The sequence below is a fragment of the Cydia splendana genome, unplaced genomic scaffold (genome assembly GCF_910591565.1).
Source record: "Cydia splendana unplaced genomic scaffold, ilCydSple1.2 scaffold_45_ctg1, whole genome shotgun sequence".
In the NCBI taxonomy this organism is placed as follows: Eukaryota; Metazoa; Arthropoda; class Insecta; order Lepidoptera; family Tortricidae; genus Cydia; species Cydia splendana.
The window spans coordinates 411,006-483,094 of record NW_026946888.1 but is presented as its reverse complement, the minus strand read 5'-3'; the positions used below and the strand labels follow the sequence as shown (position 1 = coordinate 483,094).

The window sequence follows — 72,089 nt, the reverse complement described above, 5'->3', positions numbered from 1 at the left end:
TTTACACGCAAACCTAGCTCCGGGTTAGATCGTGGTAGGCGGGAGTGATATGGACGATCGGGGACAGGAGTTACGCCGGCCGGCGGTGTCCGCTACAGGCCCTGCGTATGAGGATTCACTGGCAGGCGGTGACCGCTCCAGCCCGTGATGGAAGGGAACAGCCTGGCCTAGGCGCACATATGTCACCCCGGCCGCGACCGCAAGAAAGGGGCTAGGAGAGGTGTAAGTAATCGTGGTCGGCGGGAAGGTTAGATTGAGGGCAGGGGCTACGCCGGCCGGCGGTGTCCGCTACAGGCCTTGCGTATGAGGATTCACTGGCGGGCGGTGACCGCTCCAGCCCGTGATGGAAGGGAACAGCCTGGCCTAGGCGCACATCTGTCACCCCGGCCGCGACCGCAGGAATGGACTAGGAGAGGTGTGTCGCCGAGAAGCGGCGGGGACGGAATGGGTCCTCTACTGAGTGCTGCGCGCGGTTATATAGCTGCCGGTTGGTGCTCCCCTCCGTCGCGCCCCGCACCGCGCCGTCGTGTCGGTGTGGCCGGATTCCGTACATGGCGCGTCGCTGCGGTGACATGGCGCGCTGGTGACATGGCTATGTCACAAATGTCACATACCCCTCCTTGGTTTGGAGATTTTTACCTGGGGAAAAATCACCGCAACATTAATAACGGTAACAGATATCTATTCTATAATTAATTTTTTTTTTGTTTTTTTTTTCTATTCTTTCATATATCTTTTTTTATATGTATTTTTTTTTCTTTTCTTTTTATATATATTTTTTTTATCTTTATTTTTTTTTATAAATGTATTTTTTTTATATATATATATATATATATATTTTTTATCTTTTTTCTTCTTTTTATATCTTTTTTTTTTTAAGTATAATCATTGTACAATCTTCTAGGCTTTTGTTTTTTTAACACAAATATATATCATCTAGCTGTCTCTGTGCTGCGGTTTTGGCTTCTGCCTGGTATGTGGCATCCCGATTAAGCCACACTTCCTTCCACCGTTCCTTTTTCGGCCCGCTCGGTGCTTCTTCTTCCTCCCGTCGTTCGAGTTAGGGCTTGTTGTCGATGATGGCGATGTGTCCGGGTCTGGTCCGTCTTCGCCTCCGCTCGTGTCCATCGGAGACATCAGGCCCTCTGCCAGGAACGCGGAGTATTCCTCTGTGGAGACCAGGAGGGCCAGCGTCTCTTCGAAGTTCCATTCTTGTTGTGGCTGGTCTCCTGTGCTCTCCTCTCGCGGTTCCTGGCCGTCCCGTGGCGGTTCCCGGTGTATGTGGTCCTCCCAGAACCACTTCGTTCCTGGATTGTAGCGCAGTTCGCGCGCGCGTCCGGCAGCGATCAAGGGATGCTCCACTGGAGTTTGCATTTTTCCGTTTGTGCCCGTTCATGACGTGCGTGCTTATATAGACCTATTATTTTGTTATATCGCGGGTAGTTTTAATTCTCCTTAGACACGTCTACCTCTTTGTATGTGTTCCTTCGCTAGCTGTATGTTCCTGATTTTATTTTATCCCGCCATACGAAATGATGTCTTCTTCTCCTACAAATAAGGTCCAATGTCGCTTGACTTCTCGACTTGTTTTTGATATGGAATTTAATGATATGTCATTGCCTGAACCCGTTGTTATTCCGTGTCTTATTTGTATTACGGTACGGTCCATTCCTCTTTGTCGGTGATCGCTCGGATATTCGAGTGGATTATTATTGTAGTTTCTGTTCCAGCTGGTACTGGCTATCTTAAATGTTGTTAATTATATTTTTATTCTGTTTATTTACTGGATTTTTGTTTGTTGATGGTTATTCCTTATTCTTGTTCGTACGGCTTTAAGTCTTTTACGTGTGTTGTTATTAATTTCCCTTTTCCGTCCGGTGATTGTAGCATAAATATTGCTGGTGATTTTTTTTCCAATATTTTGTATGGTCCCGTATACTTAGGTGCTAGTTTTGCGCAGAAATTTCTACTTGCGTTTGACAGTACGTGGTTTTTCTTAAGTACTAAGGTTCCAACTTCGGGTTTCCATTGTTTCCTATTCCGGTCGTAATATGTTTTTTGCGTTTGCGAAGCTTGTTGTTGATTTTTTCTTACTATGGTGTACATTTCCTCTAGCTTTGACTTCTCTTTTATTTGGGGTGTCGGAAGGGGATTAATGTCTTGCGGTGTCCGAAGTTCTCTTCCGTATAGCAAAAATGCCGGTGTATATTTTGTCGACTCGTGGACTGATGTATTTAGAGCGAAGTTGAATTCTGATAGGTATTTGTCCCATTGTTTGTGGTTTTCGTTGATGAATATTGATATCATGGTTTCCAATGTTCTATTCACTCGTTCGGTCATATTACATTGCGGAGTATAGGGTGGGGTTAATTTATGTTCGGTTCCGTAGGCTTTTAACGTATCCGTGAATGTTTTCCCTACGTATTGTTTCCCATTATCTGATAGTAACGCCTGTGGTGCACCGTGCCGCAACGCTACGTTTTGTTCAAATGCTCTGGCTATCGCGGGGCTAGTTGCGTTTCTAAGTGGCGTTATCTCTGTCCATTTCGTGAACTTGTCATGGAAGACTATTATCCATGTATAACCTTTTGATGACCGCGGTAACGGTCCAATGAGGTCTGTTGTTACGATTTCCCACGGTCTTGTCGCGTTATTTATGTGCATCACCCCGTTCGGCTTCTGTTGCGTTGCTTTATGTTTTTGGCAGGCGTCCCACTTTTTAACATACGTATATATATCTCTCTGCATACCGGGCCAGTAGTAACGTTGCATTATTTTTTTGGTTGTTTTAGCCATCCCTAAGTGTCCTGCGCTTGGCATGTCGTGATTTTGGTGCATTATTTGTCCTCTATCAGCTTCTGGTACACATAATTTCCATTCTGTTTCTGGATCTGTGTGCTTGTTGTACGCCGAGTGAGTTATTTTTTTATATAACTGTCCCCCTTTTATGCGGTAATCTTGTGCTGCGTTCGGTTGCTTTTGTACCAGGTCTAGTTTCCTGTCGTACCAGCCTTGTGTATTTATTGCATATACCGGGTTTCTTGATAGTTGATCCGCTACATGGTTTTGCTTTCCACTTCTGTATATAATGTCAAACTGGTACTGTTGGAGTTCTAGTGCCCACCTGGCTAGCCTTCCAGATGGGTTCTTCAGTGTGTTCAGCCATTTCAATGCCTGGTGGTCCGTTATGATAGTGAAGTGATATCCCTCTATGAATGCCCTCATTTTACGGATTCCCCATATGACTGCGAGACACTCTTTCTCTGTGGTGGAGTATCTTGTCTCTGGTGGGGTTAGTGACCTGCTTGCGTACATGACTACTTTTGTTAATCCTTCGTGTTCCTGGGTTAATATTGCGCCAAGGCCCACGTCACTCGCATCTGTCTGTATCGTGAAACGTTTAGAAAAATCCGCCCTAGCGAGTATGGGGTCTGTTGTTAATATTGTTTTTATTTTTTCTAGTGCTTCTTGTTGTTCTGTGTTCCATAGGTACTTTTCTCCTTTCTTGAGTAGTTTTCCGAGTGGTGCTGTTATTGTAGCGTAGTTAGGTATGAATTTCCTATACCAGGATGTCATTCCTATTAGTGTTCTCACGGCCTTTACTGTTTTTGGAGGTTGTAGTGATACTATTGCCCTTATTTTCGCTTCATTCATCTTTATACCCTCTCTTGTGACCGTGTGGCCTAAGTACTCTATCTCTGGTTTCGCGAATTCGCATTTATTCTTGTTTATTTGTAGCCCTGCTTGTCGGATCCTATGAAATATCTCTTTAAGGTGTGCCATGTGGTCCTCGAATGTCGTGCTGCACACGATGATGTCGTCTAGATACACGTACGCGTGTGGCTCCAATTCGAGACTTATTACTTGTTCTAAAAGCCTCTGAAATGTGGCTCCGCTCGAATGTAATCCGAACGGCATGACCTTGAAATGGAAAAGTCCTCTCCCAGGGACTGTGAATGCTGTGAGTGGTCTGCTACTCTCCTCCAGGCTTACGTTCCAATATCCATTCTTGAGATCGAATTTGGAGAAGTATTGTGCATTTCTGAGTTTCTCCAATGTGTCATCTATTTGTGGGATGGGATATGCGTCCTTTTCCGATGCTTCGTTTATTTTCCTAAAATCTATGCAAAATCTGTACTGGCCATTCTCTTTTTTTACCAATACTACTGGTGAACTATATGGGCTATCTGATTTCTCTATTATTCCCTGTTGTAGCATGTCTTTAACTTGTTGGTCTATGATCTGTTGCTGGCTAGGGTTTTTGGGATAGTATTTCTGCTTGATTGGTTCATTGTGCTTCATTTTGATTTTATGTTGAACCCATGTGTTTCCTTTGGGACTGTTGTCACACTGTTCGAACTCGCTTTCAAGTAATTTTTCCAACTGTTGTTTCTGTTTGTCAGTTATATGTGGTGGTAGTCCACCTGGGGGGCTAGTCGGTGTTCCCTCCAGAGTCATGGCTTGAGCATCGTCGGTGTGGTTGTCTCTGCCATCTTGGCTATCGGACCAGGTAATCTTCATGCCCATTTTCCTTAAAATGTCCATACCTATGATGATGGTCGACGCCATGGGCATTACGCGTACCCAATGCCACAACGTACCGTTGTTCATTGTTATTTTTGCTAGCACGGCTGTTCTTACTGTTGTTTTCGTGCCATTTGCCAAAACTATTGCTCGTTGTACCCGTTGTTCGAGATTTCCTTTCATTTTGCATACTTTGTATACTTCTTCGTTTACATACGTGTGAGTTGACCCTGTGTCTATGAGGCATTCGTATGTGACTCCGTTAAATGTCACGTTGATAAAAGGTCTGGTGTCGCCTTGGTCCTCGTCACCTGCCGCTCCTACTGGTTGTGAGCTACTGTTTCCTTTATTTTTCTTACAGCAGTTTTTGCTCAACGTACCTAGTATGCCGCAAGTACTACAAAAAATGCGTTGTTGCGAGCGGCACTGTGCTGCGTCATGACCAAACTTGCCACACGACCAGCAACATGTTTTCGGATCATATCTTGGATGTATCTTTATCCCTTCGCGTGCGCTTGGTCCCGGTTCGCTGTTCCGTTGTCCATACTGGCGATCACGCGTTTGTCTGCTTCGCTGTTGTGTCTGTAGTATTCTGTCGCTCTGATCCTGCGGCGGGTTGTTCCATCTCGCTCTTTCTGTGGATCCTTTTCCTGGTAATCCTCCCCTGTATGCTGGTGTTAGTATGCTTTCATACTCTGCTGTTAGTTGTACTAACTCTGATAGATCCTTAAAGTCGGTTTTCTTTACATAGAGTTTATAGTTTTTTGTCATGTTTTCGTGAATCCTGTGTAGTTGTTCTTTGTCACTCAGGTTTCCGCTTCTTCGCATCAATGTTTGTAGATCGGTTAAGTAATCGACGAAACTCTCCCCGAACCTTTGCTTCCTTGCTACTATCCTTACGATGAGATCCTCCTCGTAGTTGCTGGGGTAGTAATAAAGTTTAAATAGTTTGAGGAAACTGTCGAAGTCTTTGCATGACTCTGTGTTATTTCTGTACCATGCTAGAGCCTTTCCTTGTAGTATCCGTGGTAGCGCTGGTAATATTTCCTCCTTCTCTATTCCACTTGCCGCGATGAGCTCCTCTAACCTCTCCAGGAACTCCTCGGGTTTGCCATACCCTTTGAATGAGAGATTCCATTCCCGGATCAGCTTTGTTAACCGATTTGCGTCTACTTTTCCTTCGTCTTCAGACATTGTAGCCGGTCGTTCTTTCTCTGGAGTTTGGAATTCGTCTGTGGCCTTTATGGATTCTACCAGCAGTTTTCTTATCTGTTCGACTGTGAGGTCTGTCGTTGGGATGTTTCTATCTTCGGCTTGTTGTATCAATTCTGGTTTCTTCAAGTGGTATATCCAAGAAGTTGACATTGATATGTAGCAGGCTACGTTGTTCTCTTATCGCGATGCGTTGGGTCGGAGTTTGCGGTTTGCTTGACAGGATGCGATACGGAGTTATAACGGTTTGTTTGACAGGATGCGGTACGGAGTTATAACGATTTGCTTGACAGGATACGGTCCGGAGTTATAACGATTTGCTTGACAGGATACGGTCCGGAGTTATAACGATTTGCTTGACAGGATACGGTACGGAATTATAACGGTTTGTTTGACAGGATACGGTACGGAGTTATAACGATTTGCTTGACAGGATACGGTGACCGGTTCGCGGAGCTGCACAGGCGGGTGGGACGCGTCGCGTATATTATTAGTTACCTTTCTCCCGAGTCTATAAGACTCCTATTTGTGAGTTATTCGGTTGGGCGCCAAATGTGATGTGCTGCCTGGGCAGGAGTCACATATCCCCTCGGCCTGGAAGGCTGGAGAGGTTTACCGAGCTAGTCTCAGATTTGGGAGAAAGGGGACTTACGGGTTGTTAACACAAACACGGATAGTACACTGGTATAGACGGGGCTTTATGCCGTTTATTGAAAACACTTAATAGCTAACACTTATCACTATTATGCCCCGGTGGGCCGGTTCCCTATAGTAGCGGCGGGATACGCGAGTGCCCTAGGTAATTTACACGCAAACCTAGCTCCGGGTTAGATCGTGGTAGGCGGGAGTGATATGGACGATCGGGGACAGGAGTTACGCCGGCCGGCGGTGTCCGCTACAGGCCCTGCGTATGAGGATTCACTGGCAGGCGGTGACCGCGCCAGCCCGTGATGGAAGGGAACAGCCTGGCCTAGGCGCACATATGTCACCCCGGCCGCGACCGCAAGAAAGGGGCTAGGAGAGGTGTAAGTAATCGTGGTCGGCGGGAAGGTTAGATTGAGGGCAGGGGCTACGCCGGCCGGCGGTGTCCGCTACAGGCCTTGCGTATGAGGATTCACTGGCGGGCGGTGACCGCTCCAGCCCGTGATGGAAGGGAACAGCCTGGCCTAGGCGCACATCTGTCACCCCGGCCGCGACCGCAGGAAGGGACTAGGAGAGGTGTGTCGCCGAGAAGCGGCGGGGACGGAATGGGTCCTCTACTGAGTGCTGCGCGCGGTTATATAGCTGCCGGTTGGTGCTCCCCTCCGTCGCGCCCCGCACCGCGCCGTCGTGTCGGTGTGGCCGGATTCCGTACAGGGCGCGTCGCTGCGGTGACATGGCGCGCTGGTGACATGGCTATGTCACAAATGTCACAAACTTGTGAACCACCTCCAGATCGTGCAACTCGTTTGTTCTCTGCGCTTTACCAGGACGGTCAATAAACATCAACTTCGTCTTGCTTCTGTTGATTTTAAGACCATACTCATTGCTGACGAGCTCAATCCTTCGCAGCAGCCGTGCAAGTTCGTTTTCAGAGGCACCTATTATAGTCGTGTCATCTGCAAAACGGGTACACTACATAATTCCGAAATATTTTATGCCGAATTTTAAAATATCGAATTTTATTTTTCCGATTTTTAAATGCTCGACCCATCAAAATTCCGATTGTCGTAATTACCGAACGATGAAAATCACGAAGTTTTATATTTCCGAATAGTAAAACCGACGATTTTTTTAATTCCGAACCACATAATTCCGAATATAACAATTCCGATAGGGAGAAACACCGAATTTAACATTTACGATTTTTGATATCACGAATTTCGAATTGTCATAATTCCGAAATTTTGAATTCCGATTTGACGAGATTCCTATTTTTTAAATTCCGAATTCCGAATTTGTTGTTAATAAATAAAGGTACCTACGTTTCTACGGGGGGTAGCAGTTCTAACGTAAACTAAACCTACTTTTTTAAAAACAGTTATTTACTGTAGGGGTCGCAGTTCTAACCTAACCTATATACCAACTTTTCTGTAAGCAGTAAGTTTCTAGGGGAGGGAGGGTCGCAGTTCTAACCTAACCTGCACCTACTTTTCTAGTAGCAGTTAGTTTCTGTAAAGGTCGCAGCTCTAACCTAACCTAACCCAATTTTCTAGTAGCAGTTAGTTTTTCTGAAGGTCGCAGTTCTAACCTAACTAGATATGAGCGCCGCGCCGGCGCGCCGCCGCCGCCGACAAAATTGTCGCGCCGCCGCCGCCGACGCTGCGCTATCGGCGTGGCATCGGCGTGACCTTGATAGATACTACTACTTTCAGAATCAGATAATATATATTTTATCTAGTTTAGATCTTTAACGGCGCCAGTCTGAATAGCTTATAGACATTCAAAAGGTATTTTAGGTCCATATAATTCAAAAATATTGATGGTAAATCAAACTTTTCTGTTTCGTAACCACGCTACTAGTGTTAGAGCAATGTAATGACTAATTTAGGTGTCCATGCCTTCGCTTGAACCACATTATGAGATAACACCCTTGTAACTCAGCCCTAATCAAGCGAATTCATCAACTAGTAGCGCCATCTATCGCGCTACCCAAGTACTAATATCGCCCGGTTGCCAGCGCTCGGCTGCTTTCTCTTCAGTACGCTTTTGTAACTCAGCCGAGCAACACGTTTACAAAGCAAGTTTAAAAAGATCAAGAAATTTAAATCGTAAAAATATTTTGAAAACCTCCAACTTCGTGACATTCCGCTCGGTGCCCATGGCCCAGCGACGAGACGCAGTGACCTTCCTACAGGCACCGTCATAAAAAGTACACGGGTACTTACGCCTCATGGCCTCGTCCTGTGGGACAACAAGCGTCGTCCCGTGAGACGACATGGCGTCGTCCCATGAGACGACAAGCGTCGTCCCGTGAGACGACAAGGCGTCGTCCCGTGAGACGACAAAGCGTCGTCCCGTGAGACGACATGGCGTCAACCCGTGAGACGACAAGGCGTCGTCCCGTGAGACGACAAGGCGTCGTCCCGTGAGACGACAAGGCGTCGTACCGTGAGACGACAAGACGTCGTCCTGTGAGACGACAAGACGTCGTCCTGTGAGACGACAAGGCGTCGTCCCGTGGTATCGTCCTGACACACGACATGGTATTGTCCTGACAGACGACATGGCAGCGTCTTGTAAGACGACGAGCATCGTCTCGTTAAAAGACCTTGTGACATTCCGCTCAGTGCCCGTGGCCCAGCGATGAGACTAAGTGAGCTCTTATAGCCATCATCATAAAAAGAATACCTACGGGTATAAATGGCACACAGCGTCGTCCCGTTGGACGACAAGCATCGTTGCGCGTCTCACTCAGTCCCGTGAGATGACATGACATCGTCCTGTGGGACATCAAGCGTCGTCCTGTAAAACAATAAGGCGTCATCCTGTGATACGACAGGCATCGCGATGAGTTACGTCATCATGTGAGAAGACATTGCGCCATCCTCTGGTATCGTCCCGTGAGAGGATATTGCGTCCCATAGGACTACATTGCATTGTTCCATAAGACTACATTTTGTCGTATCGTGAGACATTAATACGTCGTCCTATGAGATGATATCGCATCGTCCTCTGAAATGACATTGAAATGATGTTGTCTTGTTAAACAAAAACCGTTGTCTCATGGTCTACCATTAATACGGTAGCGGACGTCTTATTGGTCGCTTTATCGTTCGATGTCTGCACAGTCGGCCTCGCATTTAAAATCTGCATGGTCATGAACCAATGCACGACTTAGTGGGCGTTATCATCATTGTAGCCGACCAAATGGTGTGTCACCTTATTTTAGAACGACGAGCAGCAGAATTGCTATTAGCGGGTTTGGCGCGATATTGATAATGAAATGCAGTTACAGTAATTGTCTCAACCTGCCAGGAAAAAGGAAGGTTTCCGTCTTGGTCGTGTACAAATGTTGGTCTAGGTCGATAACAAACAGTTGCCGTGAGATACCAAACAAACCAAAAATATACATTCTGAGGATCCTAAACTGTATGACTAACTGGCCATGAAAAATAGCAGTTAAGAAACTGTGAAAAGGGAAAAGTACAAAGTGAAAAACCTTGTGTTATACTTTGCCCAACTAGATCCTATACCATAAAGAGAGAGGGGGAGGCAAGAAAATTGACGTTAGCCTTAAAGAAGGAAAGAAAACTAAAACTCCCTCTTCTGAATAGGAATACCAATACAAGTATAATGCCAATTCTGTTACGGCTCTGTCATAGGCTAACAAGAGATATCTCTTTATTGCGGCTCTAAACCTGAAAAGAATAGAGTTTATGATACTCGTATATATTAGTGAAAAATCATCGCACTAAATCCCTCTTTTGAATGATGAATGACTAGTCAGGTTGATAGTGTCTTTGGGAATACTGAAGCATCTCCTGTATACTCTCTAAATATTGACCATTAGCTAAAAAATTGCGGCCTGTTACAAAGAGAAATCTTTTACTTACTTTAAATCGTCTACTATGTAGCTGTGAAACAGAGACCACTGAACTAAGAGAAACACGTAGAAAACAGCAAGTACCTTCCATCGCATTCCGTCCAATAGACCGAACTGACAAAGGCATTTATAATGTAATTAGTGCTCCATTCACATCAGTCAGGTAGAAACTTGTGAAATTAGGTTCAAATGCTGTAAGTAACAAGCTCCACTTCGGAAGATTATCTAAGCAGCCGGTTGTGTTATCGACCTGCCGTTGGTATAACAATCATGCATCATAAAACGTTGACCATAAACGTTACATAGTTAAATTTCAAAGGAAATGAATGAACTCTTACTGGTAATATAACTATCGGAAACAGGCGGTATATGTCTAAAAGGACCAACTAGTAAAATATTAATTTAGTATGGCAATCCGCATAGTTACCCATGATTGTTCAATAGGTGAAACATCGGTTTCTTTAGTGGTAAATGTTATGCCTATGTAGAAGATGAAGCGCTCCTTCAAGTTATGTAAATAAATAAAGAATTTATGAAAAGATTTTTCGGTAGTTAGAGTGGTGTTACTGATTCTGTTTCGAAAAATCGCGAATTGAATTAGAGGTGAAGCCGACTAAGGGAACTAGGCTGTCGAACCAACAGCCACGGTCCACGGCTTTAAATCTAAACGATGATTGTATAATTTTTCCAAATAGACAAATTAAAATGAAGTCACTTCAGAAACTTTGAAACCATGTGGACTGCGGGGCAAGCCAACGTACAGAAAAAAGGAAACGTACGTAAACGTACACACATGCGTAATATGTAGAAAAAATTTGCAGGCAGTCACCGATAGCAGATACCGGATTCTGAAAGAACACGGATCAGAAATATCCTTCTTTCGATTTCCAGATGAGAGGTTCCCTTTGCAGATAAGGAAGTACTCGCGTGATTTTATAGAAGAATAACAACATACGGTGGTTCAGGCAAAATGCACGATCTAAGCGAAATATGACTACAAATATGTTCGCCGGTTAAATAGACCCTGCAATTTACTCTGAAAATCAACACTAGTTCTGCAGTCATTGCCAGATCTAAGTATTATAAGCTTAGCTGAAAGGTTGTAGTCCAGGGTTTACAGCATACTGTTGTAACAGGTCTCGTAGAGCATGTAATTGGAAACGTCATCTTCAATGCAATCAATTCCAGGTGTAGTACCCTACAAAATCATCGTGTCTTGGTTATAGGGCAGATGCGCCGCTAATCGAATTACAGCATTAGTTGTGAAGACAACTACAATTCATATATTTATATATTCATGATAATATGCTTATATCATTAAATACAGTATATATGAGATGTCAGTAGACATATATCAACGTTACGTCAGGCGTAGCTCACTCCGCGATTTCGTCGCGTCGCTAATTTTGGTGTCTAGCATAGCACTAGTAGTTGCCGCGCACCGCTATAGAATGGACGCCTGCTCGCGCTTGCACCACCTTGTGGTCAAAATCTGTCGTAATAGTACATACTATTATTTATACTATGATTACGTCAAGGTAGTGACATAAATATAATATGTCGCAGAAAGGCCTAGATCATTAAATAATTGTTTATTTGTGGGCATCATGATGCCTAATTAACCCTAGGGTTCCCTCAAGATAATCAAATGATACACAACTTAATTGCACGAAAGCCAATAAACAACATACAACGTCCTTGTATTGCTAAATTTCTAATCAAAAGTACCTACAAATTAATAATAATAATAATTCAGCCTATATACGTCCCACTACTGGGCACAGGCCTCTTCTCACTCGCGAGAGGGCTTGGGCTATAGCCCCCACGCTGGCCTAATGCGGATTGGGGCTTCAAAGTACAAATTAAGTAATCAAATTAATATTTGGTAATGAACGCGTCTACACGTGTTAAGGTTTGACAGGAATTGTGCCACAGCATCGCCCGCGCGCGCCGGTGCTGGCAGCACTTGAGATTAGATGACATCATGACATCATGAGACACCCGTGGTTTATGCCACTGCAATGGTATAATGCCAAGAACTTACTGGTTCGGACCATATATAAATAATAATAATGTTTTAATTTGTCTGGGTGTTAAGAAAGTTCCGCAATTGGTTTGAAAAGGTTGCACTACAATTTAAAGTGGATAAGTCCACCTCCCCTACTCTTACTCAAAGAGTCTTTCATCGTCAGTCAAGAGGTTTTTACACTCTTATTAGAAGATCGTATGTATACGAAAGCATTAAAAACTCACAAATCGTGCTAAGTCTAACAATAAAGCACAATCCATTACCAGCGCGCGAACCATATAATCTTCAGTTTGGGAATCAGCTTGCCACCAGAAAGAGTGAACATTAAACAACCTACAATTACAAGCCTTTATTATAATTAGCCTAAAAATTATAGGTGAAGGCATTGGAATTATTCAAAGATTAAAAAATCTTCTAAAATATCCTACCTGGTAGACGGATCTTCAGTCTACGCACAACATCATGGTGAGATGCCATCCACAACAACTAGAGTTGTCAGCATCACTTTAAATTCATAATCATCGCCTCCATACGGTTGTCACCTGCGTGTCAGTGATTCTGTTCATTCGTTTATTCGCTTGCATGACTGACAAGCACATCATTTAAAGATTGGTTGACCCGGCACCAGCCTAATTGGCAAGTTTTCAGTTATCTGTGGGGAGTAGTAAATTTAGCAGCATAAATGACACTTAAAATAAGTAGGAGCCTACCATTTCATATAAGAATTAATATCTTTTCATGGCTTACTATTAATATGGTAGTTTTTAAAGCAACCCTCACCTAAAACTAATCAGTAAGGAAGAATGTATTATCGCCTCAGTTGAAACTACTGCTAGGTTGTTGAGAGTTGTTACTAGTAACGCATACATTAAATCATGAAGTGTTGTATTTTCTTCTTCACTTTCTGACGCTACTTTCAGGCAGAGGAGTACTTGATTCGAAATAAATCTCAATTACTTCCACAAATAAGAAATAAGAACATCATGTTTATAATTTCTAACACATTTACGGAATATGTTGTCCTTATGTAAGGATAGCCCATTAACAAATAAACCTGGTATACCTAGTAGTCAATAACTATGTACATATTAATATCTAAATAATGTTAATATCGTATTCTAGTGGGTACATATATGTACAAACATTTGGTTATTTGTTTCCTCTTCCCCTCGGACCGCCATCAGGTGTAAACGTGTATTGACCCCGCGACTGTTTGAAACTCAAAAATAATAAATTAAATCAAATTAAATACGCATAAGAAAATAGGAGTGCATAAGTTTGACGCGAGTGCGTACGAGTTATTCACCACATTGCCCGGACACTACGTGCGAATCCTGCGGCCCTGGTACTCGAGCGCAGCCGCGCAGGTATCGTATCACTCTCAAGTCGGTGCGTTGCCACTGTGACGTCACCCGCTGCGGCTGTGTGTGTAACTGGTTTAGCGCGCTGTCTCCCGCGCGCTACTGCACTACCTCTGATTCATAGTTCCCTAGTACTTGCTGTTCGGATTATGTCGGGCGGAGAATCGCGTGCGCGTAAGGAGCACATAGAACAGGTATCTGACTCGTCCTCAGACAAAGAATCGATGGAGCAGGACGACGAGCCGAAAAAAACACCGCCTAACTTTAAAACACATAGAAACAACAAACGGCCCCGCGACAGTCCAGGGACAGAGATTTCAAACTTCAAGGAAGAAATGAGGCAGATGATGGCATTAATTAAAGAGCAAGGTAAGGAGCTCAAAAAGATCACCCCCACCCTCAAGGATATAAAGGATTCGAACAATAAGATAGAGCAGTCCGTCGAGTTCATGTCTGCGCAAATGGAAGATCTTAAAAAGAAAGTAGAGCAACTGGAGCTGGAAAAAAAGAAAGACAGGGAGTACATTAGTTTGCTGGAAGAGAGGCTTGAAGACCAGCAGAGAGATGGGCGTAAGAAAAATTTAGAAATTAAAAATGTACCAAAGCTTGACAATGAAACTAGCGCCGACCTGGTAAACATGATGGTAAGACTCTCCTCCTCCGTTGGCAGTCAAATATCACCTTCTAACATATCAGATATATACAGGGTGCGACCAAAACAAGAAAACAAACAAAACGCTCCTATCATTGTAGAGATGGTATCTGCTACTACAAAAACGGATTTGTTACAAAAATGTAAACAACATAACTTGCGCAACCCTAGCGATAAACTCAGTGCCAAACACCTTGGTCACACTAAACAAGAACACAGCCCTATTTATGTCTCCGAGCAACTCACTCCCAAGGCAGCCCGACTATGCTTCTTGGCCCGCGACTTAGCAAAATCAAAAAATTATACTTATTGCTGGACCTCATTCGGCAGAATTTATTTAAGGAAAAATGCTACATCAAGAGTTATACACATCACTAGTGAATCACAGGTTCAAAATCTATTTCAAGAGTCCTGACTATATTCAGTGCCATTTCATTGTATAGTAGTCACTAATATACAGTACGTTTATTATATGTACCTAACAACCCATTTACATAAACACACTCTTACATACAACACGTCTAAATATAACAAATTCAATATGAAACTTATAAAAATTACACATAAATCAAAAACCAGTACACGATTAAACATACTGAGCTCCTCAGGAAAACCTATAAACTTCATATGCAGTAGCAATATGGACATATCCTATTTTATTTTGAATAAAGACCCTACAGTAATATTCGCATGGAATTCTTTCCGTCTTGATTATGAATAGCTCAATAAACACATTAAACGATATTGATAATATTGTAATTGCGAACTCATGCGAATGTGACGTTCAGGATCTCGTCATGCACATACCGGTGACTAAAAATGACCTTACCCTATTATCACAAAACATACGCAGCATATATTGCAACTTTAATGACTTACAAATAACTCTGGCACAACTAGAGCTGAAAATTGATATAATAGTACTCACCGAGTGTAGAATTAACTCAAATAAACCTATTCCAAGTATCCCAAACTACACCTCACTTGCTACCACTAACAACTTAAATCAGAATGACGGAGTAGTCACTTATACAAACTATAACTTAAACTCGGTCGCAAAGGAGATACGGTTAACTCATGCATCTTGCATCCAAGTTAGGATAAATAACACAATAATTTTAGGAATTTACCGGTCACCATCCAATACTAATGCATCGGAATTTATTTATTCTCTTAGCTTACATTTAGATACAATAAAGAATGTCAAAAACATAATTATCACGGGTGATATAAATATAAACCTTCTCCCACGCACCTCTGAATCAACCCAAGATTATATTAACAGAAATAGCTATCTTAACATGTTATCTACACATGGGTTACTCCCAGCTCACACATTACCTACAAGAGATGCGAGCTGCTTGGATCACATTATGATGAAAGTTGAGCCGGGCAAATTTACCCCCTCTGTAGCCGTGATAAACACTTCTATTACCGATCACCTCAGTACCTTTTTAGCCTTAAAAACAATCAATAAATATAAAAGTCATTGTAATAAGGAGAAATTAAATTACCAACTGGCACTAGCAAACCTTTACGAAGTTAATTTTGAAAACATTTTTCTGAACCCCAACCCTCACATTGTAGCACAAAATATTATTAACGCACTCACCCAATCGCTAGAAATTAGTAAATCAAGTAAGAGAGTCCCTAAAAAGCAAAGAGCTATTAAAGCCTGGATTACCCCTGGTATCTTAAGGTGTATCGGTAATAGAAATGATTTACAACGCAAAGTTAAATCTAATCCTGGCAATGAAATCCTGAAGATCACGTACAAGAGATATCGCAACTTTTGCACCAACTTAATCAAAAAAACTAAAAGGAAACATGATAGGGAACAACTTGAAACCGCAGCAAAAAACCCTAAAGCGTTATGGAAAACCATTAAAACGATTACTTACTACAAAACTAAAGATAATGACAACAATCTTGAATTACTTAATGCTAAGCCATCTGCGTTTGTTGCTGCCAATTATGCCAATCACTTCTTTGCTACTGTAGGACAAAAATTGACAGAAAATATATTGGACAATCATAATAATATAATTCATCATAATACGCAGGTCTCCACTGTCTCAACTAACGCATCATCATTCGTGCTTTTGGATACAGACCCCAAGGAAGTGGATACAATACTTATGAGCCTCAAGAATGATAGTGCACCTGGTTGGGATGGTATCCCCATAGCTTTCCTAAAACTAGCCAGGCAAGTCGTCGTCCCAATTATAAGTAGACTAACCAATCTATGCTTTGCCGCAGGTGTATTTCCAATGGAATTAAAACAGGCCATTGTAACCCCTGTATACAAGTCTGGGAAGAGAGACGACGTCAATAACTACCGGCCAATATCGGTGCTACCTTCCATTTCTAAAATTGTTGAAAAAGTGATAAACAAAAGGCTAACTAATTACCTTAACAAGTTTAAACTTCTCTCAGATTCACAATTTGGATTTAGACAAGGCAATTCCACAGAAAATGCTGTATTGGCGCTCACAAATGAAATCACACGACACACAGATACAGGTGATAAGTGTCTCGCAGTATTCTTAGACCTACGGAAGGCTTTTGACGCCGTCTCTCTTCCCTTGCTTGTGAACAAGCTTGAACAAATTGGCATCCGAGGAACGCCATTAGAACTATTCAAGAGCTATCTGTATGGTCGGTGTCAGCGAACAAAAATTGGGTCGCACTTAAGTGAAGAGAGTTTGGTAACCTTCGGTGTTCCCCAGGGAAGCGTCTTGGGCCCAACTCTCTTTCTTACCTTCATCAATGACCTTACAGAACTCAAACTTGACGGTGGATGTGTCTTCTCCTACGCTGATGACACTGTAGTGGTCTTTAATGGCAGTTCATGGGACGCGGTGTACGAAAAAGCTGAAAAGGGATTGCATAAGATAGCTACGTGGTTGAGTCATAACTTACTAACTCTTAACAGCGATAAAACAAATTATATATGTTTTTCAAAGTATGCGAACACACAGCCACCTATTGATCTTAAAATAAAAATACACACTTGTAATCTAGATAACACTCAGATATGTACCTGTCAAATTATTCAAAAGGTCTCCTCTACTAAATATCTGGGAGTTTTCTTAGACCAGCGGCTCTCCTGGCATAACCATATCGAATACCTAAACGGAAGGATCAGGAAGCTCATTTGGCTGTTCAAAATCCTTAAACATGTTGCGTCTACACAATTACTCACCCAAATATATGTCTCACTTGCCCAGTCAGTTGTGACGTACTGTGTTCCCATCTGGGGTGGAGCCAACAAAACCAAATTCTTACAGGTCGAAAGAGCCCAAAGATGTCTGCTCAAAGTAATATTTTCTAAGCCGTACAGATATCCGACTGACGAGTTGTACAAAGAATGTAATTTATTATCTATAAGAAAGCTTTATGTTCTAGGATGTGTCACAAAATTACACACAACAATAAAGTACAATACTAGTGCAGTTACTCGTAGGAGAAAGCGCAAAGCTGCACCAGTGCCTCTAACAAACTCTAAATTTGCCAAAAGACAGTTCTACCATCAATCTGCTAAGCTATACAACACCGTAAACGAGCAACTCGATATTTACCCACAGCAACTATATGACTGTAAAAAAATCGTTACTGAATGGCTAAAAATTTTAACATACAAAGAAATTGAATCTATCTTGCAATAAAATTAAAAAATAAAATAAAATAAATAATAAAAACAACACATAGACACATGAACACACACACACACACACACACACACACACACACACACACACACACACACACACACACACACACACACACACACACACACACACACACACACACACACACGCGCATACGCACACACGCATATTAAATAGAAATTTGTCAAAATGCATGGTAAATTGTATTAAAATTTGATTTAGTTTTTAATTTAAAGTATCTTACCTTATATTAAGTATAAGATTAAGACTTACAGAATTATGGTAAATCTTTGTAACAAATGGAAGAGCGGAGCCTTCTGGCACAAGTATTTGTTTACTTAAAAGAAGGTTCTTGTTTTAGTTCTAGTTAAAATGTATTATTGTGTAACCAATAAATCATTTTTCATTTTCATTTTCATCATTTGTCCACATTAAAAGTCATATTACATTACATCTGGTCTATGATGCAACTTACCAATTTACATTAAATTGTTGGAAAATACAATAAATCAGAGAGGACCCAAGCTTTTCCAATTAGTTACAAAATTTTAAACAGTGGATGGGCCGGCAGTGCTATATTTGTGTTAAGCAGTAGATAAGTAGTAGTAATATCATTACATCATACAACAAAACCTTTTTATCACCTAGTGGCTATTGTAAGGAAAGCATCAGGTAGTTTGGACGGGTTAAATGTAAAACTCACTCGATGAGGTTCACGTTACACGCATCAGAGCTACTACTTCAGATAGTGGTTACACTTAAATTTGTACGACCTACAAGTACCTACTTATATGTCTTTAATTATGATATTAGGGACAGTCTTTCAACTAATAGTCACACAGTTTTGTTTTATATAAAAAGTTTTATAGTCACAATGGATAACTTATGTTGCCACTGTTGCCAGTCCGTGCTAACAATTGTCTCATCTATCGGTAATTACAAATAAGGAAAATCTAGTAAGGTTTGACGTAAACAATCCTTTAGTATATCGATATGGAATAAATTTCAAGCCCATATTCTTATCATGTGATTTTTGCATAAATTTAAATATTATCAGTCACAGTACGCCCGGGCCAGCGCCGGCAGAGGTTTAAACACGTCTCATAATGTGGTTCAAGCGAAGGCATGGACACCTAAATAGAACCGTTTTTCCCCCGAAGGGTAAAAAACGGATATTTAGGTTCCTGCCGAAGCTTGAACCACACCTAAGGGCCTTGCCGGCTTATGTGGTACTGAAGAGAAAGCAGCCGAGCGCTGGCAACCGGGCGACATTAGTACTTGGGTAGCGCGATAGATGGCGCTACTAGTTGATGAATTCGCTTGATTAGGGCTGAGTTACAAGGGTGTTATCTCATAATGTGGTTCAAGCTTCGGCAGGAACCTAAATATCCGTTTTTTACCCTTCGGGGGAAAAACGGTTCTATTTTGCCAGCTGGCTAGCTCATCCGTAATTCACCGCGAATTCAATCATTGCAAGCATGGTTTGAATGTCTTTAAAAGGTGTAAAAAGGGGTTAATTTCAGATATTAAGCGTTTTCACGCCCAAAGGTCCGGGCGTTGGCTACGTACGCAAGGGCGTCAGAAACAGAATCGGGTCTCATTTAATCTTGGCCCTTGTTCTAATTTCAAACTTTGCTCTCTCGTAACCCAATCTATTGCCTCGCATCGCTCGCACAGAATTAAGACTGAACATCCAAGTTTTCGGCCCTGTTTGGAGCCTAACTTTCGGGCTCGCTTTTAAAATGCTTGATCATTGGTTCTTCTCCGATCTTAGCTCCACTGCAGCACGGCCTTTGGCTTCGCACGAATGCACCTGCAGGAAAGCTCCAGGTCTTTAACACTATGGCCTCGGTCTTTATCGGCCTTCGGACTTGCTTACACTGGACCAATAGTTAAATTCCAAGCTCTGCTCTCTTGCAGCTTGGCCTTCGGCCTCGCACAGAAGCTCGCTGTAATCGGCGCTCCGGGCATTCGGCCGTCAGCCAAGTTCACACTTGGCGTTCGATTCTAAGCTGTATGCTTGCTTACCTGCAGCTCAGCCTCTGGCCTCGCATGGGAAGGCGTCGGAATCAGGTCTTCGGTGTTAGGTGGAGCTCGGCCTTGGGCCTCACTTTTTGGCATAAATCGGTTTGTTGGGTCGATATTGATTAATAACGGGGCTTGATTTTCCTCACTTCGGCTCTTTGAAATGTCGACCAGACGTTTCCCTGATACAGTCAATCCGCTACTTTTTACTTAGCACTAAAGATAAGGGCCTCGCAAAGATCTTCCGGCTAGGGCCTCGCCAAGATTCAGACCGCCTCTGATGCCGCGCGATACCGTTTATACTATATAAAACTTTTTTCGTACCTTTATTCAATAAATTTTGCTTGAAATCGAAAAATGCACTTATTTAGTAGTAGTAGTAGTAGTAGTAAACTCTTTATTGTACAAAAAGACATATTAAAAATAACATACAAAGTTATTTTATAACTTTCATACAGCAAAAACATGTTTTTTCGGTAAAATTTTGGGTTAAATTCTTTTTTCATTAATCAAAGGTGTTTCAAGGCCACGCCGCCGATTCGCCGCCGCCGCCGACCGATTTTGACCGGCGCGCCGCCGCCGGCTAAATGCCTATCGGCGCTCATATCTAAACCTAACCCACTTTTCTAGTAGCAGTTGGTTTCTGTGAAGGTCGCAGTTCTAACCTAACCCACTTTTCTAGTAGCAGTTGGTTTCTGTAAAGGTCGCAGTTCTCACCTAACCTAACCTACTTTTCTAGTAGCAGTTGGCTTCTGTGAAGGTCACAGTTCTAACCTAACCTAACCCACTTTTCTAGTAGCAGTTGGTTTCTGTAAAGGTCGCAGTTCTAACCTAACCTAACCCACTTTTCTGGTAGCAGTTGGTTTGTGTGAAGGTCGCAGTTCTAACCTAACCTAACCCATTTTTCTAGTAGGAGTTAGTTTCTGTGAAGGTCGCAGTTCTAACCTAACTTAACCCACTTTTCTAGTAGCAGTTGACTTCTGTGAAGGTCGCAGTTCTAACCTAACCTAACCCACTTTTCTAGTAGCAGTTGGTTTCTGTAAAGGTCGCAGTTCTAACCTAACCTGACCCACTTTTCTAGTAGCAGTTTGTTTCTGTGAAGGTTGCAGTTCTAACCTCACCTAACCCACTTTTCTAGTAGAAGTTGGTTTCTGTAAAGATCGCAGTTCTAACCTAACCCACTTTTCTAGTAGCAGTTGGTTTCTGTGAAGGTCGCAGTTCTAACCTAACCTAACCCACTTCGCTAGTAGCAGTTGGTTTCTGTAAAGGTCGCAGTTCTAACCTAACCTACTTTTCTAGTAGCAGTGGGCTTCTGTGAAGGTCGCAGTTCTAACCTTTTTTTTTGTTACCCAGGGGAAATCCGTTATGGATCCCACTGGCCCGGGAGCAGCAAAGTGGGTATGTCCGACTCCCACGGACTAAAACCCCTGGGGTGTTCCGCCGCGTGCTTTGTGGACGGGGTTTCGGGAACTCCAATGTAGACCTCCGATACCCCGCCGGCGTGCCCTTGCGGGCTCATCTTTTGGGGCTGCTCTAACTTCGCTGAAGGCACCTCGGAACACTTGAGGGCCTTCCAGCTCGGAACCTCTTCAGGCGAGTGATGAGACTCCCGGCCCATCACCCGCAGGTTCCCGTTAAGGCGGCATCATTCGGGCTGCGTAGGCCCTTCGCCGCCGGCCCGGCCTCCTACGGCGCTGAGGCAGCGAATTCGCATCGTCCTTGCGCATTCTTTCTGCAGCCTCCTTTTGTGTCAGGACGGTGACGCTAAAGGTGGCCACTGCCGCCCATACCTCCTCACTGCTGAGCATGCGGCGTATTAGCGCCGGCAGTGAGAGGTCTCCTCCCACAGCTGCGGACAGGGCAGTGCGAGGCTCCGCCCACGCAGGGCACTCTTCGCGTGTGTGTTGGGCCGTATCCACGGCTCCTCCGGTACAGTGGTGACACGCCGCGCCGTCGTCGGCTCTCTTCCTAACCTCTCACACAGGTACCAACCGAAGCAGCCGTGCCCCGTCAGAAGCTGCGCGAGATGAAAGGAGGGTGCGCCATGCTTGCGTTCGACCCATTCTTTTAGAACAGGCCGCACAGCAGCCACTAGGTCCCGGGTAGCTCCCGGGATTTCCAGACGCTCTGTCCTGCTGGTAGAGGACGTCTCGCGCCTCTTCACGCCACTGGCGGACCTCACGAGGGGCGGGCCAGTTCTCCTCCCTCCTTGCTGCTAGCACCCGCCAAAAGTCGCAGTTCTAACTGTTATGTATGCACGTTTGCGTCTGTGTGTGTGGCTGCGCCCACTGTAACATGTCAGAGGCTCCTTTCCATGTTAACATTATATGTGAACATAGTATTGTTCTATTTTTAAGTCGGTTAAATTTCCAATATTGTGTCCCACGGTAATTTAAGTATTTATATTTCTTCTCATATCTCAAGTGGGACATTTCGTCTGAAATTCTAGAAACAAAGTTTGGAGGGCCTAGTAATTTATATTAAACCAATATATTAAAATATCTATTCATAAAATAATTTGAACTTTATTTCAATGTCATAAAGCTTTTGTAGTATAAAAATCTGTTAAAGATCAGGTTGGTTTCTTATGTTTCAAGTGCGTAGACTCGTATTTCACACGTCGTCGTAAAAATGAATGAATAATGTTTGTTTTGGTTAAAATATTCTATGCAAAATTGAACCATATTATAAAGAATTTAGAAAGGGGCGGAGTTCTACAATATGTGCTCATATAGAAAAACAAACGGTGGTTAGAATAAAAACTGTAGTGTCAATCCCATAGGCGTAAAGAAATAGTTTAAACCACACCCAAAAGTAGGTCAATTTGGACCTTATTTTAATTAGGAAATAAGGTGTAATTAGTGACAGGACTGTACGAAATTATGAAATTCAGTATTGGTTATGGGGAAACCAATGACGTACAAGGAAGTGGGAAATAGCAGGGATGACGGGATCTAAGGTAGGGATCCAGAAATAGCCTTACGGAATCACTCTTCGGCGCCTTCCGCAAACCGTCGGACGTCGGTTCTCTAGTTAGGTCTATCTAGGTTACCTATATTGTGTCCTGACCTGGACTTTGCTAGTTTCTCATGATGCTGGTAGAGTTTGGATTGGAGCATAATGTAGTGTAATTTGTTGTGGGGTTTTACTTGAATAATTTTAGAGAAGTACATTTAAATTGTGTTAATTTTAGTGGGTTTAATTCCTTTTGTGTTGTTTATTGATTGTGGTTCAGACAAGTGCTAGTATTTAATATTGTACTAGTAAAGTTTAAATTATAAATCAATAGACTTATTAGTATTGTAAAGTTAATTTTGTTCATAGTGGATTTAATAATATAGTGAATTTTAATTGATTTGTGCTTAGACAAGCGCTAGTGTGTTATAATATATTAAGTGAAGTCTTAAGTTATAAATCAATAGAGTCTTAAAGATTGTAAAGTCTTGAGTTGTTTCCAGTGAAAATTAATTAGTTTGTGTTTTAATTGTGTTTAATATGTGTAGTGTTTTGGCCTGGTTTATTTTAGTGATATTAAGCACTGAAATGAACTTGGTTGGAATACTCTATATATTAATTTTAATTTAGTTTAGTGAGTTGTTTCGTTCATACTTATGGGTTAGAGAGAACTAGTTCCGATCCAACATAGTGTTGGGGGGTTAGTAAGTTGGACGGGTAACCTCACGGTGTCAACTATAGTCCAAATTACTAACTTGCGGTGTTTTTGATAAAACCCAGGTGGGGACCTGGCAGTTCCTGCATTTATTAAGACAGGGTCACCCCCTAGGATCTGGAAGATTTGGGTTGTCATTTAGACTTCTTAAAGAAGCCAGATTCTAGTCCAATTATCCCGTATCTATATATTTATATATTCACTTTTATATTACCCCTTTCCGGCCTTACTTCTGCTGTCCCAATCCACTGTGTATGGCTAGCACACGGAGAAATAGGATTTTTAGGTCTAAAACGAGGTGTCTCCACTCGTCTTAGTTAGCTATAGCATAGAAATTACTCATTGCACATCGAGTAATTACGCGAGTAAATTAAATGTGCATCCCGGGATGCTAGTTTTCAAATATTTCGGTAGAATAGTTGGATAGATTAGCAGTTAGGTTAGGGTTTTATTTATCAGGTTTTTGTAGGATTGATCTAGATTTATAATTTTAATATATCAAAGCCATTAGATATTTACAGTAGGTAGCTAGGTTCCTTTTCGATACATTATTGGCTATTTTATTGTATTTGTTGTTCTTAATTATGGGTTTATTGGTTAAATTCAAAATAGCGGTAGCTAGGATGTAGTGTGGGGTTAGGGATTGTTAGGATTTTATTACATATATTTATTTATGACTTATTGACAAACTTGACATATTGACTTATGACAAGACTGTATATATTTTGGCCTTTGCAACGCTACTGGTAGAAATATATTGTGGGAAAAACTAAAGTAAATAACCACAATATAATGTAGTATTGTAGAATCAGTTTGCTTATAAAAGAAATATTTGTTTTGCCTGTCCCTTAGCAGTTTGTATGACGATTACATTCTGTTTTCTGCAGATTATCTGTGATTTTAACACTTGACCTTTAAAAATATAAGGTCATATATTATCATAAAACCTTATTACAATGAGTGATTTATCCGGGCTCAGATCAAGGCAGATGCACGATCGTAGATTATTTTGGTCCGAAAGTGTGATTCAAAATGACTACAATTAAAGTTTGGATAATATCATTTCATTGAATATTAAAATACGTATACTACAAAATTACAGTGTTCTGGAGAATTTGAGTGGATCAAATACAGCTGCTCTACTACCAGTATTTGGTTATGTTAAATTGTCCCTTTGATGTCCTCTCATTTATGACGAAAAATGTCACAAATAATGACATGGTCGAATGATGGAATAGGCCTGTCATTATTAAAAGATGTCCCTTCTGGACCACAATATAGTTCCTTCAGAACTGGGGCGGGGATTCTGACCTGCAACTGGATGATGATCACGGGTGTCGCGGAGGCGGAGCGATATCTATACCCCAAAAACAAAATATTGTGACATTTATTAGTATTTGTACTTTGACCAACTGACTATTACATTTGATAAACTTTACTTACTATGACATACTTTACTGACAATTTGACTATGACATACTTTATTGACAATTCAACTATGACATTCTACATACTTATTTGATTATGACATACTTACTATTAACTTATTGATTACATCTTATTACAGACTTAATCTGATTAAGTCAAACATTACTATAACCTGCAATGATATTTCTTATTACTCTGACATAATTCACGGTTTAATAATTATTTAACAATATTAGGATTTATAGGCGTATAATTTATAACTCTTTCCTATTATGCGAAAAGGATTTCGGTTACTATTAACGGTTACGACGAAGGGTCCTACATAAACACTAAACGATCATTTGGCCAATCTACTGATCCAATTCAAGATATTAACTTATTTAATTAGAATTTATTTAGGTTATTTGCATTATTTTATGATAACTAGTAAAGGTAATTACGGGTTGCGGTATTTTAAAGGGTTTTTAGGATTTTAGATTTTCTTATTGGAATTTTTAGTATTTTAGGTAGGTCTAGGTTTAGCTAAGTAGGGGTAAGTTAGGGTTAGTTGAGGAGAGGGGGGGGAGATGTTACACCACCTTAACCGTTACCGTTAGCTACACAATAAACTAGTGCGAATAGAGCAGCCCGTGGTTTCACTCGTGTCCTCGTACTCATCACTGGCGACGAATCGGTTAAATTCCACGTGTTTCGCGATAAAATAAAATGTCTAGTGCTAATTTCGGTGTGTTGGATACCTTTGATCATAACGTTCAAAGTTGGAACAGCTACAAAGGCCGATTACAGCAGTATTTTATCGCAAATGATATAGATAATGCGAAAGATGCGACGGGAATAAAAAGACGGGCCATATTGCTAACAGCACTCAAGGAAGAAACGTACAAGCTTGCAGCTGATTTGGTCCTGCCAAAGCAACTGGACAGCGTGCCTTATGAAGATATTATAAAACTTCTGGACAACCATTTCACACCTAAGCGGGTTGGATTCGGCGAACGCCACAAATTCTACGCCGCGGTGCAGCAGGCCGGCGAGACTCATACACAATGGGCCGCTCGGCTGCGAGGACTCACCGCTTATTGTAGTTTCAGCAACGTGGAAGAGGCATTACGTGCAAAATATAATTAAAATATATTATGTGCAAAACATCTCCGTGCTGACGCTAGCGAAAGCGGTCGAGCTCGCCGAAAACATTCGCTGTGCGCGTGCCGGGGCCACCGCAGCTGGTATTACGCCTTCCTCGAGCGACGTTTACAAAATCGCGTCCAATAAACAGCAAAATAAGTCTGACGAGAAAGTGAAGTGTTCAAAATGCGGCTATACTAATCATAAAGTGTCGGAGTGTCGGTTCACTAATTACGTATGCAAAAAGTGCAAAGTGAAGGGTCATTTAGGTAGAATGTGCCCTAGTGTTAAATATTTGGATATTGGAGGACGACGACGGTAAGTTGTACAATATTCGTTCTCACAAGGGGAAACCCATGGTCGAAACGGTTTCTATTCTGGGCAAAGACATTCAATTTGAAGTGGATACCGGGGCTGCTGTTTCCGTGATATCTCCAAGTTTTTATAAAACGCATTTCAATAACATTCCATTGTCACCTGCAAAAAAAGGTCTGCATGGATATACCAGTTATAAATTAGCGTGCGCGGGTATGTTGCAGTTGCCAATCACGTATTCTGATGCTACCCATACGTTGGATGTATATGTCGTATATGACGGTTCGGCCCCGATACTGGGCAGAGATTTTATTTCTAAATTTGAATTGGAATTAGCCCCCATCCATTGTAACAAAATTAATGCCGTTGAACAAAACTTCCCACAGCTGTTTTCGGACAACTTAGGGTGTTTTAATAAATATCGGGTTAAATTAACTTTAAAGGAAGGTTCTCAACCGATATTTTTTAAAGCACGCCCTGTAGCTTTCGCCTTACGGGATAAACTAAGTAAAGAAATCGATAGGTTGGTCGATTTAAAAGTCCTGGTTCCCGTAGAACATTCAGAGTACGCCTCTCCAGTTGTACCCGTACTAAAGCGTAATGGTTCCGTAAGATTGTGCGCGGATTACTCAGTTAGTATCAACAAGCAATTAGTCATTGAACATTATCCCTTACCGACTGCTAACGAGTTATTTGCTAAGTTACATGGAGGACAGAAGTTCTCTAAACTAGATTTATCCATGGCTTACAATCAGCTGATGTTATGCGAGGAATCTCAAAATTTAACCTGTATAAATACACATCGCGGATTATTTAAATATACTCGTTTAATTTTTGGGCTCAGTAGTGCTCCGGCAATTTTCCAACGCGCAATGGACGAACTGCTGGCCGGCATGGAGGGCGTGCTGTGCCTGCTGGACGACGTGCTGGTCACGGGTCGAGACGACCAGGAACATGTGGCCAGGTTAGTTAGTGTTTTACAGAGGTTACAGAACGCAGGCCTGACCTTACAAAAGGAAAAATGTGATTTTTTTAAAAGTGAAGTTAGTTACCTAGGTTATGTAATTAACAAAGACGGGCTGAAAAAATCTGCTGATAAAGTAAAAGCCATTGTTAACGCGCCTGTACCTGATAGTGTCAATCAACTTCAATCCTTTTTAGGGTTGGTTAATTATTACAGAAATTTTGTTCCCAGTGCGTCCAGCATTTTGAGTCCCCTGTATGACCTGCTAAAGAAGGGAGTCAAATGGACTTGGACCACTATTCACGAAGAGGCTTTTAATAAAATAAAAACCTGCCTCGCGTCCGACCAAGTGCTAGCGCATTACAATCCTGAAGCCCAGTTGGTTTTGACAGCTGATGCGTCACCTCACGGACTAGGTTGTATTTTATCGCTAATTGAGTCGAACGGCCAGGAAAGACCGATTTCCTATGCGTCACGCACCCTGAATGCCGCTGAAAAGCGATATTCTCAAATTCAAAAGGAAGCCACTGCCCTCGTTTTCGCAGTACGTAGATTTCATCAGTATCTGTATGGTAGGTCCAAACTCTTCATATTACGAACCGATCACAAACCTTTAATCACGATATTTGGACCGCACCGGGGAATACCGGAAGTCTCCGCGAATCGCCTGCAGAGATATGCTATTTTTCTAAGTAGTTACAACTACAAAATAGAATTCGTTCGTAGTGCAGACAATAGCGCGGATTACTTGTCTCGGGCTTGCGCGCCAGAAGGTGAGGGGCAGGGGAGCGCGGGGGCAGCAAACTCGTGCTGCGAGCCCGGCGCCGCCGCCGCCGCCGCCGCGGACACTAGCGAGCGCGCAGCATATGTGTGTTTCGTGGTAGAAGGTACACGGAGAAAATTTTAAGTAGCGCGCATACGGAAAATACAGGGAAAAATGATACAGCATGACGTTTGTAGCCGACACAATGTTGCGTACGTAGCTAAGCGTAAGTACCCAAGTAGCACAGATAGCTCTATAACTACTCACTTTTAGTTCTATCTAACGCTCTGTGCGTATTAAGACACTTATAAGAGCACACTCGTGGTCCTACAGCTGTATAATAGATCTCAGTGATATTTATATAGCTTAGGGCTGATTAAAAGCTGCATTACGGCTCTGAAAACTACCATTAATACGCAAAGAGTGATATAAAGGTATATTTGCTACGACCCTATACAGCTTTAAGGGTTATCAAATGCTTTAACCGTTATAAGGTCTGTTTAGTGGATAAAATTACGCCATGTGCTGTATAAGGAGTTAATTGTGGACTTTTATTACGTTGACTTATTAAGGGAGCACAAGTGAACTATTATGAAGCTAATAGACTTATAATGGAACACATGTGGCACATAATACAGCTTGTCGCTTAACATGTTTACCACTAAGCAGCTTTTATTACACTGACTTTTAAGGGAGCACGAGTGAACTAATATGAAGCCAATAGACGTATAATGGAACACATGTGGCGCATAATACAGCTTATCGCTGAACATGTTTACCGCTAAGCAGCTTCTATTACGCTGACTTTTAAAGGAAGCACGAATGAACTATTATGAAGCCAATAGACGTATAATGGAACACACGTGGCGCATAATACAGCTTATCGCTGAACATGTTTACCGCTAAGCAGCTTTTATTACGCTGACTTTTAAGGGAGCACGAGTGAACTAATATGAAGCCAATAAACGTATAAATGGAACACATGGGGCGCATAATACAGCTTATCGCTGAACATGTTTACCGCTAAAGCAGCTTTTATTTCGCTGACTTATTATAAGGGAGAACGAGTGAACTATTATGAAACCAATAGACGTATAATCGAACACATGTGGCGCATAATACGGCTTAGCGCTGAACATGTTTACCGCTAAGCAGCCTATTATACTACCATTGGGACTGTCTGCATAGCGGCTGTTAAAACGTTCATAAGATGCCTTATACTGTTTAGAGGTTCACTAGTGTATCGAAATAACGACTTGGACTTTATAGTGGTTCACTTAAGTATCTTTATCAGATATATAACAGTCGTATGCTGCATATAAGAATTTTAACGGTTCACGTTGCTTTTTAACATTGACCGCCATTTTATTGTATATGTGGGCGGCAATCCTTGATGTTTGTTTAAATGTATGTTTTAAAATAATTTTAATTAGATGTTTATTATTTAAATCGATAGTTGCAAATAAATATAAAATATATTTGATTTAAAGGAAGCATAGTCAATTGACTGTTTAATTATAATTTCGATATGATAAACTGAATGTGTTTAATTAAAATAATCTCAAAATTAATGTATTAAATATCTATTTTTATTAAATTAATTGTTATTTTGAAACGATTCCGGAAATATTAATAAATGGGAGTTGTACTGATAAATAACTGTAGCGCAGGTGGTGTGGCGTGATCTCAGGTAGTCCCACCTGGAGGGGTAGGGTTGAAAAGGTTATTTAAGTGGTTGCATGCCTTTGTTTCGATTCATTCTTATGCTAAGCCTAGATTGTGTAAGAGCTATCTATACTCGTAAATAAAAGTGAGTTAACAAGTGAAACGTCTATTTCTTCGTTACTACTCCTAACCTAATGGATGGTCATGAGAACTGGTTACCACCCGGTGACCATGCAGACCATGCGCATAGTGGAACTTCGCCGACAGCAGCGGTGGGATCACAATCCCCTATACTAGGCGGGCGTCGACGATCGGTTATTCAACCTGAGCCTACTTTTACCATGGACCAAGTGATGAGCCTGGTAACCACAGTCACCAAGCAAGCAGCAGCAAGTGCTGTTAATGCGGCACTGTCTGCCACTGCCGCTAATCCACAACAGCCGGCGCTACCCCGTGAACGAGGAAATTTCTACCTACCCCCGTTCGACCCGGATGTACGATCTCATGATATTCGAGATTGGTGCGCTAATGTCGATGAAACCATTTCCATCTTCTCTATATCACCTCAAGAAGCACGGATGAAAGCCATACTTCAGTTAAAAGGAAGAGCAAAAGTGTGGGCCGACACGTGGTCTCTACATTCAACTACTTGGGATCAGGTGAAGGAAGATCTAATCAAGACATTCTCAAAGGAGTTCTGGTATGCTGATGATGTACAGAAGTGGCGCAACTACACGTCGGACCAAGCAGCGAGCTACGCCGAATACGCCACTACAGCTTGGACATTATTCAAGCGCGTGCGGCCGGAAGCGAATGATGCCGATGCTGTGGATGCTGTTATCACAGGTATTTATCCTGAACATATTAGATCTGAATTATTACGAAGTACGCCTGACTCTTTGCCTAAACTAGTATCTGTTTTGAAGACATACCGTAAACGCAAATTCGATACACTAGAAAAAACGAATAATAATAACAATTCTAAGAAAGCTCGCCCCACTGAAGTAGGTGTTAAACCAGACTATTCGTCTACTATTTGCTATAGGTGTAATAAACCTGGTCATCGCTTTCGTGATTGCAAGGCGCTTAATTCTTCCGGATCTGATAACTCCCCCACCGTCGGTAGCGAGTCTAAAGCACCTACTGATACTAAATCAGTTGAATGCAAATATTGTAAGAAAAAGGGCCATGTTGAAAAGAATTGTTTTCGTAAAATGTTAAATGAACGGTCGAATTCAGACAAGTTAGTAAACCTTTGCAGCAATCTTTCCGGCAGGGCCCGTAGTACTACTACAGTTAAAATAGGTGATGTTACTTATCCTTGCTTGTTTGATACTGGGTCTGATTGTTCACTGATGCGGAAACGCTTCTCTGGTTCGATTCCCGGAAAGAGAAAGGCTGTTAATGCCACTTTTTTCGGTGCTGGTGAGCACCCATTTGATTCAAGACAGACCATTACTAATGCGGTAGAAATAGGTGGTACTTGTGTCGAGTTAGAGTTTTATGTTGTTGAAGATACTGAGATACAAGATGATATCATAATTGGATTTGACCTTTTGCAAATACCTGGTCTTAGTGTCACTCAAACACGAGATGAAATTTCAGTGAAACGCAATTTCTTAATAAGCAAATGCACACAAAAATAATCATGTCTTGAGCCTGTTTTTGATACTGACGTAAAAGATACTGATTTACTTAAAAAATTACATGATATTGTTGATAAATATAAAGACAGCTTTACGACTGGAAATCGCGTTTCTAAAGTAAATACCGGTGAATTGAAAATAAGACTTAAAAACCCTGACAAAATTGTACAGCGTCGACCTTATAGATTATCACCTACTGAGCGCGAAAAGGTTAAGGAAATGATTGCAGATCTCAAAAGCAATGGAATAATTCAGTTCAGTTCAAATATATTTATTTCTCTAAGATTATAAATCACTTATACGAGAAACAAACAAACAAATTCGTGAAAGTTCTTCACCTTTTAGCAGTCCAATTTTGCTAGTTAAGAAAAAGGATGGTTCTGATCGCCTTTGCGTTGATTTCCGTGAGCTGAATGCTAACACTTTAAGAGACCACTTTCCATTGCCTTTGATTGCTGATCAGATAGATAAGTTAGGAAAGGCGCGTTACTTTACACGTCTTGACATGACCGCCGGGTTTCATCAGATTCCTATTGCTGAAGACTCGATCGAAAAGACATCATTTGTGACCCCTGATGGACAATACGAGTATTTACGTATGCCTTTTGGCCTTTGCAATGCGCCTTCCGTCTATCAGCGCGCCATAAACAAAGCACTAGGCGACTATAAAGATAACATTGCTTTAGTCTATCTTGACGATATTCTTATTATGTCTGAAACACCTGAAGAAGGTTTGCGCAACCTTGATCTTGTCCTAAAACGATTAACTGACTCCGGTTTTTCATTAAACGTTTCTAAATGTACTTTTTTGAAAACTTCAATCGAATATCTGGGGAACATTGTAGAAAACGGGACCGTTAAACCCAGTCCTAGAAAGATTGAGGCTTTATCCAGTTCCCCGGTACCCAGAAACATAAAAGAATTGCGCCAGTTTAATGGACTAGCTGGGTATTTTCGGAAATATGTACCAAATTTCTCAAAGATTATGATTCCCCTTTATGAACTTACCAAGAGTAACGTACCATGGAACTGGACAGAGCGTCAAGAACAGGCTAGAAAAGAGATAATCAGTCGCTTGACATCTTCTCCTTTGCTTACGATATTTGATCCGGATTTGCCGACCGAACTCCATACGGATGCCAGTTCTCTCGGCTATGGCGGCGTTTTAATTCAAAAAAGAGATCAAGAAGCTCACGTTATTGGGTACTTTAGTATGAGAACGACCAGCGCAGAAAGTAAATATCATTCATATGAACTTGAAACGCTGGCCGTTGTAAAGGCAATAAAACATTTTCGTCATTTTTTATATGGGCGATCATTTAAAGTCATAACTGATTGCAATTCACTTAAAGCGTCTCGACACAAAAAGGAGTTAACGCCTAGAGTTCACCGCTGGTGGACCTTTTTACAAAACTATGAATTTGAGATTGAATACCGTAAGGGTGAAAGATTGGCTCACGCAGATTACTTCAGTAGAAATCCTGTAGATACCCGTGAATCTAACAAATCACCAAAACAATCAAAACCACTTCAACAAAAAAAATCACTTTAGCTGGGAAAAGGTATTAGCCAAAATTAGAGAACAATACTGGTTCCCTAATATGTCCAAATTAGTTCGCAAATTTATAGAAAACTGCGTCAGTGCGGCTTAGCGCTGAACATGTTTACCGCTAAGCAGCCTATTATACTACCATTGCACATAGGGGTAAATTCACGATCTACGGGGCCAAAATTATTTTTGCGGGTTTTTGTATTTTTGAACGTTTTACGAAGTTGAAACAACTGTTTCATGATATTTTTTTTTAATTTATAGGGTATTTTTTTCAAAATTCTACTGATATGTAAAATTTCGACATCTGCACAAAAGAGGAAAAAATTAAAAATATAGTAAAATGTGTATAATAATTTATTACTGAAATAAAACCAGTTGCCATATTAAGCTACAGTCTCTGCTATGATGTTTTCTTCTTCGCTTCCGGAAGAGCACTCTGGGTTCGGATCGGCAGGCAATAGCAATTCTATCGTCTCTGGCGGGAAAGTACTGTGCTTTCGTTTTTTTTACTTTTCTCCTGCAGCTCAGTAAGGGGTCGGAACTCAAAAGTAAGCGATTTAAAATATCCGTGTTGCAGCTTTCTTTCGTAAACTTCCTTGCGAAATCAAGTCGATAAGATCGGAAATGCTTGTTACGCGCTTCTGCAGCTTCTTCAGTGAGCTGTCCAATGGGTAGTAACGCATTTTTTTATAATAACAGCACCATGGACTAGTATCTTATGCATCGTGGGCGTCATGGGATGCCATCCGTATAATTTGATATATAGTTCTCCTGTTTCCTTTGCGTAACTGTCGTATTTTTCAGAGTCAATTTTGTGGCAGCTTGATATCGTCTCTAAAATTACTTTTAATCTATATATCAGCTCGTAACTGATTCCAGTTATATCTGATGCTAATTTTGGATCATCAAAAAACCTTCTGCTGGTGTTTCCATCATTCGTGTTGCCGAAATTTGCCTTTGGCATATCTACAAACAACGGACTTTCAGCAACGGGAATCGCGAAAGAGCCTTCTAGCCAAGAATTATTGTTTTTTATGAATCTGTCTTTTTTATACTGAGCTTTACTCCATCTAGTCTTAAATTCTGACTTGAAATAAGCAAAATTGCTTTTAAATAATTCTATTTGCTCATTAGTGCAGCCTTCATGAGAAAAAGGTTGATCTCTTAAGGAACACAGTTTTTCTTCCAATGTAGGTAAATTTTTACTTTTGAAGAGATAAAATATGTGTTTTCTAGTCACGATCTTCATTTCTGACGTATTTGGTACATCTAAAACAAATAAACATGTCGATTAAACTCAATACAAAAAAAAGTTTATTTTTGAGTAAAATGGCGGATTATTTTTAAAGTATAAAAATTATGATTTGGCGGAAGCATGCGGAAAGTCTTTTTTTAAATTATAATAACCAAAACAATAGACTATAACATGTCGTTAACAATTCTGCTCGATCTCACCCTATTGTATTACTTATTAACGAGTGAAGTTTATTTTTTGCGAAAAATGACGCTCAAAAACAGTCTCTCTTTCAGAGCATTAACCTAGCCTCAAAAACAAATAAATAAAGCATATTTTTATTTTTGCTTATAAATTACTAACCTGCTGTTTCAGAATCCATGATTTTTTTCACTCTTGATCTCTTAAAAACAATAAACCACACCGTCAAAGTTTTGCTTTTCTAAGAGCGCCGAGAACAAGTAACATACACGAAGTGACACGATCAAATTCCGACTGACGTGAAACGAATTAGAAAGTGCATACGAGGGTGGGAGGGGTTGTTATCTAGCCTCTAAAGGGTCCTCTACCGCAGGTAGCTGTTATCGCAGAGGTATTTATTGTTTTGATAAATCGACTTTTGGCCGCGTAGATCGTGAATTTACCCCTTAGTGCATTGGGACTGTCTGCATAGCGGCTGTTAAAACGTTCATAAGATGCCTTATAACTGTTTAGAGGTTCACTAGTGTATCGAAATAACGACTTGGACTTTATAGTGGTTCACTTAAGTATCTTTATCAGATATATAACAGTCGTATGCTGCATATAAGAATTTTAACGGTTCACGTTGCTTTTTAACATTGACCGCCATTTTATTGTATATGTGGGCGGCAATCCTTGATGTTTGTTTAAATGTATGTTTTAAAATAATTTTAATTAGATGTTTATTATTTAAATCGATAGTTGCAAATAAATATAAAATATATTTGATTTAAAGGAAGCATAGTCAATTGACTGTTTAATTATAATTTCGATATGATAAACTGAATGTGTTTAATTAAAATAATCTCAAAATTAATGTATTAAATATCTATTTTTATTAAATTAATTGTTATTTTGAAACGATTCCGGAAATATTAATAAATGGGAGTTGTACTGATAAATAACTGTAGCGCAGGTGGTGTGGCGTGATCTCAGGTAGTCCCACCTGGAGGGGTAGGGTTGAAAAGGTTATTTAAGTGGTTGCATGCCTTTGTTTCGATTCATTCTTATGCTAAGCCTAGATTGTGTAAGAGCTATCTATACTCGTAAATAAAAGTGAGTTAACAAGTGAAACGTCTATTTCATCGTTACTACTCCTAACCTAATGGATGGTCATGAGAACTGGTTACCACCCGGTGACCATGCAGACCATGCGCATAGTGGAACTTCGCCGACATATATAACCTACAAAATTGAAATTGCTTTTCCAACTTTTAAGGGTAACAATATGGTTTTGTGCCTGAGTTCTTAACCTAAATCATTAGTTTAGTACTTCCTATAACGTATTATTAACTTTTTATCTCATAATTCTGTCCAAACCACTGAAATAGTTTTTACACGTAGCTTATTTATATCATTAATTTAAATAAATACTGATTATTTTCGTGGCGCACTGAAATTTTCTTAGATAATGTATATGTCGACGCTCAAGTGATGTAATTGGTAAATTGAAAATAATGGGCGCTTACATGACATACTTACGATTTATCAAAAACACTTGTAAGCGACGTGGGTAATAAAGATGTCTGTTCAAGAGGCTATGGGAGCGTATTAGAGGCGTCAGGGGTTTTTGTAACGTCTGAATGTGTTCTCGGAAATTGCTCTGTTTGATAATTAATTAGCTTATGGTTTTTGTGGACTAGAGTAAGTGGGATCGCCAGGCTGCAGGCTGGCGTCACTCTGGGATTGAATCTCAATCTGGTCGGACAGTAGCAATAGAGACTGCATTACGCCTCGCGTACTTGTACTCGCGTTAAATATCTACGCCCTACGGATGTACCACCTAGTGCATCTAGCCATTCCTGAATACCTAAACCTACATTAAGCCCCGACATCAGATCGTGGGATCGTAACGCGAAAGTACTGCGGGGTTGTACCTAAAGAGAAATCGATGCATCGTGAATTATGTGATTTGTGATATCGTGGAATTATGAACTGAAGAGTGAATATTTCAATTTGTGCATAGACGTAAGGTGCAAAGTTAATATGCGGTGAAACTGGTGCTTTCCTGTAAATCCTGTTTGGAGTGTCCTGAACATCAAATCGGGTCAGTTCGTTCCATTATGATTTATGATTGTTACTGTTAACGCGCACACAAATACCTATCATCATACCTAGTGACAGCATTATACATGCATTTCTTATTTAGTCGCATTACAAAAATCATAGCAACAGGACGTGTTTTAATTTCCCACTCAATAATGAACCTTACTGCATTCAACATATGGTCCAAACGATCCGGATAAGGAAAAAGTGCATCGAGCGCCCGCCGTCGGACACCTGGCCGCGAGAACAAAAGAATGTGATAAACAAGCCGATAGAAACAAGTTAAAACGATACGACTTCAATGCAATTTAGTTTCAACTTAAATAATTTACTTCAAAACATTGTGTTTACTTGTGTTTTTACGTGAATAAGTGAAGATTGAAGTTACGAAAAATGGCTACGGCGGATCAATTGATGACTGTTTTGCAAGATACGGCAAGTTTACTTCAGAAAACACAAGTGAATTTAAAGAAATGCCCTAAGGCACGATTAACAAGAGGTTATGTTGAGGCGAGATTAAATTGCTTACAACAGTACTGGGCGACGTTCAAACAAACACATCAAGAACTTATAAAGGTTATGCCACGCGAACAACGAGCTGTCACGCAATATTTTATTAACGAAGAATACTTTATTTACGAAGATTTATACCTGAACATTGAAGGCGATCTTAAGGACTTATTGAACAACAACACAAAACAAATCAACCACAATATAAGTAACTCGGATAACCAAGTGGGAAAATTACCTCGAATTCAACTTCCAAGTTTTACTGGTGGTTATGAACAATGGCCCACTTTTAAAGATTTGTTTTTGTCTATTGTGCATAACAATGCGTCGCTTAGTAATGTACAAAAATTGCATTATTTGAAGACCAGTGTATCCGGCGAGGCAGAGGCGATTTTAAAGCACGTTCAAATTACCGAGAGTAATTATACACAACACAAGCGTGGGACATTCTTCAAAAACGGTATGGAAACAAAAAGTTAATAGTGAATTCTATATTGAAGCGGTTATTTATGCAAAAGAAATTAAATACTCAGTCGGCCACTCAACTGAAATCATTATTGGATACTACAACTGAATGCTTAAATAGTTTACAAAATTTGAACATGGCCACCGATTCCTGGGATCCTTTAATCATTTTTCTGGTAGTGCAGAAATTGGACCCGGAGTCACATAAGGATTGGGAGGAGTACGCTCACAAGGACGATTCTGAGGAATTACCCAAGTGGACAGACTTCGTCAAATTTCTGGAAGCTAAATTCCGAACGCTCGAGCTCATCACCGCTGCTTCATCAACTCCGCGCGAAAGAACAGTAAACAAAGAACGCACGTTCCACGCTACAGAATCACACACAGAGAAGAGTTGTGTCATGTGTAAAGGTAATCACACACTCGCTCATTGCAAAGACTTTACAAAGATGCTACCCACTGAGAGATGTGAATATACAAAAAACAATAGGCTGTGTTATAATTGTCTAGCGCCAGGACATGCGGTTTTCAAGTGTCGATTGCCCATGTCATGTCGTATATGTCGCAAGCGCCATCATTCACTCGTCCATGTCTCCAAGAGCCCGGAAACAGCAGAACAAGATAGCAAGACTCAACCGCCGCTCTCCAAGGTCAACGAGACTGAACCAGAAATTCAAGCTACCGTGGCAATTGCATCTCATCACACAGCTAGACATAGTGATGGCTTATTAGCAACTGCAATCGTAAACGTTAAGAGCGAGCAAGGTCACACCATTGCACTGAGAGCTCTCATTGACCCATGCTCACAGGCATCTTTCATCAGTGAGAAGGCCGCCCAATTACTTAAACTTAAAAGAGAGTCAACAAGAGCAAGCATAACTGGATTGGGGCCTATAAAGGCGAACGCAAATCAAGTGGTTCAATTACAGGTTTCGTCGCAATATCAAACGTCGTATTCCATACAGCTTCGAGCCTATGTGATTTCTAAGCAATTGACCACTCAAATGCCCATGAAAACTATGAATACAAGCAACTGGTCTCACATACAAAATCTACACCTGGCTGACCCAAGTTATAATACACCAGGTCCAGTAGATCTTCTCCTTGGAGTGAAAGTATATGCACAGATTATCCAAGAAAATACACCAATAATTAAGGGTCCACCGGGTACACCATGTGCTCAGAAAACATACTTTGGCTGGATCTTGTTTGGAGATAATGGAGAGACGGATACAAGTATACAAGAAAAATCTTTCATTACGATGCATCATCAAGTCGATGTTGATGATTTATTGAAGACTATATGGGAGGTAGAACCAGATACAAAGAGAACATTAACTGAAGAAGAACAAACATGTGAAAGAATTTACGAAAGTACCTACAAAAGAAATGAAGAAGGAAGATACATCGTCAAATTACCTTTAAAAACAGAAGTACCACGAGCATGTGAAGGAAATACACGAGAAATAGCACAGAACAGATTAATACAACTAGAGAGAAGATTTCTAAAAATGCCAAAGCTCAAAGAAGAATATGTAAAGGTGATTGACGATTACATCGAACAGAAGCACATGGAAAAGGTACCAACCGAAGAAATACATACAAAGAAGAGTGTATACTTAGCCCACCATGCAATTATTCGAGAAGAGAAGGAAACTACAAAAACGCGCGTCGTGTATGACGCGTCGTGTAAGGGTACCAATGGTTTCTCATTAAACGACGACCTTCTGGTTGGGCCAGTGTTACAAGAAGATTTGCGAAGTTTGATAATGAGATGGCGAATGCACGCTATATGCTTCGTCTCAGACATTCACAAGATGTATCGGATGGTGCTGACAACCAAAGAAGATTCCGACTATCAGAGAATTTTATGGAGAAGTAGCAGCGACAAGGAAATAGAAGATTACCGTCTCCTTACAGTAACTTTTGGAACAGCTTCAGCTCCATATCTGGCAGTTAAAACTTTGCGACAGCTGGCTATAGATGAAGGAGACAAGTTTCCTGTTGCAGCAAAGATGATCACAGAAGACTTCTACGTCGACGACCTGATGTCGGGATGTGACACCACCGAACAAGCCATAGAAGCCAGCAACCAATTGCAAGAAGTTATGCGAAAGGGTGGATTTCAGCTAAAAAAATGGTCATCCAATAGTGTTGAATTTATGCGAAGTTTGAAGCCCGAAGATAGATCAGCTAACGCGCATCTTGATTTAAATATGGACGGCACGATTAAGGCACTTGGTGTTCAATGGAACATGGGAACAGACCAATTCGAGTACAACCTCAACCTTCCAGAAGTAAACAATCACATCAGCAAACGAACAATTTTGTCTGATATCCAGAAACTGTTTGACCCTCTGGGCTGGATCTCACCATGTGTCCTGATGGCTAAAATACTGATACAGAAGTTGTGGCTAGCAAAGGTGAATTGGGACGAGGAACTTAGTCAACCCTTAAAAGATGAATGGCTTCAATTAAGAGCAGACTTGAGACATGTCAATGAGATCCGTATTGATAGATGGCTTGACACTTTGAGCACTGAAGGAGCAAATATTCAGATACACGGGTTCAGTGATGCCTCTATCTCCGCATACGGGGCAGCCGTTTACATTAGAGTAGAAAGGGCGGATGGTACAGTTAAAACAAGGTTGATTGCTTCGAGAACAAGAGTCTCTCCCGTGAAGACTGTCTCATTACCCAGATTGGAACTGTGTGGAGCTGTCGTGTTGGCAAAATTGTTAAGACAAGTCAGCCGTGCTATGAGAATACCAGCTTCACAAATATTCGCATGGACAGATTCTTCCATTGTAATTTCATGGATTTTCGGCGAACCACAAAGATGGAAAACGTTTGTGGCAAACAGAGTTGTGGAAATAACAAACAATGTTCGTCAAAACCAATGGCATCATGTCACTTCAGAGGATAACCCCGCCGACGTCGCTTCCAGAGGAATGTACTTGTCCGACTTGAAGGCTTCTAAGCTATGGTGGGAAGGGCCAGAATGGCTATCTAGAAAGGAAATAGAATACAGAAGACCAAATGTCATTTCCACTGACATAGAAAGCAAGAATGTGATACAGACAAATTTAAACGTGCATGGAAGCGAGAAGGAGAGTAATTTGACAGACCAATTTAAAGAATTTGATAATTTACAAGAATTAATAAAAACAATCACATATTGCCGCAAATTTCTGAACATGAAAAAACTGAAAATAGACAATTTAAATCTAACTACTCACGACTTGGAACGCACACTGCAAATATGTGTAAGACTTGTACAAAAAGAAGAGTTTGGAGAAGAAATAGACAGAATAATGACAAACAAACAAGTACACAAACGGAGCTCTATAAAATCTTTAAATCCCTATTTGGAAGAAGGTCTACTGAGAGTGGGAGGAAGGCTTAGACTTGCAAACATAAACAACGAAGAAAAGCATCCCTTAATATTGGGTAACAGAAATAACTTAATTCCTCTCATAATAGCTGACGCACACTTGAAGACCTTGCACGGTGGAATAACACTCACGATGAGTTATTTACGTTCCAAATTTTGGATTATAAAGGCAAAGAACATGGTAAGGGCTCACGTCAATAAATGCCTTGTATGCGTCAGACAAAACGCTGCTCCTAAACCACAGCTGATGGGAGACCTGCCAAGAGAACGAGTTACGCCTGCTAGACCGTTTTTACATAGTGGCGTCGACTTTGCAGGACCTTTCACTACCCTAATGTCTAAGGGTAGAGGAGCAAAGACCACTAAGACGTATGTAGCTATATTTATATGCTTATCAGTCAAATGCATACATCTAGAACTAGTCAGTGACCTGACTTCTGAAGCTTTTATAGCTGCCTTCAAGAGATTTGTGGCCAGGAGAGGGAAATGCAACCATTTGTGGAGCGACCAAGGAAGAAACTTTGTTGGCGCCAATAAGGAATTGATTAATGCATGGAAAGAGGCACAACTAGATTTCGCTGGTGAAATTGCCGATTCCTTGGCTAGAGACGGTACGCAATGGCACTTCATCCCCGCCTATAGTCCGAATTTTGGTGGTTTGTGGGAGGCTGGTGTAAAATCCCTGAAACATCACATAAAAAGAATCATCACCTCTCACCTTACCTTCGAAGAATTTAACACGATCCTTTGCGAAATTGAGGCATGCTTAAATTCAAGGCCGTTATGTCCAATTGATAACGACGATACAGACAGCATAGAACCCCTTACACCCGGGCACTTTCTGATCGGCGAAGCACCCATAAACGTCCCATCGCCCGACTTGAAAGATGTTAGAATGAGCTCACTATCACGATGGCAGCATACACAGAAATTGGTTAGAGATCTCTGGTGTAGATGGCAGCAAGAGTACCTGTCACGTTTGCAACAGCGACCAAAGTGGTTGAAAAGAGTAGAAGAGTTCAAAGAGGGACAGATTGTTCTCATTAAAACCGACAATCTTCCACCTGGAAAATGGGCTCTCGGCCGAATAGTCGCTAAACATCCAGGTCCAGATCATATTACGCGAGTGTATAGTGTTAAAAGTGGTGATAGTGTGGTGAAAAGACCTGTTACAAAACTATGCTTATTACCAATAGAGATTAATGATTAATGTACCTATCAATCTATTTTGCATGCTTTTAATTTCTTAAAATGTATAATTGTTTTTTAAAGGACTTAGTAGTCCTTTGGCCGGCGGTATGTTAACGCGCACACAAATACCTATCATCATACCTAGTGACAGCATTATACATGCATTTCTTATTTAGTCGCATTACAAAAATCATAGCAACAGGACGTGTTTTAATTTCCCACTCAATAATGAACCTTACTGCATTCAACAGTTACGTTGATGATTTATCATTCACGTCGTTAATTTGCCAGCATAAGGTTGATCCTTAAAAGTGGATTGTTCCGTTTTATGTATAAGCGGAGATGTTATTCATGAGTATTTAATATGAAATTGAATCGAGTACTTTATCTCTACTTAAAAACATTGTGGCATTTCTCTGACAGTATGTAGCCTGTTTGGAGAATTTGTAAATAATTTTCCAAGACAATAAGACGATGTTTTTATGGTGATTAATGGAGAAAAGATACGAGTGAACTTGAAATTAAATTTGAAATAATTTGCGATAGAGATTTAAGATAACGATCGAAGAGTAATAATCTTCGTTAGCCATTTCCTTGTCTGAAGTTTGCCTGGAGGAGATCGCTGTTTGGCGATGAGTCCGCCTGTTGTTACGTACCTACCGGTTTCTATTTGTCCTCGATCCTGTACCATTTTTTGTAGTGAACGATGATGAAACATTTTTATTGTTTTTATTAGATACTAGTAGTTGGGCTAACACTATCGAGATAATATGTGACGTCCCACGGTCAAAGGTACCTTATGGCGGGTATGGAGTTATGCATACCCCAGTAATCTACAATAAATAAGCTATCGATAACACAAAAGATCAACCTTCTAGGTTGCGTAGTTACAGAGATATGATTTTTTGAAAATAATGTTGTGAAATGAGCAACTTTACGATAGAGAAGTTTTAAGTTTAGCCGCCTAAAAAACTATGTTCCTGAAGTAAGTTACATAGTTGACTACAAATAATAATGCCTTATATATCTGAGATTAAAAAAATATTGCGACTTGTTCTGTAATGCAAATAGAAACTTTTGATATCGACTGATTTATGTGTATACTAACCAATCTCTTGAAAATAAAGTTTTATTTCATTTTCAAGATTGATTGCAATGAGCTCTCAAGATTTAAATTTTATCTATTAGAAAACGACACTGACAGACAGTTTAAGCAAAAAACAATACCGATTTAGAGGTGAAAATGTATTTTCTGACTTTTTCATATAAAATCACAAAATTGAATATTTTTACTTTTAATGTGACACACAATCAATTTTTCTGAGCACATATGAAAGAAATTCTGTCATTCAAATGAAATAAATCCTAAAACCCCAACTAAATACTATATTTAACCCCTTATGCCACTTTAAACTTACATAACAATAACAGTATTTGCTCCATACATTTACGAAAAGGTACCTTATGGAAATAAATCTAATAATACATCACTACAAAATATCAATCATATTATAGTTTATCTTTTATGAATAGAAAATATTAATTTACATTAAACTGCCCCCAATTTAATTAGTTCTTCGTCATAATAATCTTAAAAAAGACCAATAATTTGTATGTAATGAAAAGGTACCTTGTGGTCAAGTTACATGATGAGGCATGATGATGATGGAACAGTTAGGATAAACTAATAATATTTTGGGGTTAAGATGGTATAAATCGTCTATTTCTTATCAATAATATATTTCGGTTGCTATTGAAGATAAGCGGCATTGAGGTTCAATGACCTCAGATATTCCATAAGGTAATGCGTCGGGTATTGGCATTTTTCAGCAAACCAATGGCTGATTTACTGCATGCGACCAAACCAAATGAAGATTATTCTAGTTAAGAAAGACTTGACGAGAGTAACTTTGGTATAATAGCAGTCTACTTGGATTTGTGATGTCGGTCTATGTACGGTTATAATATTTGCGAGGCGCCCCAACCAGAACTGAAATTATCAAATTAGTTTTGCAGAATGCTAATACAGTTCTCTACCAAACTTCTTTTCCCGTATTGACTAGTTTTTTTGGGAATTTTCAATCTTTTTTCCATAAGGTACCTTTTCTACTAAACTCTGAGACGACATTACTAGGCTTATAACTAACTTATAACAAAAATAAAAACAGGTAAACAAACGTTAGGCATTAAGGTTTCAGATCACACAATAAAAAAAAATTGAGCATTTTTTCACCTCTTTACAAAACATTTAATATCTCCGAAACTAGAAACCCTCATAAGGTACCTTTTCCCGTGGAACGTCACATATGAGATTCCTGATTACCTACTAATATTTTGTCTATTTCTAAACTAGAGTTTTGAATGAGGTATTTAAAAGCGAGTATTTTCAAATTACGAAATTGTTGCTTTTTATAGCCTGTTGTGGAATCCGTTTTTATATGCCCACTTTAAAAACTAAAAGAAACATTAAAGTTAGTTTCTCGTTTAATCCGTTAATTCATAATGCAATGCTTAATTTTAAGCGAGTAATACGTAGTTACTACGCTGTAAAGAGACATTTCGTAGCAAACTAAAGAATGATTTAGTTGTTGTTTAAATTAACGGATATTGGTTGAACATTGTTTTTAAAGGAACTAGAGCTTACCTAGTTTAATTTTGATTTGAATGCTTCGACTGAACAATTGATTGTCGACCCATCCATCATTTTTATGGGCATTATATCTTGCATAGTTATTGCATTTTAATAGTTGAATTGAGATCGATAAAAATAGTTTTGTAAATTTTTTTACTATCTGACTGGAATTTTGGTTTTGATAAACTCGAATAATACGTTAAATTAGAAAGAATGCAAAGATCAATGAGCATGATGCACGAGTAATAAGGTCTTGCAATGTCAATGTACGGGTTGAAGTTATTCGATTAGTAACCTTTTGTAAGGTAATTGTTTTTTGGCGACTAGAGAGTTTATAAATAATAATCTGCTACTTAGTCACCTGGTTTCCAATTAAAGATGTAAGTACCTAAATTGAGATTGAAGCCTTCAATCTGATTATTTTGGTCTAGGCATGTCTTACAACAGTTACAACACATTACTTATCGACGTATAGTCAAAGTATTACAACCGATAAATTACGAGACGTAAGATTTACGCCCATTTCTGTGAAGAATACAAGTCTTATTATCGATTAAAATAAAGTCTAAAGTATTTTGGCGATGAATCAGTGAAATACAGCGTTGAACTCCTAGTTAAATGGGTCCATTCCGGGTGCTTACCTGCTGATTTTTTTTGTTTATGGCCGAATGTTGCACAACTTGTACTGACAAGTGTTGTTTGTCTTTTAAAGTACCCAATGATTTGGGTCGAGTTTTTTTTTGGTCGTCAAGATGACACCAATTGACGTTGTTTGATAACGTTGTTTGGCAATAAAAAAATATTGCAGATACGCTTTTGGAGAGACGGCAAAAACATGAACCAAAAAAATCGTTAGTTTCAGATCATTAATCAATAACGTTGTTAGTATAAAAATATCAAAAACATTTTTCGTGATAGGTTTATTACTCATTTAATCAATACCTAACTATTAAAAAAAAACTTTGTGAATTTTAACAACGAATGAAATGCCGTGATATTTCTTTATTTAGGTTCTAAAAACTTCTAAATCAGCACTTTCCATATGAATAGCTGTTAATTTTTTTTGAGAGAATGAACCTTTTGCGTTTTCTGGTTACATTTTTAATGGTACGGAAATAAAGTTTTCGAGACATTGAAAATGCTAATCTAAAGTTAATATTACAGGTTCGATTCCTGGTTTGAGCTGCTAGTAAATGCTCTGTATTTTTTTTGCTGAGACCAAGTAACAAAGAATAGTCAGTTATAGCCGTTGTCGACGCATAAGATTCTTTGAATAATTTGGATGGCTGAATATTGGAACTGAAATTCAGTTGGTTTATGTGACTTCAATGCAAAGTTATTTTAGAAAGTGACAACTAAGAGTAATTTGAGTATTGATGACTTTAGTGACTTATGTAGGTGCATCACTTTGTGTTTAGCTTGTCGGTCGATCGTAGGTCACATACCCGAATCAGATATATTCTCACGCATATTTAGTGAAAATGTGTTTGGTAAAGGAGGCTGCGCGGCGACCACAGGTGATGATACATAGTGTTAGGGATGATGATGACACCCGTGGTGGTGTTGATGCCTTGTGTGGCATGGTTTGGGTTCCTGTGTGGAACCGTTGGAGTGATCGGTGTATCACTTTGGAAGTGGCCTGAGTGCTGCTGTGGTCAGTGGACCATATGTGTTGTGATGTGACAATGTGAGTCACGCGTGTTGTGGCCGGCGTGCCACAGGTTTTGAGATGTGACAAGGTATGTCGCATGTGTTGTGGCCGGTGTGCTACAGGTATTAAGACTGTTGAGAGTTGATATGTGATAGTTGAGACATGACATCTTTGTGACTTGTGATGGACGTGGTCGGTGTACCACACGTGTTGTGACGTGACAAGGTGTGTCACATATGTTGTGGCCGTGGTGCCACAGGTATTGAAACGGTTGAGACATGACAGCTTTGTGACGAACGTGGTCGGTGGACCATGTGGTTACGGCAGGCGTGCCGTGTGACAATTACTATGAGAGACAGTGACATTTAGCGCAAGCCTTATCGCCTGTAGACTTGCAGTGGTGGTGACCGGATGTGGTGCGGGCCAGAGTGCTTTGAGATTTGAGATTTGAGAAGTCACATAAATGTTGTAACAACGAGGTGTTGTTCTGATCAATGTAATTTAAATGATATTGATGATGTTCTTATAAGAAAATATAGGTACTCAAACTATTCTTTGTTGCTTGTATTTGTAAAAGAGTTCATTCGATTCGAGCATTTTATTGATTATTTATGTTTGTACTCTTAACGATATTCGTGGCAGAATAACCTTCGTTAGTTAGGTCGAATCTTCGCCGATCGTTCGTCGAAAGTTAGGTCGGATCTGTAGCGATATTAATTGCCTAATGGATCTTAGTGACCTGTAGTGATGTTAATAGCCGAATGGATCTTAGTGATCTGTAGTGATATTAATAGCCGAATGGATCTTAGTGATCTGTAGTGATGTTAATAGCCGAATGGATCTTAGTGATCTGTAGTGATGATTAGTGGCAGAATAGCCGAACGGTAAAGTTGAATTAAAATTTGCTGAGTTGTCATAATGACTATTAAATGTCTTATTGCACACGAGGACGTGTGACAGTCAGGATCGCCGTGTCGACGCTCAAGTGATGTAATTGGTAAATTGAAAATAATGGGCGCTTACATGACATACTTACGATTTATCAAAAACACTTGTAAGCGACGTGGGTAATAAAGATGTCTGTTCAAGAGGCTATGGGAGCGTATTAGAGGCGTCAGGGGTTTTTGTAACGTCTGAATGTGTTCTCGGAAATTGCTCTGTTTGATAATTAATTAGCTTATGGTTTTTGTGGACTAGAGTAAGTGGGATCGCCAGGCTGCAGGCTGGCGTCACTCTGGGATTGAATCTCAATCTGGTCGGACAGTAGCAATAGAGACTGCATTACGCCTCGCGTACTTGTACTCGCGTTAAATATCTACGCCCTACGGATGTACCACCTAGTGCATCTAGCCATTCCTGAATACCTAAACCTACATTAAGCCCCGACATATATATATAATGTCAATAAACTTGCATTCCCAAACATCTTTCTCGCATTAATAAATAAAAGATCATGTACAAACATTTAACTAAACACTTTAACAAAATGACTTATGGTGTCGTTGGGCTTAACGTTTTTGCTTCAATATAAATATATTCACCTCTGCGTTCGTCGTCACTATACTAAATATAATAGCTGATTTTTAAGGCAGAGGTGTAAAAGTATGTTATTAATTATCTTTTATTCAGCCCAACGTCAATCTTTCCCGGTATTAGGGCGCACATGTGACATATTAGCTGAATAAAGGGTAACTGGTGGTCTCTTACCCAGCCAATATACACCTCTTATAACTCCTGTTACCCCTTATAATTCCGTTAAATTAATGCTACAACGCTCTTAAGTAGCTATGTGAACTTAAGGCTGCCTAATTTGTGCCCATTTAAGAGTCATAAAAGCTGAAAAGACGCTTATACAGCTCTTATGCAGCGTTTATATTCCAGCTTCAAGCGTATTCGTACTTCATTATGCGGCTGCTATACAGCTAATCTGTGCTACTTGGGTAGCCGCGCTACTGATAAAAGTAATTGGTACGGCTACGTAATTTACCACTGGCACGTTTTCCTACGTACAATAAGTAGGTAGGGTGTTTGCTACTTACTATAAGTAGCTGTCGATACCCCCAAAATTATCTATGAAAACACGGTGTATATTACGTATGTATAGGTTTGGTTAGGGTCAGGTCCAGTAAATAATTGTATTGTCTACGTATTTACGTATGCCGAACAGGTACTGTACTTGCTTAGGTAAAGTATATAATGGTGCGGCCTACGTGTATACGTATGCCGGACATGTACTGTACTTGCTCAGGTAAAGTATACAGGGTGAAATTTAATTCACTGGCCAAATTGAAACACCCGAAAGAATTCGAAAAAATATTAAACACGTGTTTTTTCTTTTAATACCGCTCAGTACATTTTTTTCGAATTAACTCATCATCAAGTTGTCCTAAAAACCTCGTACGTTATGGTGAACCGACAACTACCCACTACACCCGCTTCTCTCTTATCAGTTAAGGTCATTGACACCCCGCCCCTCCCGCTGTTTGCAATCGCGTCACCAATTATGAACCCTATTGCAGCGAGATAAGACGCTTACCTACATAAGTTGCTAATTTTTCCTTCATACTTTAACGGGCTTAGAGCCATCAAAATGCAAAGGCAACCCATTTTTAATCTAAAATATTATTTCTGACTAATGATTATTAACAAAACGTCCATGGCTTAAAAACAATGAGTAAAAACTAGGTCAGGAATCTTTGCATTCAGGCGTATTTAAAAAATTGAATCATCTTATGTAAGTACTTACATTTGATTAAAAGTCGACGCAATTAACGAAAGTCCCACGAGATGGTACTCTTGGATTCAATCCTTGTCTGCGAAGGCGTGGAACGGATTCCATTTCGTATAATCTTTGTGCACCACGTAAACACTCACCACTTAATAAATAACACCGTACCATTTCCTAATATTCCCGGTTCGAAAACATTTTTTTAAACCTTAGTACGCGCGCGATTATTATTTTAAGGTTGGCGAGTGACGAGTGACTAATCATTTATGCTAACCGTTATGTTTACCGCTAGCGCGGAATGGTTTAGACTACCCTCGAAATTGATAAACCTGCCTACCATCGCCAACACTAACTAGGTGGACCCTATTGCAACGATTATAAGGTTTAGTGAAGGTCAGATAAGGGTTTTGCTGATGTTGTTGTTAAAACCTACTATTAGGTTTGTTTACATTTGTGGTAATAGGGTGACCACGACTCGTGGAAAGTATTTAAAAATTGAAAAATGAAAATTAAAAAAAAATGTACTCTTTTTTTTCGCTAAATATATTCCTTAAGTGTAACCTAGTGCCTGGAATGAATATGGCCAGTGATTTAAATTTCACCCTGTATAATGGTGTGGCGTACGTATATACGTATGCCGGGCAGGTAACGTACTTGATCAGGTAAAGTATATAATGGTGTGGCCTACATATGTACGTATGCCGGACAGGTACCGTACTTGTTCAGGTAAAGTATATAATGGTGCGGCCTACATATGTACGTATGCCGGCCAGGTACCGTACTTGATCAGGTAAAGTATATAATGGTGCAGTCTACGTATGTACGTATGCCGGACAGGTACCGTACTTGTTCAGGTAAAGTATATAATGGTGCGGCCTACATATGTACGTATGCCGGCCAGGTACCGTACTTGATCAGGTAAAGTATATAATGGTGCAGTCTACGTATGTACGTATGCCGGACAGGTACTGTACTTGCTCAGGTAAAGTATATAATGGTGCGGCCTACGTGTATACGTATGCCGGACAGGTAACGTACTTGATCAGGTAAAGTATATAATGGTGTGGCCTACGTATATACGTATGTCGGACAGGTAACGTACTTGACCAGGTAAAGTTTATAATGGTGTGGTCTACGTATGTACGTATGCCGGACAGGTAACGTACTTGATCAGGTAAAGTATATAATAGAACATCCTACGTACGTTGATATGCCGGTGAGGTACCGTACTGATTCTGGTCCAGTATATAATGGAATATCCCACGTACGGTCAGCCAAGAAAGTGGTCTACCACTTTTCGACTCTATCAATCAGATGATACGAGTCGAAAAGTGGTAGACCACTTTCTTGGCTGACTGTACGTAGTACAGTCGCCATCAGATATATCGGGGCGGACGTGGTGATCAAAAATGTCAGAACACGCACCACCACCACCCAACACCTTGACAATAAAGGCATGTTCAGATATTTGTGCATGAGCTCGCTGGCCGCTCGGATATATCTGATGACGACTGTACCATTATATACTGGACAAGAATCAGTACGGCACCTCACCGACATATCTACGTACGTAGAATGTTCTATTATACACTGAATCTGAGCCAGTAAGTTACCTGTCAGGCATACGTTTAAGTATACGTAGGCCGCACCATTATATACTTTGCCTGAGCAATTACGGTACCTGTCGATACATACATACGTAGGCCGCACCATTATATACTTTGCCTGAGCAATTACGGTACCTGTCGATACATACATACGTAGGCCGCACCGTTATGTACTTTGCCTGAGCAAGTACAGTACCTGATGTAACAGTGTATGTACATACGTAAAACACAATTATAAAGAGTTTGTGCGAAAAAACATGAGTCGTGGTAGGTAAAGGAACTAACTTGAAGGTTCATACTATCGTCATGTCAAAACTCATCTTTTTTCGCTCATCAGACTCTGTAATCAGTATGACAACTGACCAGCATAAATATTATCTAGTGTAAGTATTAAGTATACGCCACTAGAACAAACAGTAAACAAACCTCCTCGGTGCATCAATGTCATATTTGTTCGTAACAAATAATCTGTGAATACTTGTCTAAAACCTGTTTACGGCATAGTATATTATAAGCTACTCTTATATGGTTTACAGTTTGTACTAGTGCTGCATTCTGGCGGCAGAACATTGCAGTAATACTCCCTATTATAAACCATTATAATAATACAAAGCTAGTATGTAGACCTATTAGGATACACGATAATAGTACAATAAATATGCGGTACGGTACCTGGCCAACTTATCAACATACGTAGGATGACATTTTATTTACTGATCCTGAGCCATTATCGCACCTGTCCAGCCATGACATTCTCTTATCAAAATCATTGACTACAAATTTGAGGTTTAATATCAATGCAAGTATGGATTTCACGAACAACATTGCTTAAAGAATCACATGGCAGATGACCTAAACGTAGTCTTGCATGATTCTTCAATTTAATAAAGTAAAAAACCGCATTAACTTACAATTACTTGGAGCTTTACAAATATTAAGTAGGTACCTATTCAAGTACGATACAATTTTTTTAGGTAAAGGACTGCTAATTGAAGTGAGCTATTAGAGAAAAATATGCATTTAAGTGTTTCCAATGTTTATGTCAAAAGAAATATTACAAAATAACTAACATAAACAGAAGGTAATCAGTTTTAAACTGTATTATTTTACAATATTTTATGACAGATTATTGTTGACCATTATTTTAATACAAACAAAAGTACTACACTAATACTATGATTGAAATCAAGGGTTATTCCCACTAGTTACCATTGGTAACTACTGAGATTTTTTTAGCAATAGAAATATTACAAATAAACCAACATAAACAGAAGGTAATAAGTTTTAAACTGTATAATTTTACAACATTTTATGACAGATTATTGTTGAACATTATTTTACTACAAACAAAAGTATTTACTATACTAATGCTATGCTTGAGCAAGGGTTATTCCCACTTGTTACCACCACGTTGTTACCAGTGGTAACTACTGGGATTTTTCCCCAACTTTTACCATTGGTAACTACTGGGAAAAAAATCCCAGTAGTTACCACCAAACCGAGTTGGAGGTAACTACTGGGATTTTTTTAGAAATAGTAATATTACAAGCAAACCAACATAAACAGAAGGTAATCAGTTTTAAACTGTATCCTTTTACAACATTTTATGACAGATTATTGTTGACCATTATTTTAATACAAACAAAAGTACTATACTAATACTAAGCGCATTGTAATATGCCTACTTGAATAAACTATTTTCTATCTTGTCTTATCTTAAGCTTGAGATCAAGGATTATTCCCACTAGTTACCACCACGTTGTTACCAGTGGTAACTACTGGGATTTTTTTTCCCACCTTTTACCATTGACGCTGACGCTGACCTCAACCTACATCTTAAGAGTCCTGCATATTTATTCAGGAACATATGGAACTATCTAAAAGTCACACATGCCAATTTCCTAGGAAAGCCAAAAATTTATTTAATATTCTACCCGATCACATTCCTAAAACTAGCTTTTATGGCAATTCTTTTTTTTGCTATGGGACCTCGAATGTTCAACCACCTATTGAATGAAATAAAAGGCTTACCAACATCTTCATTTAAACTACACCTAAAGGAATTACTTGTAAGAAAAAGTTATTATGACATAAAAGATTTTTTGATGATAATTTTGACATTTAAATTTAATAATAAGAAATTGGGATCTAGTTTGTGATATGTAATTAATATAAACAAATTAATAATTATTGTATGTTGTTGTAATTGTTGATGTAAATTAATATTATTGTATGATTTTGTTATGTTTTGATGACGTTATTTTAGTTTACATTTTTAATAATGCATGTAGTTTAAGAATATTGTACGCCTTAAAGGCAGGTTATAATGGACATAAATATTTTAGAACCTCTGTATTACCTATATATAACTCACAATAAAGAATTGAATGAATTGAAGTGTTTCCAATGTTTATGTCAAAAGAAATATTACAAAATAACTAACATAAACAGAAGGTAATCAGTATTAAACTGTATTATTTTACAATATTTTATGACAGATTATTGTTGACCATTATTTTAATACAAACAAAAGTACTACACTAGTACTATGATTGAAATCAAGGGTTATTCCCACTAGTTACCATTGGTAACTACTGGGATTTTTTTAGCAATAGAAATATTACAAATAAACCAACATAAACAGAAGGTAATAAATTTTAAACTGTATAATTTTACAACATTTTATGACAGATTATTGTTGAACATTATTTTACTACAAACAAAAGTATTTACTGTACTAATACTATGCTTGAGCAAGGGTTATTCCCACTTGTTACCACCACGTTGTTACCAGTGGTAACTACTGGGATTTTTTCCCAACTTTTACCATTGGTAACTACTGGGAAAAAAATCCCCGTAGTTACCACCAAACCGAGTTGGAGGTAACTACTGGGATTTTTTTAGAAATAGTAATATTACAAGCAAACCAACATAAACAGAAGGTAATCAGTTTTAAACTGTATCCTTTTACAACATTTTATGACAGATTATTGTTGACCATTATTTTAATACAAACAAAAGTACTATACAAATACTAAGCGCATTGTAATATGCCTACTTGAATAAACTATTTTCTATCTTGTCTTATCTTAAGCTTGAGATCAAGGATTATTCCCACTAGTTACCACCACGTTGTTACCAGTGGTAACTACTGGGATTTTTTTTCCCACCTTTTACCATTGACGCTGACGCTGACCTCAACCTACATCTTAAGAGTCCTGCATATTTATTCAGGAACATATGGAACTATCTAAAAGTCACACATGCCAATTTCCTAGGAAAGCCAAAAATTTATTTAATATTCTACCCGATCACATTCCTAAAACTAGCTTTTATGGCAATTCTTTTTTTTGCTATGGGACCTCGAATGTTCAACCACCTATTGAATGAAATAAAAGGCTTACCAACATCTTCATTTAAACTACACCTAAAGGAATTACTTGTAAGAAAAGGTTATTATGACATAAAAGATTTTTTGATGATAATTTTGACATTTAAATTTAATAATAAGAAATTGGGATCTAGTTTGTGATATGTAATTAATATTAACAAATTAATAATTATTGTATGTTGTTGTAATTGTTGATGTAAATTAATATTATTGTATGATTTTGTTATGTTTTGATGACGTTATTTTAGTTTACATTTTTAATAATGCATGTAGTTTAAGAATATTGTACGCCTTAAAGGCAGGTTATAATGGACATAAATGTTTTAGAACCTCTGTATTACCTATATATAACTCACAATAAAGAATTGAATTGAATTGGTAACTACTGGGATTTTTTTGAAATAGTAATATTACAAACAAACCAACATAAACAGAAGGTATTACAGTTTTAAACTGTATTACTGTATTGTTGAGCATGTAGCTAGTGACATGTGCTTCTGATAACACTTGCTTGATAAATCCGTCGCATATTTCCGCGCGAGAAAATTTCAGAGCCGCTAGAAGGATAAGACAAAAACCTGATGCCCCTCTGGTAGAGTGTTATTACCATCCCGCTAGCGTGGGTGTTTAAGCAATCGAGCCAACCAGCGTAACATGACCGAGCGATGTACTACCCGAGCGTAATTGGAATGCGAGCCTATGCTGGTTAGACCGAGCAGTCAGCCCATCCGAAGCGCGTCCTAAGCGGTTTTAATAACAACCATGCCCTTTACTTATTTGGCCTGACTACAAATTATGAATACCTACATATTCCAGCTCTGCGTCGTGTTATAATAGAACGAAATCAGTTCTGTCGGTTTTTGACTGATTTGTTTGTTCGTTTGTATAAATATGTAATTGAATTTACAGTTAATAAGATACATTTTATCCGTATAATAAGTTAATATCTACTTAACTAGAATGAGAGAGAATGTCTATTTTAGTTTTTACACTTATTTTTATTAGTAGTTTATACTGTTTTTATTAGTAAAACAAAAACCACTTTTTCCCAGTATTTACCAGTGGTAAAAGGTGGTGAAAAAATTCCCAGTAGTTACCACTGGTAAGAACTTGGTGGGAAATAACCCAACTAGACGTACCCTGGAAAAGAGAACAACTTGTTTTCTACGCATTGTAAAACAAGAAGACATTCTAGCTTACGCCAAAGGAAAAGCACAGCACTCTCGCAACAATCGGATTAAATTTATCTTATTAACTGTAAATTGAATTACATATTTATACAAACGAACAAACAAATCAGTCAAAAACCGACAGAACTGATTTCGTTCTATTATAACACGACGCAGAACTGGAATATGTAGGTATTCATAATTTGTAGTCAGGCTAAATAAGTAAAGGGCATGGTTGTTATTAAAACCGCTTAGGGCGCGCTTCGGATGGGCTGACTGCTCGGACTAACCAGCATAGGCTCGCATTCCAATTACGGTTGGTCATGTTACGCTGGTTGGCTCGATTGCTTAAACAACCTATTTGTGACCTTCTGCCACCTCCACTGCTCGCCGCCACATTATCCTCAAGTTCCGCCTTCGACATTGGCCGCCAGGCCACTTCATTTACCATGAGTGCCCCGCACTGTGGGCTGAAATTCGGCTCTCATTGACATAGAAACCGAAGTTGCTATTTTTATGATTTTTTGATTGAAATAGGTTTGGCTAGGCATTGTTATGGTAACCTATGAATTTTAGACGATTTGGAATGAAAATTGTCGAGTTACGAGTTTTTTTTTTAAATGTATGGAGCAGGAACAAGAAATCATTATTACTCAAGAACCGCAAAACTAACCGTAATATCCTCGCAGGTGGTTATACTGCGAATAATTTGTGATTTTTTGGCATCCTACATATATCCGCCACGGGTGCGTAGTATAACCATATACGAGGATATTACGGTTTGTTTTGCGGTTTTTGAGTAATAATGATTTTTTGTTCCTGCTCCATACATTTTTTTTTTTTTAAATCTTAGCTCGACAATTTTCATTCCAAATCGTCTAAAATTCATAGGTTAACCATAACAATGTCTAGCAAAACCTATTTCAATCAAAAAATCATAAAAATAACAACTTCGGTTTCTATGTCAATGAGAGCCAAATTTCAGCCCACAATGCCCCGTACAGCTTTTGCCGGAGGGACGGCAACCCTTGTTTATTGGAAGAACTTGTAAGTAATGAAATAAAACGAAATCCGTTCTGTCGGTTTTTGACTGATTTGTTTGTTCGTTTGTATGAATATGTGATTCATTAAAATATTTTTTAGCTTGTAAGATTTTTACTATTAATGTATGTTAGTTTGTAAGGTATGTCTCTATGGGCCTTAGTTGCCTGATAATAATTATATTTAATTTAATTTAATAAGAACAACACAAATACCATCGCCCGCACAGAACGTGTGTAATTAAGTGGGTAAGTCGCTTTAAGCCGACCTCTGACTAACAGTCCGCTGGACGATATCGGCCGGTCAGTTGTTCGGAACTGTCAAATTTTTGTTCTAACAGACAGGCCGATATCGTCCGGCGGCCTGTTGGTCAGTGGTCGCCTTTGCGGAGAGCACGCTAGAAGTCCGCCAGATTCATGTCACGGGGCCAGGTAATTAATGCGTTAATTTCGTTCTATTATAATTTATAATACAGTGAAACCTGGATAAGTGGGATCCCAAGGGACGAGAAAATTTGTCTCACTTAAAGAGGTATTCCACTTACACAGGGTCTGAGTAAGAAAGGTATAAATAAATTTACTACTATCAAATGGTTTCTTATGTTGTAGAATCCCAATTGGATAAAAACCAACAGATCATTAAAGTCTTCGGGATAGCAAGCTGCGTAGCTGGTTTGTTAGTGTGCACACCGTTGTATGGGGACCTTGCACTTTGTGACTATGTGCTGAAACTTGGCATAGTTGATTGTTAGCTGGTCTTGAGCTGATACAGATCGGGAGCCGTCGAGAGCCACCTCTCATTCAGTGGGGGGGAGGGGGGAAGTTCGACGCTGCGGCGCTTCACTTGGAGCAACATTTCTCTAAAACTATACCTATTAAGGCATGTAATATATCATTTTCGGATAAATTGAGGATGAGGAATCTATTTTTAGAACAAAAACCATGAACTTTCTAACAAAAAAAAAGAATAAAGTAGAAAAGACTCAAAAACGTATTTTAGATTTTCTTTAATGTGTAGCAGGAATGTGAAAACAAAAAATACAGTCGTAAAGTCGTAAATAGTTGTTTTCAGATTCCTGCACCACTTTTTTTTAAAAAAACTGGTTATTATAATCCGAAAATGATACATTACATGCCCTTATAGGTATAGTTTTAGAGAAATGTTGCTCCAAGTGAAGCGCCGCAGCTTCGAACTTCCCTCCTGCCCCCCACTAAATGAGAGGTGGCTCTCGACGGCTCCCGGTCTGTATCTGCTCATGACCAGCTAAAAATCAACTGTGCCAAGTTTCAGCGCATACTCACAAAATGCAAGGTGTTGTGCACTAACAAACCAGCTACCGGTTGATTGGTATATTTCAAAGACACATTCTATGTATGTATATTGTATGTCACAGTAGTTACCACTATCTTAGTTTGGTGGTAAAAGGTGGGTAAAAAAATCCCAATAGTTACCACTGGTAACAACTTGATGGTAACTAGTGGGAATAACCCGTTTTCCCTTAGTCGCCTTATACGACACCCACGGGACGAGATGGGGTGGTGCTATTCTGATGCCGGCACCACTTTTCATTAACCAGGATTGCTTAAATAACCACGCTAGCGGGATGGTATAGTCAGTCCACGAAAAGTCTGCAGCGGATTTGCTAGCCCACGCCGTGCAACGTCAAACTTCTATGAAATTATGACGTATATATGACACTTGCACTTAGGGCTTGCAAATATTCGAAACTTCCAGGTATTCGAATATTCGACTTTTACTGACGAGATATTCGAATATTCGAATAATTATTCGAATATTTAAAAAAAATAAGAAAAGGAACGAAAAATCGGTTTATTATAGTTTTATTCAAAAGCTTTTTTCACATATTGCTAAAATTAATGATATTTTGCAGAAATCCACTTATTGACTAGATTTTATCATCCTACTCTGAAATACCCACGTTTATAAAAGCAAGTAAGTACCTAAAACGCAAAAATTAGACATTTCCAATATTTCTTGATAAAACTTTTTATTATAAATGCGTCGTTGCGTGAATTAATATAACTTTAACCATCCAAACACGTATGTAAGAGAGAAAACATTTTAGTAGGTAATCACTAATCATTTTCTGATTTAAATTAACTTCTTGTCGTTAAGAAGCCTGTAAAATGGCCTTTAATTCCATTGTATTTTGAATCTTTATTGACTTTATTAGTCTTGGCAAGTTTAGTTTTGATTCCTAATGGTCGGCTGTTATATAATAAGTTATATAATTGGTATTGGAATATTTAAGGGAAAAAGTTGGCTGACTACGGGGTGGATTATTCGTTAGCTAAAGGTGCATGGTTAGATTACCTAGTTCGGTAGGTTTGGTATGATCAAATTTGTGAATTGCGATAAAGGGCAAGGTTTAGACTTCGAATATTCGCTTAAGGTACGCTTTTATTCAATAAACAAAATTATCCTTTATCTTAAAACTTACGTAAAGTTACTTGTACCTAGAAAAAGCATTAGCCGCACCGTAATAAAACATACTTTTTGATTTCGTTTCCTTTTGAAATTGAGTTAGGTTCTTAGGTTTAACTGTATTCACGAAGCCTATTGAGAGAAATACAGTAAAAACATTATTTCCTTCGCATTTGGGTACCTACGGTTCCTCATTCACTGTTAATACCCGGCAAAATACACAGAAACTGTAACTATAACGGATGAAAATAGATTTTACCTAGTAATAAAAAATATTCGAATATTCGAAACCTGAGCGGCCGAATATTCGAATATCAAAACAGGTCGAATATTCGACATATTCGAATATTCGAATATTCGAATTGCAAGCCCTACTTGCACTGCGTGGGCTATCAAAACTGCTGCAGATAAAGTACATAATGATTATTTTACTCTTTTTTCCGATTTTTGCTCTTAGCCTGACGCCCTCTTCCCCCTTCGCCGTACTCAATTTAAGGTTGTTTTATGTGATTTTAATTGCTTACACGTTCTTCCAATAAACATATTTGGAAAAGGGCCAACTGGGGTTTTCTCAAATATTTTCAATACCAGGATTGAAGTTTTTAATAACATGCTGCACTTAGATGTGATTACACATGAATATGCTTGGTTCCTGGACTCTTAATCTAAATCTGGATTACAGTGAACATATGTTTGCAGGTAGTTTGGGTGTCCTAAATAACAAAAATATGCGAACTATTATCAATGATTTAGCTAGCCTCGTGCAAGATATCGACTTTAATTGTTTACCATTTAACGCGTGTTATGATTAAGAAATACCCAGTAGTTACCACTATCTTAGTTAGGTGGTACAAGGTGGAGAAAAAAATCTCAATAGCTACCACTGATAACAACTTGATGGTAACTAGTGGGAATAACCCGTTTTCCCTTAGTCGCCTTATACGACACCCACGGGACGAGATGGGGTGGTGCTATTCTGATGCCGGCACCACACAGCAAAATAATATATGGTAAGGTTGCCACGTTTGGCGGTTCCTAATTCTTACTTAGCCTAAAGTCCAACGGACGGTGACATACGAGTTTAAAGTCGCGGTGTACGGTCATTGTAGCGGGTACAGGTGAAATTAGAGAATTTTAAGTATGAGACTTACTGACGTTCGTTCTTCGAACCTCGTGTGCAAAAAAAATATCATTAAATTCAAGACATTCCAACAAAAGACAGTGAAATATAGTTTTGTCATTAACCAGGATTGCTTAAACAACCACGCTAGCGGGATGGTGAAGTCAGTCCATGAAAAGTCTGCAGCGGATTTGGTAGCCCACGCAGTGCAACGTCAAACTTCTATGAAATTATGACGTATAAATGACACTTGCACTGTGTGGGCTATCAAAACTGCTGCAGATAAAGTACATAATGATTATTTTACTCTTTTTTCCGATTTTTGCTCTTAGCCTGACGCCCTCTTCCCCCTTCGTCGTACTCAATTTAAGGTTGTTTTATGTGATTTTAATTGCTTACACGTTCTTCCAATAAACATATTTGGAAACAAGCCAACGAGCGTAACATGACCGAGCGATGTACTACCCGAGCGTAATTGGAATGCGAGCCTGTGCTGGTTAGTCCGAGCAGTCAGCCCATCCGAAGCGCGCCCTAAGCGGTTTTAATAACAACCATGCCCTTTACTTATTTAACCTGACTACAAATTATGCATATGTGCCTACATATTCCAGCTCTGCGTCGTGTTATAATAGAACGAAATGAAGTAGCTGTAAATAAAAAAACGAAATCAGTTCTGTCGGTTTTTGACTGATTTGTTTATTGGTTTGTATAAATATGTAATTCAATTTGCAGTTAATGAGATAAATTTAATCCGATTGTGGCGAGAGTGCTGTGCTTTTCCTTTGGCGTAAGCTAGAATGTCTTCTTGTTTTACAATGAGCGTAGAAAACAAGTTGTTCTCTTTTCCAGGGTACGTCTGGTTGGGTTATTCCCACTAGTTACCATCAAGTTCTTACCAGTGTTAACCCTCTGTCACTCAAGAACATCAATTTTAATATTTCAAGCAAATTTGGATAGAACTAGTTGAAATAAAAAACTTAATTTCTCATTTTTTTTATTTTTTTTTATTTCGCGACAAAAATCAAAAAAAAGGGAGCGTTGCTCGTAGGCAACATTGAGTAACAAGCATATCAAAAATATTCAAAATCCTGTCCTTTTCGTTTTTTACTAAACTAGTGCCTATGACAGATGATAGTTTCTAAAACAATTTTTATTTTTTGTGTAGCATAAAGCTACGCCGCACTTCTCACATACCTACAGTGTGGGTGAATCCGATGCAAGTAGGAAACTTACAGCGGATTTTCTTGTCAGACCATTGCGGCTAGGGCTTGCAAATATTCGAAACTTTCAGGTATTCGAATATTCGACTTTTTCTGACGACATATTCGAATATTCGAATAATTATTCGAATATTATAAAAAATAAGAAAAAGAACGAGAAATCGGTTTATTATCGTTTTATTCGAAAGCTTATTTCACATATTGCTAAAACTAATGATATTTTGCAGAAATCCACTTAATTGACTAGATTTTATCATCCTACTATGAGATGCCCACATTTATAAAAACAAGTAAAACGCCAAAATAAGACGTATTCAATATTTCTAGATAAAACTTTTATTATAAATGCGCCGTTGAGTGTAATAATATAACTTTAATCATCTAAACCAAACCTAGGTATGTAAGATATTTTTTTTAGTAGGTAATTATTTTCTGATTTAAATTAACTTGTAGTCACTCAGAGGCCTTAATTAATGGTCGGCTTAATTATATAATATTGGAATATTTAAGGGAAAAAGTTAGTTGACTACTGGATTATTTGTCAGCTAAAGGTGCATAGTTAGATTACCTAGTTGGGCACTGGGCAGGTTTGGTATGATCAAATTTGAGAATTGCGATAAGTGCGGGCAAGGTTTAGTCTTAATAAACAGACTGACCCTTTAACTTAAAACTTATGCACCGTAAAAATAACATACTTTTTGATTTCGTTTTCTTTCAAATTGAGTTAGGTTTCACTGTATTCACGAAGTCTATCGAGAGGAATACAGTAAAAATATTATTTCCTTCGTATTTGGGTACCTACCATTACTCATTCACTGTAAATACCCGGAAAACACACAGAAACTGTAACTGCAGCGGATTAAATAGATTTTTTATAGTAATAAAAAATATTCGAATATTCGAAACCTGAGCGGCCGAATATTCGAATATCAAAACAGGCCGAATATTCGACAAATTCGAATATTCGAATATTCGAATTGCAAGCCCTAATTGCGGCCAGTGCCCAATCTGGTCCTGTCGAACTGCTTGTGGAGGTGCGTGCTGAGTAGGTCCTTTACGTTTTTTAGCCACGATTTCAGTTTCTAAAGATCGTCGAGTTGTTGTAGATGATTTAGTCCCCATTTGGCATAGACTAGCGGCGACATCCAGACGAAAATCTGCCGAACCTTTGATGGATTTCTTGGGAATTATTTTGTGTTTGCACACTCTTTTGTACAGCAGCCATGCATTTGCGATTGACAAATCCAAGTAGTGGTAAAATAAACGCATAGGCCAGCGTTTGCTCCGCAGTTGTATTTTGTATATACCCATTATACTGTCGATAAGGTCGACACCGCCCATGTGACGATTATATTCGGCTACCACAAACGGTCTTTTGATATCAATGTACTTTGATTGCTTTTTGTCGTATCTGCTGACATCGGAAATGGGGTTTTGGCCAGCAAACGTAGATGCCAAGGTGACAACTTTATTGTCTTTCCATACAACTGTTGACACCTCCACGCCATTGACATCAGCAACGTATTCTTCAGAATATCCTCGTTCTTTCTTCTTGATCACTTTCTCAGATGAAAGTTTACAGTCAGGGATCCGATTTCTTCGAATAGTTCCAAGGGATAAAATACCTTCTTTGACTAAATATTCCAGGAGAGGCAAAGAGGTAAAGTAGTTGTCAAAATACAGCCTGAAATTTTCATGTCTCGGTATTATGCGTGCCAGTCTCATTACAACATTCGACGAAGCCCCCAAATCCGGCTCACCTTGGTTAACTACATTTTCTGTGCCAGTTTCTATCTCAGTTTTGTAAGCGAAACCGGAAACACCACTCAACACGTATATTTTGTAACCCCATTTATGGGGTTTGTTGGGGTTGTATCGTTTCAGCACATTTCGGGCTTTAGTGGAGCACATTTGCTCATCTACACAAAGCTGCTTCTCCAAGGTGATTTCTTTGTATGAAGTATTCAAGGTATCAACAACCGGACGAAATTTAAAGATTCTATCGTGATTTGGATCGCTTCTGGGAACTGCTTTGCTATTGTCATTGAAATGCAGCAACTGTCTTATTTTTTCGAACTTGTTCAAGGCCATTGTACGTTGAATTAGTTCTGTGCCGAGTATAGGTGCCCAGTGACTGGTAACCCTGGGTAGTTTAATCAGGGACATCAGGAATACTATGCCGATGAACTGTCGTATATCTAGGTCAGTTACACGAAAGGTATTACTTGGATCCTTCTGTACCACATAGAGGTTGGTCTGTTCAACAATCGTTTCAATTAACTCTGGTGGGAACAACTTCAGAAAGAACTGCACGGGTGTATCGAGTTCTAAAGTATCAGGACTAAGTGTCTCATTACCTTTGAATGCTAGCTGAAGTGCGTTTAACTCCAGGTTCTTCTTTTTCCACCGTAAGTTCAGCTTTTTTGGCTTCTTTCCTTGGGACCTTGAAGCTGGAAGATTACAATCGCTTGAAGTCGATTGTATTGGTTCTACCTGAGTCGAAGTGGTAATTTCGTCATTTTGTAAGGTTCTAATCAATGTGTCCACATGATTATCAAACTCCCCGTCAGAAGAAGCATCGCCAAACTCATCAATCAACTCCTCAACCATCTCCTCAGTCAACCCCTCCATCTCAGGATCAAAATCAGGGTCGGCAATACTATCGTCATCAAATTCTAACCCATCTTCACTCGCATCATCATCACAGAGTGCTGCAGCAATGTCAGTATCTTGCAAACGACGTTTACGAGACATCCTAGGACAAGATATTAATTACGTTAAAAACATATACCTACGGTACTAAACTTTGACCCTTTTACGATAATGTAGCTTATGGGCTACAAACACTAAGTACCTACCACTTTCATAAAAACAAGGAATTACTTGAAGATAACAATATATGTTATGATTTATACACTTACCTCAACTTTTTTCACGATAACAGGCACAAAAATCACCAACTACTATTTTTAAAAGATTTTAACAAATTCACTAACACATGTTTTTCAAATTTCTCCGAAACACTAAACATTGTTGTGTTCGACCGAGTAACGCCATCTAGTTGAAAATTGAGGAAGCGTCTAGTCCATGCATCGGTGTGTAGACTACAAGCTACAGTGCATAAACTAGCGCTTAAAAAATTCCTTTAAAATTGAGAAAGGTGTCAAGAGTATGTTGCCCGTAGGCAACAGTATGATACAGAGGGTTAACTACTGCGATTTTATTTCTCACCTTTTACCACTGGTAACTACTGGGAAAAAAATCCCCACTAGTTACCACCAACTCGGCTTGGTGGTAACTACTGGGATTTTTTTTAGAAATAGTAATATTACAAACAAACCAACATAAACAGAAGGTAATCAGTTTTAAACTGTATTATTTTACAACATTTTATGGTAGATTATTTTTGAGCATTATTTAAAGACAAACAAAAGTAAGATATATCAAAGAATACTTAAAGTATATAAGGAATTATTAAAATTATAAAAATAATAATTTTCTGAAAGAGAGAAAATATTTATTTTGCAAAAATGTTAGGTGTTTGTAATGTTAATTGTAAATTGAATTATTTATACGGTCAAAAACCGACAGAACTGATAACTAATTCATTTCGTTCTACGAACTGGGCCACCACGGGTTGTCCTGCCAGAGAAGCGCGGGCCGCATCTCTCGCCACGCCTCCCTGAATGATGTCACCCGGAGGGCGCTTGCTTCCGTTAGCGTGCCGGCCATCCTAAAGCCGTAAGGTATCGCACGCGACGACGGCAAGCGGCCCGACGGAATGACACTTATTCCGTGGAGGCTGGGGAGGACGCTTGTGTGGGACGCCACCTGCGTTGACACGCTCGCGCCGTCCCACCTACAGGCGACCTCCGTCAATGCGGGAGCGGCGGCTACAACAGCTGAATAGAACAAGCGGCGCAAATATGCTGTCCTCGGCGAGGGCTACATATTTGCGCCGTTTGGCGTAGAGACTCTGATGGGACCGTGGGAGCCTAGCGCAAAAAGCTTCTTTAAGGAAATGTCCCAGCGCCTCATTTACACCTCAGGTGACCGGAGGGCTGGCAGCTACCTCGGCCAGAGGATAAGCCTGGCCATCCAAAAAGGTAACGCTGCCAGCCTTCTGGGCACCATAACGCACGAAGATGACCTGGGGACCATTTTTTACTTATATAAGTTTAGTTTAAGATTTGTTATATTTTAGTTTGGCACGTATTTAACCGGTCAACTAATTAATCGAATTTGGGTAGTTTAATAATAGAAATGGGTACTAAAATTCATAGTTTGGCAACTAAAACGGAGCCTTAAAATATATCAATATGAGTTGTATTTTAATGCCGTTACAGCTTTTGTTTATTTTTAGGCAGGTACCAACTATTTATTTGGCAACTGATTTATTATATTGGAGCCTATTTATGAAGCACATTTTAAAAAGAAAACGGCTATCTATTAATTTAAAAATGGAGTTCTTTTAAAATATTTTGTTTGGTCACTACACGGTCAACCTAACACGCTCCTCCTCGCTTCGCTCGTCGTTTGGTTTTTTTTTTTTATATGGATTATTTAAAGCTTATGTATATAGGTATCTTAGATATTCTGTATATGTACAAAATATAAAAACAACCAAATTTTATGATAGCTTTACAATATTAGTTGCCAACTTATTATTTTAGACTCCAACCTATCAATTCAAGTTCCCTATAAAATTTTTTTCGGTGGCTTGATTTTGCTGCCAGTTTTTAATAAAATGATGCTTAAATTTGAGGCTAATATAAATTTATTGGTGCTAAAATATTAATGCACAGCCAAATTATATTATTACGAGTATATGCCCAGTGAAAGTTCCTATTTAATATTTTAGTTGCCCGGTTAATAATAATAATAAAATCTTTATTTCGAAGCACATGACTCCATAGGGTATTAATAAGCCTTTTTGTTTTAATTCTAACGTTTAGTTTTTTTTTTCATTTTGTTTGTTATTAATAAATGCCTACAGATAATTTCGTTCTATTATAATTTATAATATTTAAAATGTGATAACATCAATGCAGAGCTGGATATTCGTATATTTACATAATTATTTTATGTGGCAAACTAACAACGACGGAGATGGAATGTGTTTTTTGCAAAAGTAACAAGTAAATGTCATTATTGTTTTAGTCACTAGAGAGTCCTAGATCAGTCAACAGAGTGATCACTACCTGTGAGCGTCTATCAAATGGTGTTTTTATGTTGTAGAATCCCAATTGGATAAAAACCCACAGATCATTACATTCTTCGGGATAGCATGCTCCGGTTGATTGGTATATTTTAAATACACAGTCTATGGCTGTGACTAACTTCTCGAATCTATAAACAGTTTCGTTGACGACAACGTATGCAGCTTTGATATCGCAGATGGTATTTCCAACAAAAATAACAAACGGCTGTATAGTCGGGTTATTCCCACTAGTCATCACCAAGTTGTTACCAGTGGTAACTACTGGTTTTTTTTTCCCACCTTTTACCACTGGTAACTACTGGGAATAAAAATTCCCAGTAGTTACCACCTACTCGGTTTAGTGGTAACTACTGGGAATTTTTATTCCCAGTAGTTACCACCAACATTTTGTTAGAGTTAAATACTAATAAAAACACTATAAATAGTGTAGTATAAATATATAGAGTAATTTAATAAATAATTATAAGTCGATTAGTGTTTTAGTAAACTCCCTTAAAAGTGACCAAAAATATTGAAACAGTTAAACCGGTACTAGTACAAAAACTATGATATATGTACTAAAAGATAATTTTAATAATCCATTTAGATGATTTTTCAAGTGATTTTATTAGGTAATTCAAAATAACTCTATTTATACTATTCACACCTACTGTTTTTATTAGTATTTAACACTAACAAAGTTTTGGTGGTAACTACTGGGAATAAAAATTCCCAGTAGTTACCACTAACCCGAGTTGGGAGTCTAGTAGTAGTTGTAGTAAAAGTGACCAAAAATATTGAAACAGTTAAACCGGTACTAGTACAAAAACTATGATATATGTACTAAAGGATAATTTTAATAATCCATTTAGATGATTTTTCAAGTGATTTTATTAGGTAATTCAAAATAACTCTATTTATACTATTCACACCTACTGTTTTTATTAGTATTTAACACTAACAAAGTTTTGGTGGTAACTACTGGGAATAAAAATTCCCAGTAGTTACCACTAACCCGAGTTGGTGGTAACTACTGGGAATTTTTATTGGTGGTAACTAGTGGGAATAACCCGTATAGTCCGCTTCTGTTTCACGTACTGGTCCCGTTTTTCTATGATGTAGCTAGTGACATGTGCTTCTGATGACACTTGCTTGATAAATCCGTCGCATATTTCCGCGCGAGAAAACTTCAGAGCCGCTGCGCCTTTCCTTTTTCGAGCCGGCGATACGTTTATGACATATGCCAGAAGCATAAGACATACGTTCCTTACAGTCTCTGTGTCGTCATCTGAAACTTATTATTTTAGACTCCAACCTATCAATTCAAGTTCCCTATAATTTTTTTTTCGGTGGCTTGATTTTGCTGCCAGTTTTTAATAAGATGATGCTTAAATTTGAGGCAAATATAAATTTATTGGTGCTAAAATATTAATGCACAGCCAAATTATATTATTACGAGTATATGCCCAGTGAAAGTTCCTATTTAATATTTTAGTTGCCCGGTTAATAATAATAATAAAATCTTTATTTCGAAGCACATGACTCCATAGGGTATTAATAAGCCTTTTTGTTTTAATTCTAACGTTTAGTTTTTTTTTTCATTTTGTTTGTTATTAATAAATGCCTACAGATAATTTCGTTCTATTATAATTTATAATATTTAAAATGTGATAACATCAATGCAGAGCTGGATATTCGTAATTTAGTCAGGCTAACTAAATAAATACGAGTTAAGGGCAGGTTTATAATAAATGATAAGGTTGTTACTAAAACCGCTTAGAGAGCGCTTCCAATTACTTTCAGGGTGCCTAGCCAAGGTGCCAATCGTTTGGGCTACGTATGCGGGACAGGTACCGTACCGTACGACGAGACGCTATCTGTCTCTCTATCGCACTAATATGTAAGAGCGATTAGAGAGACAGAAAGCGTTTCGTTGTCGTAGCGAAAACGACTGGCATCTTGGCTAGTCCCCCAGATTGTATATCGCTCGGTCACTTTACGCTGAATGAGTCAATTGCAAGAACGGAACGTAACTTGATTGTAATAGGACCTACTGCAAGTTAAATAAAAGATATCTAGCGAAATCCTGCAAGAACTTACCCACATTTGTGCTCAAATTGAATTGAAGCTCAGGAAAGCGAAGGAAGAAATAATAACTTTAAACTTTAAATTTGATAATCAAGATTTAGAACGATATAGTCATGCAGGAACCACAATTTGACCCTACATCTACAATAAGATCACAAGAACAATGTACACATACATTTCTAAATAATTTGAACAAGAGAAAAATATATTTTCTAAGTACACATCGCAGAAACAATATCACAAACATAGCTCTAAAGATGTTCAATAATGATTTCGATGTATGTCATTTTATCACTCCAGGTGGAGGACTAACGGAACTACTCAAAAATATAAAAGAAATGACACCAGATTTAACCAATACTGACTATTGTATAGTTTTAATATAGGACACAATGACTTCACATCTACGTGCAACTATCCAAAGTTAATTACTCACATATACGTGAAACCCTTAAGGATCTTACTTGCTTGGTTACTGGACTCTAATCTAAATCTGGATTGGAATGAACATATGTTTGCAGGTAGTTTGGGTGTCCTAAATAACAAAAGTATACGAACTATTATCAATGATTTAGCTAGCCTCTTGCAAGATATCGCCTTTAATTATTTACCACTATCTTAGTTTGGTGGTAAAAGGTGGGGAAAAAATCCCAATAGTTACCACTGGTAACAACTTGATGGTAACTAGTGGGAATAACCCGTTTTCCCTTAGTCGCCTTATACGACACCCACGGGACGAGATGGGGTGGTGCTATTCTGATGCCGGCACCACACAGCATAATAATATATGGTAAGGTTGCCACGTTTGGCGGTTCCTAATTCTTACTTAGCCTAAAGTCCAACGGACGGTGACATACGAGTTTAAAGTCGCGGTGTACGGTCATTGTAGCGGGTACAGGTGAAATTAGAGAATTTTAAGTATGAGACTTACTGACGTTCGTTCTTCGAACCTCGTGTGCAAAAAAATTATCATTAAATTCAAGACATTCCAACAAAAGACAGTGAAATATAGTCTTGTCATTAACCAGGACTGCTTAAACAACCACGCTAGCGGGATGGTGAAGTCAGTCCATGAAAAGTCTGCAGCGGATTTGGTAGCCCACGCAGTGCAACGTCAAACTTCTTGAAATTATGACGTATAAATGACACTTGCACTGTGTGGGCTATCAAAAGTGGGAATAACCCGTTTTCCCTTAGTCGCCTTATACGAAACCCACGGGACGAGATGGGGTGGTGCTATTCTTATGCCGGCACCACACAGCATAATAATATATGGTAAGGTTGCCACGTTTGGCGGTTCCTAATTCTTACTTAGTCTAAAGTCCAACGGACGGTGACATAGAGTTTGAAGTCGCGGTGTACGGTCATTGTAGCGGGTACAGGTGAAATTAGAGAACTGTATGTATGCGACTTACTGACGTTCGTTCTTCGAACCTCGTGTGCAAAAAAATGATCATTAAATTCAAGACATTCCAACAAAAGACAGTGGAATATAACTTTGTCATCGTTCGTAACATAGATGTTTTTGACTTCAGCAAATACTGGCAAACCAGTCGACTCCGATATATCTAAGACTAAAATTGAAAATAACTTAAATTGGACACTGTTAATCATGATTCATGACCCATGAGGTTGAATAACAATTATCCAAGATAATATCTGGACATTGTAGACTACACTCAACATCGTGAATTTCAGATGCTGTTACTCTGATCCGCTTGCCAGTTGTAAATGGAGGTAATGGTATATTTTTCAAAAACATGTCGTTTAGAATTAACTGGTGTTTTATGGCTATGGTTTTACAAATATTAACTCTACTCTGCGATTCTCTAGCAATAGATTTAGATATACGATGTTTCGCTTCAAATCTCATTGTCCAGATTTGGGTAAGTGGACCAAACTTCTTTAGCATTTGAGGATAATGTGTTAGAAAGTGAAATTTTGGTTTTAACGGAGTATCACTTAACTGGGAATAGAGTTCATTTAATTCAGCTACCAAGAATTTCACTTGAACGATAGTATTTTCATGTACCCGACGCGTCAAAAGTTTGTCTAATAATTGTCTTAATTTTATGTATAACATCCAAATCTCGTTTTCCTCTGGAACATTATGTCCAACGATTAGACCAAAATAACGAACTAAACAAAGCATTTCAGAGGCTGAGCACTTTAAATTTATTGACGTCCGTTCTAATGATATTGCGTTAGTCGGCGTTGAATTAGAATCTGGTCCATAATCAAAATCCTGTATTCTCGACTTTAAGTTTTCTAAAGTGACAAACTTTTGTTTTCGCACTAGATCAGTTATGATGAAATTCATGACATACTGACAAGCGCCCTCAAGGTAATCATGTAAAACATCGACTGCAACGTTTTCAAACAAATCAAAGCCGTCCAGAGTAAGCCATGTACATTTTTCTTTGACACCAGTCTCGGACACATCGTCTATCTGTAAATGGTTTGCATAGTTTTGCTCATTTCTTAACAAATCGACGTTTTCATACAACAATGATCGAATTTGTTGCTTGTTAGCAACGCAAATTCTGCACGGTCGATTTGCAGAAAAACTTTCTACAAAACCTAACACACCATTAAGTCCTAAATTGTCACCAGTTACAACAGACACATGAAATCTTATAACTCCTTTGTATTTTTCAGTCTCAACATGTATACCATTCTGCTTTATATCATTGAGTACTTTTTGAAAAGTTACGTTGTTTCCAAATCTAATCCTATCCGCCGAGTGAAACAGTGCCACAACAAAGATATTCTGCAAGAGTGAAACGTAGTTAGGGGGAAGACATGGTATCTATATTAATAAACGCGAGCCGCTTTGACGGAAAAACCAAAAGAAATTATGCTCAATCGAAAGAGCTTGAAAAAATATCACTTTTGAATCGAGAACATATATCCGCAAACTTCGTATTGTCGCGTATTTTGCATTTAAAAGTGAAAAAATTTCGACAAACAATACTAAAGGCTCAATTTGTTGGTTGACATTTGACAGCTATGCGTTGCGTTTAGAAACTGCAAACATGCTTACAAGTTAGGTTGGTCGTTTTTTTTTTAATAAAAAGCAAGACGAATATTACTGTTTATTTGATGACTTTCCGGTATGTATAATGGTTATTATTTGCATTAAGTTTCGTTTCATATGGATATGTATACCGGTATAATTATTACATAAATTTGTTTTTAAGCCAGAACGTGCGATAGTCTGTTACGGCTTTTAAGACGATAGCAACATTGCCTAGACGTCAACGACGGCTGTTATTCGAAAATACTTTATCCGGTACTCCAGTGATAAAAACCTGTTAAATAGTGTATTGTGTGTGTTAACAATAAAAAATTGTCACCGAACATAGTGCAAAGTGCAAACGCCATCGTAACGTAACGAGATTTGAACTTCAAAGCGTTCCATGGGTGTATTGTGTTTAGTATAAACATCGGTCTCTCAGTTGTATTTTAATATTTCAGAATGATTCCAAATATTCTTACATGTCAAGGCACTACTAGCTACCTGGAAATGCAAGTGAAAGCAACCTTGAAGCAGCTGTGATAAACTAATAAGTGAGCGAGATGAAAATGACGTT

General features: G+C 39.1%; 3 protein-coding genes across 3 annotated transcripts; 2 read left to right on the top strand and 1 right to left on the bottom strand.

Moving 5' to 3' along the window:
* Positions 1 to 29,745: 29,745 nt before the first annotated feature.
* On the top strand, positions 29,746 to 38,351 carry LOC134805594 (uncharacterized). Its single transcript, XM_063778871.1, has 3 exons — positions 29,746 to 31,351; positions 37,800 to 38,030; positions 38,221 to 38,351. Exons 1-3 carry the CDS (start codon positions 30,121 to 30,123, stop codon positions 38,349 to 38,351), a joined length of 1,593 nt encoding a protein of 530 aa, XP_063634941.1. The 5' UTR covers positions 29,746 to 30,120.
* A 109-nt stretch (positions 38,352 to 38,460) lies between these two features.
* On the top strand, positions 38,461 to 42,391 carry LOC134805595 (uncharacterized). Its single transcript, XM_063778872.1, has one exon. The coding sequence runs from the start codon at positions 38,624 to 38,626 to the stop codon at positions 42,221 to 42,223; it is 3,600 nt and encodes a 1,199-aa protein (XP_063634942.1). The 5' UTR covers positions 38,461 to 38,623; the 3' UTR covers positions 42,224 to 42,391.
* An 18,195-nt stretch (positions 42,392 to 60,586) lies between these two features.
* Positions 60,587 to 64,107, bottom strand: LOC134805593 (piggyBac transposable element-derived protein 3-like). The gene is made up of 2 exons (XM_063778870.1): positions 62,203 to 64,107; positions 60,587 to 60,635 (listed from the first exon to the last, which is right to left on the bottom strand). The coding sequence occupies exons 1-2, from the start codon at positions 63,960 to 63,962 to the stop codon at positions 60,587 to 60,589; spliced, it is 1,809 nt and encodes a 602-aa protein (XP_063634940.1). The 5' UTR covers positions 63,963 to 64,107.
* Between the last annotated feature and the right edge of the window lie 7,982 nt (positions 64,108 to 72,089).

Excerpts from the sequence above, each read along its gene's own strand:
- LOC134805593 (XM_063778870.1), bottom strand. The coding sequence starts at position 63,962 with ATGTCTCGTAAACGTCGTTTGCAAGATACTGACATTGCTGCAGCACTC. Across the intron at positions 60,636-62,202 it reads GACCAGATTGGGCACTGGCC|CTACTTCATTTCGTTCTATT; the intron begins GCAATTAGGGCT and ends TTTTATTTACAG.
- LOC134805595 (XM_063778872.1), top strand. The coding sequence starts at position 38,624 with ATGCCCATGAAAACTATGAATACAAGCAACTGGTCTCACATACAAAAT.
- LOC134805594 (XM_063778871.1), top strand. The coding sequence starts at position 30,121 with ATGGATGGTCATGAGAACTGGTTACCACCCGGTGACCATGCAGACCAT. Across the intron at positions 31,352-37,799 it reads TGCCACTTTTTTCGGTGCTG|TGCAGAAATTGGACCCGGAG; the intron begins GTGAGCACCCAT and ends TTTTTCTGGTAG. Across the intron at positions 38,031-38,220 it reads GAGTTGTGTCATGTGTAAAG|CCCGGAAACAGCAGAACAAG; the intron begins GTAATCACACAC and ends TGTCTCCAAGAG.